The sequence below is a fragment of the Onychostoma macrolepis genome, chromosome 18, assembly GCF_012432095.1.
Source record: "Onychostoma macrolepis isolate SWU-2019 chromosome 18, ASM1243209v1, whole genome shotgun sequence".
Taxonomy (NCBI): Eukaryota; Metazoa; Chordata; class Actinopteri; order Cypriniformes; family Cyprinidae; genus Onychostoma; species Onychostoma macrolepis.
In genome coordinates, this window is record NC_081172.1 from 24296151 (window position 1) to 24368239 (window position 72089).

Consider the following 72089-nt stretch of genomic DNA (forward strand, 5'->3'; position numbering starts at 1 on the left):
AACGTTGGCTCTAGAGACGGATCCACTCCCAACCTCAGTACCTCCTTATTCAGAGCTGATATTCCCGTAAATCATCCTCTGAGACCTCTCCTTGAAGCTTCCCTCAATTCGATTCTTCAAGCGGTCTCCCCCAGGACCCTTCAGTCTTATCTAACAGCCTGGAAATGCTTTTAAACATTTCACTCTGCTTACAACCTGCTGTTCCATGACTTTCCCCTGCTCTCCATCACCTCTTTCATCTCTCACCTTAACATTAACAAAAACCTCCAAATCAGCTCCATTAAAGGTTATCTAAGCGGAATCCAATTTTTCCACAAACTCTTATACGGTTCCCCTTCTCCCAACTGCCCCGTCACTCGTTTCTGGTTCCAAATACACCTTAAGTCAGTTTTGCTCCTATCTGGTACCTCAGCCGAAATTTTTTCCAGCCATTCGTTCCGAATAGGTGCAGCAACCACAGCGGCCCATAAAGGCCTCTCCCAGCAGCAGATACAAGCTCTCGGTCGTTGGTCGTCAGAAGCTTTTAAGCGCTACATTCGATCGGACCGCTCCCATATCAAGGAAGCCCACCAAACTTTAATCTGTCAACCCCTTTAACGACTGTATATCCCCGGTAACCCAAACTTCAGACCCCCCACAGCCAACCCCTCTTAACATCACCCAATCCACCACAACGGCCCATCCCCACTCCATCTATCCCAGCAGCACCCCGCTCCCGTAGGAGCCTTTTTTCTATATTCCTCCACTGCCGCAGCAGTGACTGCTCCCGCAGGAGCTCTCTGTATTTCCCCAATGCCGCAGCAGTGTGCGTTCCTGCAGGAGCTCTATCTGTATGTCCCCACTGCCGCAGCAGTGTCTGCTCCCGCAGGAGCTCCATCTATATTTTACCACTGCCGCAGCCCTATCTGTATTTCCCTCTCATCTCTACTTTTCAGATGCCGCAGCAGTTCCCTGCAGAAGCCATTTCATCTTTTCAGGTGCTGCCGCAGCTTCCGCAAAAGCCACTTTTTCTTTTCAGATGCCGCCGCAGTATCCGCTCCCACAGGAGCCAAACTCTCTTCTCGAAGGCCACAGCAGTGCCGTTACTCCAAGCGACGTCCAGCACCCCACCAACCTTAAGCTCTGCAAATTTTGGGGGGTTATCAATGCACCTCTCTGGCTGTTGTCCTGTGCTTATTGCATCTTTGGGCAATAAGCACAGGTAATTATAGGTAAGTGTGAACTCGTGAAGTGATGTTTTGTTAACAAATTTTGGGAGGAGCACGCACAGATAATTAACATGGCCAATTCATCATCAGTAATTACACCACCTATCCAATCAGCAAGAGAGAGAACCCCTATAAATAATCAAAGCAGTCTTGTCTTCATTATCTCTCGTCTTCATGTAGGGTTTGATACATAAATATAATTTAATTTAGCTCAAAGGGAATCATTTGTGATTTTATAGGAAATTTGAACAGAATCACTGTTTCACGGCTGATCACTGAGTCGACAGCAATTCACTGAACGAGCCGTATAACATTAATTCTGCACTGGATATTAAAATCCAAAATATAGTGAAAACACTATTAATAAGCACAGTAACAAGATCGGCAGCTTAAGACATTAACTTGTAAGCACAAAACACAAGATACTTCTCTTTTAAATATAAATACGACTTTATATAAACCTAAGACATAAACTAATCTAACATGAACACACGCATTCACACATTCACACGTTGCAGAAAGAGAGAAAGGATGAGTTTAGAGAATGAGAATGTGAAATCCCAAGTTTATAGCAATGTGCTATTGCAAAGACCTGAACCATCAATCACTTAATTAACCCTCGCATTGAGTTTCTCAATGAGGCTAAAATTTATATTAAATGCACCAGCTCAGTTAGACCTGAAGGTTACTTGCTTGCATTGCCTTTGTGTTACAGGGATGCTCTTTTGTCGTCGTCGTCCTTGCAGGAAAAGGGGTTTCCCAAGTGCTGATTGGCTGGAAGTTCAGTAGTCTTTGAAGTGATGTCTTGGGCGTTGGCTGAGGATGCAGAGTTGGTCTGGTTGAAGTTTTGATGCGGTCACAGGCTCGAGCTGAACTCGGAGACAAGGCGTGGCGGCAAAACTTAAACTGAGAACACGAAACTCGCAACGGAAAATAAACTAAAATAAAAGAAAGAAAGGATATAACGAGACTAGGTGGTTTTTCTTTGCATCGTGGTGTTGGGTAGCAACTGGCCTGTAGGCCAGAGCACGCTCAAAGCGTCAAAACGCGGTGGCGGGAAGAAGGGAAGAATTGATGGTGTCCTGAGTTTTTAAACTTGGCTTCTGGACACATCCCATCTGGTGTCTTGACCAATTAGATAGGCTATTATCTTAGCTAGGGTTGTTCCTTCCATCATAAATCAACACGTTATCAGTCACATGGTCCAAATTTTACACACTCTTGCAAAGTATACTTTTGGATGTGATTTCTATAATATCTTTTGTCTGACTCGTTCTGATCCTACATCTTCCAGCATCCCTCCACCACCTGACTCCTCACCTTCAGCCCGTCTCTACCCCAGCACAGGGAGGAGCACTTGGGGGGAACGCTCTGAGTCTGGGCTAAATGCCAAGCTCGGACCCTTCTCCCCGGACAGGGGGAGTACCCTGGGCTCAGGAGTAATTACCGAGCTCGGAGCCCTCTCCCTGGACAGCACGCCAAATACGCATAATCTTTACTCAGTTTATTATAGGTAAGTGTGAACTGGTGAAACTTCAGACAAGTAAATCCTTTTTTACTGTAGTCGCAATGTTATAATGAGTCACGTTTATCATAAAACACTGATGAAAGCATATACCCCCACTTTATTAGTATTTAAATATATTTACGTTGAACTTTATTCTTGAACAGATGGTGCTGTATTAAGCAGTATATAAAAAGTGTTTCTGTTGCTCATGAAAACGTTTCTGAAACGTTTGTGCATTTGACAAATATTGCATTTCATTCACTTAATCTGTGATAGAGTATGCAAACACCGCGTGAGCGTCACTAACGGGAGCAGAAAGTGTCCGGCTTGACGGCTCCGTTTTCAACTCCGCCCCTGACTGCAAGCAGCTACTCTCCTTGACCGCCGTCTGTAGACGTGGTTCAAGTCGAACGCACCTAGCTCTAGAGTCGGAGTCGATTCCAGCACTGAAATCGACTCTTGATCGTTGTGAGTCGACTCTGAAATCGTGGATGTCTTCACTGATTCTCACATCTCTATCTGTATATCAGCAAAGAGTGAATGAAATGAAGTGAGGATCCGTTTGCAGTGCAGTCCATGATCAGTGCAGAAGCAGCAGCACGGGCTCATTGCTTTCACATAAGACGCGTTTGAGTGCGCTATGATTCGCGGCTGTTTGAAACGGGCCGTGCACGCGTACGTCGGATAGCTGGAGTTGTCGCAGAAACAACTTTTCCCACATACTTTTATCCTACGTGAAGCTTACTTTAGAAATAAATAACAGTCATAGTAAATTTAGTTTGTAATTATACATGCTTCTGTGACAGCTTTGGGTTGATTTTCACATTGGCCTTTGACAACAGCAGACATACGGGCTGATTGAAAATGGAAAATCATTCTCTTCCAGCAGGTTGCACTTTTGGAATGGCAGTACACAAAGCCCAAGAGACAGACTCCAGAAAGCAGCGAAGCAGATGACTTTGAAACGTGCAGCGCTCATATTTATTCAATAAATAGCCTTTTTTAAGTTTAATTGCAATTCTTGTCTTTCAGTCCCCACATTTAAGACCTCCTGAAATCATAATTAAGACTTTCTTGTAACATTTAAGATTTTTAAGGCCCCGTCAACTTTCCTAATTTTTGAAAATGCCATTGTTTTTCACCCACTGAAAGTTTCAGCTGTCTGTGCGCAGTGGGCCGCTCTCTGCTCTCATCAATGCTCGCACAACTGCACCCAAACAGTTCTAGAGCTGACCTTGATCTGCTAGATATAAATTTGATTTACTAGAAATTAGCATTTGGTATTGATTTCATTATGTCAAAAGACTTCATAGATTTGGACCGGAGTCTACTACCATAAAGACTACAAAAGCTGCGCCAGTTGAAATAGAAGCTAGATATCTAGGTCCGGGTACATATGGGACGGCTTCTGGGTCCGGACCTGGACCGCGGTCCACCTGTTAGTGACCTATGATATAGCTCATTTAAAGGTAATTTCACTGCTAAATTAGAGTGATTTGGACAGTCACGCTAAATTTAGTTCCCTGAGCGACTCCCTGAACTAAATGGAGTCCTATGGTGGGAGTCGGAGTCGACTCCAAAAAACCTGGAACTGAACACCATACTCTTCAGACGTGAAGAAACTCTGAGCCTGCGTCCCAATGTGCATACTATCCATCCTAAATTCTATGTGATATTAATAATTTTCAATACTATTTAGGGCAGATAGGGTGGATAGTATGCATATTGGGATGCAGGGCGACAGTCCCGCTTGTTTACTTAGAACCTGAAGACAATCCCACTTTTGACGCAAGGCCTCATGGGGCGTAGGAAACTTGTGGATAGGACAAGACATACATATCCTGTAGGATCATTCATATAGGATTTTAATCCTATAGGATTTTTTTATTATTATTCTAAAGGTGCACGTTTTCACTGTATTTGTTTTACTAACAAATAGTACTTGCAGTTTGCTTGAATTCACCCTGGTGCAGACATAGTTCATTGTATGTTGCACAACCTGCAGTAACATTGTAAACAATATGGGAGGTGATTTGTGCAGCACACAGCATTAGTGCAAAAAAGGCACTAATGGATTGATGACACACACACACACACATAGAGTATGTAGCACTTGCATCCTCCGATGGAAATATCCACTGGGCCTGTTCTAGACTTGAAAAGAATTGGGGAGGAAGATATAAAGCTTATACCAGGAGACCAGAAGTTGAATATAAAAATAACACTTTACTGTAACAATAATAATAATAGCAAATGCAAGCACATCACAACACAGAGCAATAAAACATCAAACAGTAAGTAGAATTTGATGTCGTAAATCAGTTTAATTTCCCTTTTAGGTGTATAATACTGTTCATTTCATGTGATAAATGTAATAAAGTTCAGTTTGTGTATAATGTAAAAAGAGAGAGAAAAAAAACCCACATTCAGTTAAGGGAAAACCGGGAAAAAGTATGAAAAATATTGTATCCAATTTATTTCATAGCAATCGCTAATGCTCTGTCAATTGACCATATGCACAATGAATTCCTGGTTTTAGATAAGCCAGCTCAGTCATTTCCATTCAATTGTACTGTGCTGTAAGAGGTGCGCTCTTTGCTTAGTTTAGTATAAATTCATTCACAATTTGAATAAAATTTGGTCACACTTTATATTAGGTGGCCTTAACTACTATGTACTTACATCAAAAAAATAAGTACAATGTACTTATTGTGTTCATATTGTATTGCAAAACACTATTGCTGCTATTGAGGAGGGATACGGGTAAGGCTAGGGAGGGGTTTGGTGGTATGGGTAGGTTTAAGGGTGGGTTAAGGTGCAAGGGATGGGTCAACAGTGTAATTATAAATGTAATTACAGAAATTAATTACAGATGTAATTACATATAGGTGTTTTTAAAAATATAAGTACAATGTAAAAACATGTATGTACACAATAAGTGCATTGTACCAAATGATTAATTCAAACGTAAGTACATAGTAGTTAAGGCCACCTAATATAAAGTGGGACCGGAAAATATTGTTGATCTAAGAGGACCAAACATCCACATATACCATTTCAGGAATGACAAACGTGGGTGTTAAATATTACACAGGACAGGGGCAGGGCTGAGAGCCATGGGAACGGAGCGAGGCCGGTGGAGTTAATGATAATGAGACACCTGCGCCATTCACCGGTCTCGAGTCCCACGGAGGAGCTCCAGAAGGATAAAAGGAGGAGCGACGACAGTGCAAGACGAGAGAGGACCAGGCCTGGACTTTTATTTGTGTTTTGTGTACAGCAGTCGTCCGTGAGGGGCTGCCGCTTTAATAAAACAAACAAACACAAAAGTAAAGTCTATGTTTGCCGGTTCCCGCCTCCTTCTTCCCGTTCTACGAACTGTGTTGCATATCTATTTTACTCTTGTGCAAAACTAAACTAAAACTATGCAGAAATTCTAAAGAGCGCTCTGTGCATATGGTCAATTGGTAACCAGGCAACGCAGCAGGTCCTCTCACTGACAAAGGCTTCCTTAATTGACCTTATGCATGGTTACTTCCTGGTTGTAGATAAGCCAGCTCAGTCATTTCCGGTCAAGTGTACTGTGCCGTAAGAGGAGCGTCCTTTACTCGGTTTCTCTACGTAATCCATTTGCAATTAGGAGAAAAGTTTTGTTTGTCTAAAACATCCACGTATTCCGTTTCAGGAATGACAAAATGTGAATGTTAAACTTACGCAAGGGAATCCGTTAAATCATGCTGCGAGTCATTGCTATGATTGACATCGGCAATGGAATGAATCACCAGACGAGCCGATGTCAAACTGTGCATTAAGTGATTCAGACTAACAAAACTAAAGGTCTGTGTTGGATGAAACTTAAACGATGAAGCCTAGTTATTTAAATTAAATCTAAACATTTAAAAATATTGAATGCATTATTTATTTGTTATACCAACTTATTTAATTTGTATTTGACTATATAGGTATTTAAATAATTCAGCATTATAGGCTGAGACTTTCTGCACTTGCTATACTTTATACTTCAGTGCAACAAAGTACTAAATTTCTTATAATATTTATTTTAAAATAAATCAAAAGACGTAAAAAACTAAGTTGAAATGGCAGCTGCAGCCAATGAGTAATCCTATACTGCCATCTCTTAGTTATAACGGTAATTTCATTTTCATCTTAAAAAGCCCATTTTTCGCCGAGACACGTTTTTAGCATATTTCTTCATGGCGTCTTCATGAATGAAAACTGAACCTTTAATAATGGGAATTTTACCACACAGAGTTGAGAAGTAATAAATGCCTTACAATTTTCTAAGATTTTAAAAATGTGTTCATGGCTTTGAAGGTAAGATATTGATTATCGAGAATACCATTAAGACGTTGTTTAAGAGATTAGCCTAACTGCCTAAACAGTTACAATAGTGTTTATTTGTTTATTAGTTATACTTACGTGGGTACTTTCCTGGACTCTGCATACAAAATTATATGTTCTTTAATAACATGAAACTGTATGTGTCACGTGTAATTGGGAGCTTGGGAAACGAGGAGACGTGGAGACGAGGAATACTTCTACTAACACAATCTTTAATGATGAACTCGGGAAAGACAGTCACATAGACATACACAAGACCGAACACTGAGACTAGGAAACACCGGGCTAAAGAATACTGGGGAGACGAGATAATTAATGACACAATGATAACTAAACCAGGACAGGAACTCCAAATAAGGGCACAAGAGGAGGGGGAAACAGGACACAGAGACACATGCTGCATCCCAATTTGCATACTATCCGTCCTAAATAGTATTCAAAAATAGAATTAGTATGTCCCAAATCACAGTATGTTTAAAAAAGTATGCCAAAGATTCCTGGATGGTCTACTACTTCCGGTTAGAATTCGAAGTACAGATCGATGCACACTCTAACGGCTAATATTGCCCACAACAGACGAGGCGGATCAGAACTACAAACACGCATAAAACGTGTTAAAAAACTACAAACATGGCAGATATGCGAGACCAACAGACAGGTAGAGAAAGTGATTTGAGTGATAAATAATCAATGTCTAACCTGATTAAAAAATATTAATTTAATGTTATCCACGTTATATTTCATCTGCAGCAACACTGTGAACTTTTATAATGATACGTTTGATCATTAACTTTTAAATGCATCATCATGCAAACACATGAGCAGAGTTCTCGGCGTGAAAGACCCGCGATGTGCTTCTTTATTTCTCTCCAGTACGGTAGGAAATCAAATTAAACGAAATGTGGATGATGTTAACTGTGATAAGATGATTAACAGGGCAGTTTAAACAGTGACAGGATGCACGTAACTAAGCAACAGAATGTCCGTTAAAGAGGCAGTTATGACAAAGTAGTATGTCCCAAAGCCTGCCTACTATTCTGCTACATACTCAAAAGTATGTACTTTTTCTTCACAAAAAGAGTACATACTTTTAGGGCATAGTATAAGTAGGCGAATTGGGACGCAGCAATAGTCTGACAGTACTCCCCCCTCAAGGCGCGTCCCGCGGCGTACAACATCCAACGGGAGGGGTGCTCGGATCCGCCATGGCCTCCCGAGTCCCAGGATCCACCCTGGAGGCCATCCGTCCCCGTACTCTGCCCCTTGAGGCCTCCAGGGCGGATCCTGGGACTCGGGAGGCCATGGTGGGTCTGGGGACTCGGGAGGCCATAGCTGGTCTGCCTCCGAGACCTCGATCCCAGCCCCCACCTTGGCCTCTACAGCATGGGCCCTACTAGCCCCCCCCCAAAATTTTCTTGGGGAAATTAGGGGTAATTTTAGGCTGACTTTCAGGGGGAGCGGGCTCTTGGGGGCGCTCTGGCAGCGCGGACTCTTGGGGGTGCTCTGGAAGTACGGAGCTGGACGGAACCAGCGGAGACGCAGGAGGGCTGGACGGGACTAGCGGAGACGCAGGAGGGTTCTTGCGAGGAGCAGGCACTGGCGGGCACTTGCGAGGAGCAGGCACTGGCGGGCACTTGAGATTCTCCGGCGGGCACGCCATACTCTGTGGCGGCGGGCTTGCCATACTCTCTGGCGGCGGGCTTGCCATTCTCTCTGGCGGCGGGCTTGGGTGGGCCGCGGACGGCGGCGTGTGAGGGAGAGCTGCGGGAAGCGGGCTGGTTCCGACTCGGGACCAGACACTTCCCAGACACCGGTAGACCCCTTCCCTCCAGCACAATCCTGTGGTGTCTGGGAGGTCCACGGGGCGGTGGTAAGTGACCCCGAGCCGGAACAGGTGGAGGATGGTCGCGTCATCCAACGCGAACCCCGCGGCCAATTTACAGAACTCCCCCGCAAACTCGTAGAAGGGGAGATCCTGGCGGTCAAGGGCAAGGATGGGAGCGGCGACTTCCATTTCTGTTTCGGTTCGGTCTTCTGTCACCTGTAGTTGGGAGCTTGGGAAACGAGGAGACGTGGAGACGAGGAATACTTCTACTAAAACAATCTTTAATGATGAACTCGGGAAAGACAACCACATAGACATACACAAGACCGAACACTGAGACTAGGAAACACCGGGCTTAAGAATACTGGGGAGATGAGATAATTAATGACACAGGGCGGGGGACTGATTAACTAATGATAACTAAACCAGGACAGGAACTCCAAATAAGGGCACAAGAGGAGGGGGAAACAGGACACAGAGACACAGTCTGACAGTATGTTAATTTCGCAATCATTATTTACGGTGTTGCAATTATTTTGTTTCTCAGTTTCTGATAAGAATGAGGCAGGAGATGTTTCTGTGAGATTATCTACCTATATATAGCATATATAAAAAGAGCTTCACCGGAAGATTTTGAGTTGGCTTATCTTTATCCGGAAGTTCTAAATAGCGCTCTGTGCATATGGTTAATTCTGTTGTCATGCACGTCTTCTCCATGTACGCACACATATCACGGGAGAATTGTTGTCCAATGTCGAACTTTTTAACTGGAACATAAAACCTGAACAGGACAACAGGCCATAAAAAACATCTTATTACTCCACCAATACAAATAATTAAAATAGCGCTATACAAAACCGTAAAGCACAACGTTATTCAAAACAGCTCAAAATGGTGGCAGAACAGGCATATTGTACTCACTACTCCAGTGTTTTATATAAGGAAATTTTTATTATAAACAGCATACATGAATATTTCATTAATATCAGTTGTTAAACAATAACTTTTGCTATTAGCTATGTGCTAATCACATACAATAAAACGAGCTACACAACAGATATCGTTCACCCAAAACTGTTCGTTTAGGATGCAGATCAGATAAGTATTACTATTTCTTCCTTTTTAGCATCTTTAAATAAACTTTTAACAAGTTAAACCTCGTTAATCACTCGATTTCTCAGCTTCTTCTCCTCTTTGACCATTACTGTTCAAAGTATGTGCGCTACAGTTGCACGTGCACTACATTCGGATTTCGTAAAGGGGAAGCTTCAGGACAATACCATATATAGATGTTTGTGTTTCTGTGAATTCCTACTGGCATGTAATGCATTTTAACTTATTCAAACATTATGAAATGTCATACTTATTATCTTTGCCTTACTGTAATATTATGAATTTCAGTTATATTTGTGTGTATTCAGATTTGTGTGTATTCAGCATTTTTATTGAGGGTTACAAGTGCACACATGCAGTGTTACTCTTAAAAAGTAATTAACAGAATCAAATAAGATCTTACAGGACAAAGTGAATTTCCATTTAAAAATCACAATGTCCAATATGATACAAATCAATAAAAGATCCTACAGGAAAAAATAAAATCCCATTAAATAAAACACAATGTCCAATAAGATTCTAAGCATCAAATAAAATCCTACAGGACATAGTAAAATGCCATTAAAATCAGTCAGAATGTCCAATAGGATTCTAAGGATCAAATAAAATCATATAGGACAAAGTGAAATTCCATTAAAATCAATCAGAATGTCCAATAGGATTCTAAGAATCCAGTAAGATCCTAAAGGATAAACTGAAATTCCAATAGGATTTTTTGACAAGGGTTATGGCAACACAGCATAACTTCCTGTGTTTGCATTCTGAGCATCGAAGAAGAATTGATTTCCGATTTGCAGTGTTAAGTAAAGCTAGCGCGCATAACTATAGGTCTTGTTTAAGAAAATGGTATCGGATCGGTACATGGGTTCAAGTACTCGCCGATACCGATGCCAGAATTTTTTGTGGTATCGGTGGAATTTCCGATACTGGTATCGGAATTGGAACAACCCTAACACCAGTACATCAGTTTAGTCTGTTTTCATTCAGTGTTTTTACATAATTTGCTTGATCACCATCACAGCTGTTACTGAGTATTATCTCTCTGTGTGATTAATTTCTTGTGTGTATTTTTATTTTGCATTAACAACAGTCTCTCGTGTATGTACAGATGAACTGCAATAGTTTAATGCTCACAGTATGCTTGACACACGCAGCATGCACTGTGGCATGAATAAATTATGTGGTTGCATAGGACTATTAGTTGTTGATATTTGTTGTTGTTGGTAATTTGTGTTACTTGTAATATGCATAGGTTATTATTCATGTACAGTACATTTGTTGACTGTTACGATTGTTGGGTTTTGAAAGCTAACCACTGAACCACAGATATATGCCATAACTCAAAACAGATTGTGCAATTGAGAGTATAATATTGATTTAATAAACAATCAGTTAATATTGTGTTACATTTTAGACTTAATATTGTATGTTTTTGCTATATCATTGGCAAAAATAGTTCTAAACAAAGCATAACTGTTGTTCCTTTCCGTTTTGTTACTGAATGAATCCACAGTTTGTAATGAATGGAGTGAGCCAATGATTCGGTGGATAATCATAATTGATACATGCTTATAAATTTTGATGTTATTGATATATTTTAGTGATCTCTTTACATTCCTCGGAACATGCAGAGTGGAATGATACTAAACGTGTTGCTTCACCCCACAACCAGTCCAGCATTTTGATTTATCATTTAAACTCATTTGCTAATAAGCCATTCACCAGATTGGAATGAAGCCATTTGAATAATAACATAATTGGCCAGCTTCTCATGTATGATAAAGAAAATGTCAAAACTAATTTTATGTGCCACCAAAACACAGGTTTTTTATTTTTAAGTGAACATATTTGTGTGTGTGTGTGTCATGTGATCAATGTGAGTTGTATAAAGGTGTGTGGGTTAGTTTTTTTTAATTGTCGGATGAAGACCCGGCGTGCAAAACGTTGCATGTGATAGTTTGTATTTTTGGAGCCCAGGTGTACAACTTTTTTTTTTTCTTTCATGTTCATTTTTTTTGTAGAGCACCCTGTTTGACAGTGCTCTTTACATGCACTATACATTATTAAGACTGGAGTTATTGGGGTGACTCAAAACCCCCACTTTTATACAAAGACCGAAGTTCTCATCCACAGAAAATGTATCACCATAGTGGCGACTTCTTGTGAAAGACTCTTCTCATGCAGTGCAGCATGATACTGCAATTTGTTGTACCTGCACTGATTTCACTGTAAAAATACAATATTTAATTATAAACAGAAAAAAAAAAAAGAATAATCCTGTTTTTATTTATTTCTTCTTTTTTTTTCCTTCTTCTTCTTTTACAGTGCAGCAGTAGGAGGATGCACGTGATAAACCTGATGTCTTGCAGGAAAGAAATGGAACCTATTTGAATCCACTGAAACTCTTCAAGCTCCATGATTATCTCAAAATAATGGAGATACACCTTTGTTTCGTCCTGTTCTGACAGCTCAATGTGGTGATGATGGACTGACAGCTGATGTTTGGGCATGGGTGAACAGCACCCTGCCAGAGCTGTACAAACTCCAGCATGCACAGCTCGGACGTCAGCTAACTGTCTTACTTTTTAATGCTGTGACAGATTTAAATCTTTAGAAGAGATGTTGCAGTGGTTGCATCTCATACTGAGAAAAGGCACGTCCTGATATTGCAGAGTGTGACGTGTTCCTGGGTCAACATATTTTGTTGACCCTGGAACAACATTTTAATCCAAAAATATAATCTTAACCATATTCCTACACCTAAACCTAACCTTACCCATGAGTAATCCCTAAAATCAGAGGAACTGATAAATGAATTACACTGATGTACAGGCACCAAACACTGATTGTAATCCTAAACTTCACAAAAATTATAAACTGGTTCTTGAAATCTGATTGGTTAATCACAATGTTGTTCCAGGGTCAGGAACACATTGCACTCGGCAATATCAGGTTGTGCCTGAGAAAAGACTGGTGGTGCTCTGTCATGTTCTTTGAATGCACTGTGGTCCTCATGACTTGAGACATAAGGCAGAGAAGAACAGAAAAGATATTAATGTTTACGTTTTGATTCTAAATATAATACTAATTAATAAACCCCAGGTATTCGTATTTTTGTTATACTTATTTCATTTGAAGGCACCATTAAGGAGATTAGTGTTAAGCCTACCTCCTCAGGCAATACAGATATATTTATTCAGTTGCAAAATTAATTGTAGGAAAATGCTTATTTTTGACAAGCATTTGAATGTGAATCTCTGAATGTGGTATCAGATCTTTTTTAGATCCCATGTACATGTTGATTTAGTCCTGGTTACTTCTGGCCACTCAAGACAAGTGTTAAAGTCAACCTGAGCTTATTTTTCTTAACATTTTCAGTGTTTCTAAGTGAACCTTGTAGGGGGATAAAGAACATGGAACATTATCGACTGGGAACTGATTGATTGAACAAGGGTGAAATAATCATTCATAATAAGTAAGCACATAGGGTTTAGATGTCATGTTGACTTTAATATCAGGTGTAAATGAGGACATAGAGGAATGGAAAACCATGGGAAAATTGTCAGTCCAACAACAACATGGCAGTGAGTTTTACGGAGGTAAGTGCTACTGAAATTTTTGTCAATCTATAATTTGCTTAAAGAGCAATCATGGTTTAAGTACTACATACACTTCTATATAATTCACAGCTAATGATGATTTGTGATTGTTTTGTTCGTGACTGCATTGCTGGTCTGCACCTTCAGGTCATTTGCTGATCTGTCGAACAACAGTGAGGAGAACATTACATTTCCCCCTTGTTCACAGTCTAAATGCACTATTAATTCCAAAACAAATAGCTGTTGTTCATTTTGAATATTCAAACACAAAGAATACTATGATGCAAAATGAGTGCTAAACTGTTATTTTTATTCTTGTACAGTGTGTCAAAGTAACTGCATATTAAATTTTTGCTCTGTGATTTTACCATTATTACTCAGCCAGTTTTCTAGCCCTCCGGTCTTGCTTGTTCTATTGCCTGTATCTGGATAGCACACTTTAGAGTATATTAACACATTAATCTTTCTGATGCCACGTACACTTAATGGAGTGAAATAGAGATCTTGCTCCCGCGCCATGGTCCGCTTCCACCTTGCTTTCTGTCATTTAATCATTTCAGATTACTGATGCTTGGTATTGGATGAAAACTTTGGGTCAAATCAAGAAAGCTCTTTTACTGCTTTTGAAATTACTGTAGGATTCAAAAACTCTATGTGACCTTAAGAAGTTCTCGGCTGCTTCTCACAGAGAGATTTATAATCATTGACCAGAAGTCTTATAAAAGATAATTAATTTGTCTGTTGACACAGCCTGACTGCTCGTAGCTCAGAATAACATGTTGTAGGCTTTCACAGTGATAAATGACAGTGACGAAGACTGTTTTCGGGATTGTGGCAGTGCTGATTCTCTCTCTACTTCTGTTTTGCTTTCAATCTAGCTCACATTCTCTCTTGTTCTCTCCCCCTCCCTCTTTATAAATATCTTATCCAGAATGACAAATGAGGCTTTGTGTACGGTTTATCTTGTAGCAGTGTTGTGAGGTCTAACCCAGATTAATTCTCTGAAGTGTGCACTGATTACACGAACACCAAGATCTATCCATTGTTTGACACGGCTCTTGTCTTTCAGCACTCTGCCTACCACTGTCAAACATCCAGGAATAAAACCGAATGCTGTACAAGCAAATGTTTGAGATTCACGCTGCTATTGAAAAGTTTGCCAATCCACCATAAGTATGCATACAATTATTACACAGTGCCAAATTATTTCAGATAGAGCTGCATGACCAAGATGGCGGCGCGTGAGCAACGCGAGGCTCAGCGTCTCTCCAGTTCTTGCAAATTACTTATTTTATTAGTTATTCTCTGTTTAGTTTTTCTTCATAGCTTTACATTAACCTCGTACAATCGTCACACACTATTGGATATTAAACTTCGCTACACAAACGCCGATGTGGTTACAACATTAGATCTTCATCTACTACCTTCTGAATTACTCCGGTCACCAGGCTCGAGTGAGGTACTCAATCTGACAGGAAGTGCCGGTCGTCGGCGCTGCAAACGTAAACAAAGACGGGGTAAGCGGAGCGGCCTGCGGGCTAATCTAAAGCTCAACCCACATCGTCCAGCTCTGCCAAGCATCTTCCTCGCTAATGTACGATCTTTGGCAAACAAGATCGACGAGCTACGACTTCAGATCACTCAGCGAATGTTTATAGACTGCAACATTATGGTTTTCACAGAAACCTGGCTCAATAACACCATTCCAAATTGCACGATTAAGCTAGAGGGGCGCAGCATCTACAGGGCTGATAGAACGGCTGTGGACTCTGGTAAAAGCAAAGGTGAGGGTGTTTGCCTTTATGTAAATAGATCCTGGTGTTCGGATGCTATTATTACTAAATCCCACTGTTCTGCTGATATTGAATACATTTTTATCAAGTGCAGACCCTTTTATCTTCCCCGTGAATTTACAACTGCTATAATCGCTGCAGTGTATGTACCCCCGGATGCTAATGCTAAATTAGCCATGAAAAAACTATCTTCTGTTGTTAATAAGCTGCAAACAACACATCCGGATGGGGTTTTTATTATTGCTGGTGATTTTAATCATGCCAATTTGAGAACAGTTCTCCCCAAATTTTATCAAAACGTTGTTTGCCCTACAAGAGGAGACAATACTCTTGATCATGTTTATACAAACATCTCTGATGCTTATAGAGCAACTCCCCTCCCCCACGTTGGACAATCTGATCACCTTTCCCTGTTCCTGCTACCCAAATACACTCCTATCATCAAACGTGTGAAACCCACCATGAGAACTGTTATAGTTTGGCTGGAGGAAGCAGACTCTTCACTACAGCAAGAGTTCCTGAACACAGACTGGAATTTGTTTGCTTCTCGGGCCACACTGGACTCTCATACAGATGTTAACGTCTACACCAGCTCTGTTCTGCATCATATCAACAGATGTGTTGACAAGCTAACCACCTATAAAGTAATTAAACTGTACCCCAACCAGAAATCCTGGATGAATAAGGAAGTTCGGTTCCTGCTGAAGGCACGTGACACTGCTTTCAAATCTGGTGACCGTGAAGCTTACGGCTTATCCAGGTCCAATCTGAAGAGGGGAATTCAATTAGCTAAATACAATTATAGACTGCGCATTGAGGACAGATTTAAAAACAACGACCCTCGGTGCATGTGGACAGGCATCCATGCCCTCACAGACTATAAACCAGTAAACAGTACACCCCCAAACAGTAATGCCCTGATGATTTGAACAACTTTTATGCTCGCTTTGATCATGAAAATACAGAACCACCCATCAAAGCTGTGCTCATACCTGACGACCTGCCGCTCCCACTTTCCACCAGTGACGTGTGTACCACCCTGCGTAAGGTGAATTCACATAAAGCTGCCGGCCCCGATGGCATCCCTGGCCGGGTGCTTAGGGCCTGTGCAGAACAGCTGGCTGAGGTCTTCACCGACATTTTCAACCTCTCTTTGGCCCAAGCCATTGTTCCTAACTGCTTCAAAACAGCTACCATTGTACCTGTACCAAAACATGCTGGTGCAGTGGACCTCAATGACTTTCGCCCAGTTGCTCTTACTCTCATTATTGCAAAGTGCTTTGAAAGGCTGGTTCTTTCCCACCTGAGAACACGCTTGCCCCCAACACTGGACCCATACCAGTTCGCCTACAAATCCAACAGGTCAACTGAGGATGCCATCGCCTCAGCTCTCCACTCTGCCCTGACACACCTGGACAGAACCAACACATATGTAAGGATGCTATTCATTGATTTCAGTTCCGCCTTTAATACAGTGATCCCATCCAAGCTGATCTCCAAGCTCATTGATCTTGGCATCAGCCCCTCCCTTTGTAACTGGACCCTGGATTTTCTTACCAACAGACCACAGTCTGTTAGGATCCTCACTCTAAATACTGGGGTACCGCAGGGCTGTGTGCTGAGCCCAATTCTCTACTCCCTTTTCACCTACGACTGCATACCTTTGCATGGCTCTAACTCCATAATCAAGTTTGCAGATGACACCACGGTGGTAGGCCTGATCAGCGGCAATGATGAGACGGCCTACAGGGATGAAGTTCAGCATCTAGCAACGTGGTGTGTCAACAACAACCTTGCACTCAACACCCAGAAGACCAAAGAGTTGATTGTAGACTACCGGCGGACTAAGAAGGACCACACACACACTCCCATCTATATTGATGGGGCTGAAGTGGAGCGCGTGGCGAGCTTCAAGTTCCTTGGTGTCCATCTCTCTGAGGATCTTTCCTGGACCCTTAATACCGCTAAACTGATCAAAAAGGCATGACAGCGCCCTCACATCCTGCTGAACTTTTACCGTTGCACTATTGAAAGCATTCTCACAAACTGCATCACAGTGTGGTATGGAAACTGCACTGTTTTTGACCAGGAAGCCCTCAGCGGGTGGTGAAAACTGCCCAATACATCACTGGCGTTGGGCTACCCCCCATCAAAGAAGTTTACCACAAACGCTGCCTAAGGAGAGTGAGAAGCATCATCAAAGATTCCTCTCACCCCAATCACAGATCGTTCACTCCTCTTCCATCGGGGAGACGCTATAGGAGTCTTTGTTGTCGCACCAGTAGACTCAGGAATAGTTTCTTTCCTTCAGCTGTTAGACTACTGAACTCCAATTTCAGGCACTGAATACTACTTCCAAGAGCTAGTCTCTTTCTCTCTACCTCATAACTGGCACTATATGTTATAGAGTTTAATGTTTATATATATTTTTTATATTTATTTATATATTGTGTTATTTGCACTACTGGTCAGATGCTAACTGCATTTCATTGGCTCTGTACTTGTACCCTGCACAGTGACAATAAAGTTGAATCTGAATCTGAATCTTAACACAAAGTATAAACGTTGTTTTTTTTTTGTGGTGAAATCACATTGGTCAGAGCTGCAGGATGAATAACATAAATGTGTTCTGTGTCTGAATCACACAGAATGCAGTCTGTTTCCAGCATGCTAAAGGTTATAATTACCATAGCCACTAATTGATTTCACTGTTATGGCAAATTTGCAAGAATTACATCAGGGATTTTCATATTTTCCGACCTCTGAGGGAGGACCCATGTGATTGGCTTAGATCTGTGGTTTCTTTTTCTTTCTTTCTTTTTTTTTTTTCATCATATTATTGCATGATGATTGAAAATCGCGCAAATGGCCTTAAGCTATTACCTAAATAAACTGCGAAAAGATTGTTTCCTAAAACATCATGGACGGACTGGTCCTGAGAGAGCTGCACGAGCTCGCGACGCCACCTACAGGACAGTTAAAAGTGTTCAAATGGTTCAAACATGAGTAGAATCAGCACTGAAAAGTGTTACTCGACCAGGAGACTTTTTATGAATGGCTGTGAGAATTTGAGACTGCTAGTGCTGTCATAAAATTCGCAACGGTTGTGATGTAATTATATAAATAGGCTGTAATCTGACCCGCTACATGTCTGCTGTTGCAGTACTGTTTTTAGTTTCGATTCATTGACTACGTTTACATGGACATCAGTAATCTAATTATTTACCTTATTCTAAATAAGACAATATTATGATTGAGGTGTTTATATGGGTTGCTTCTAGAATAATCCTTTCATGTTCCCGTTTTACATGTTATAGTACATAGATCATTAATGGAATGCGTCATTACGTCACCATGCGACGCCATCCGACGTCCCCTCCAGAATTTCACATAGTGTTACATGTTTGATGTTAAAACGGGATGATACCATAACATTTATATGAGACAATTGTTACTGGATGTGGTGCGGATCAAAGATGATACTAAGAACAAGTATTGCCAAAAAAAAGATCTTTACTGGACGCTTTGTAAACAAATACAAATAATATGTACAAAGGGGAAATAAATTTATTTACCACAGGGGAAAAAAACAGAGTGTCACCCAAATTAAATAAATGAACAAGACAAAACAATCCTTATAGCTAACCTCTAAACTGACTAACCAAAATAAATATGAAAATAAAACCGAATTCTTCAGCGTATATGACGCTCAAACTAAACTCCATTAAACTACAAACAAAAATACAAGAGTGGCGTAACACTCAGAAAACTAATCTAACAAAGTACAAACTAACCTAATCAAAAACAAGCGAACAGTATCACAACAGTTGACTAGGTATACGAATCATTGCCAAGAGACATTGATTAAATAGTTCGATACGCCAAACTGCATTCTTTACTTTGAACTTGACCCGTAATAGGACTAAAACGCCAACACTGACATCGGCGTTATCTTTTCCGAGGGATTCGATACAAGTCAATAGCCAAAGAACAAATCTATAAATAAAGCAAAGCATAACTCCATAAGGCAAAATACATTAAGGGAGACAATTGGCGTCGACACAAGACTGCTGATCGCGTTGGAAGCAAGGTACACTGGCGTGGCGCACGCACACACAATCAACTCGCGTCCTCAAATACAGCTGGCACTTCAGCAGATGGGCAGAACATCGTGACGTCAGAATGATGATTGGCAGTCAAATCCGCCAATAAACACCAACCTAGAAGCGGAGCAAAAAGTACAAAAAAAGACAGGAGAGCGAGAAAAAGAAACAATATACACACACACGTGGAACGTAACACATAGCCTAAACATATTTTATCTTTGTGATGATGCCATATCTAGTTTTGGGTGTTTCATTTTTAATTTTATGAAAGCTTCAAGTGCAGTTAATTATTTGTATGTGCAAACAGACGACGGCAGTGTTGAAGCTCTTTTATTTGCCGTCAAACGGTTGACCGCTGCCGTGTGTGTGTATCCTGTCGCAAAATGCGGCGAAAAGTACACGACGGTAATAGTTTGATTAAGGTGTTTAAATGTCTGTACTGTACCTCGATAATACGACTAAAATAGGAATACTCCACATGTCTTAATTCGATTTCTGTTTACTTCGATTATGACTTTAGCCGGATTAAGGTCACCAAAAATCTCTGTTTACATGGTAGACTCTTAATCAGAGTATTGTCTTAATCGTATTAAAATCGGAGTATTGATGTCCATGTAAACGTAGTGATTGTTAGTGCTAGTTGCGCTGCGCTTTGATCCGCTTTAATTTGCATTTGGGAACGCAACATTGGTCATTAGAAATGTTTATAAATCTGTTGTTTACAAATAAGTTTCAGTGTCACACAATCCTTCAGAAATCATTATAATATGCTGATTTGCTGCTCAAGAAACATTTCTCATTATCAATGGTAAAAACAGTTTTGCTGCTTAATATTTTTGTGGAAACAATGATACCACTCAAACATTTGAATAAGATTTAAAAGAGAGAGAGAAATGAATCATTTGAATCACCATGCATGAAAGTGATAAAAAGTGAGTGAAGACATTTCAAATGATTTCTATTTAATAAATGCATTAACACATTTAATTAATATATTTGATAAATGCAAATAAATGCTGTTTATTAAACTTTATCAAAACAATCATGAAAAATAAAGTGTATCACCATTTAATAATAAAAACAATAATCATATAATAATAATAATAATCAGAAATGTTTCTTGAGAGTCAAATAAATTGTAATGATTTCTAAAAGATCATGTGACACTGAAAACTGGAGTAATGATGAAGAAAATTCTGCTTTGCATCACAGGAATAACATTACATTTTATTATATATTAAAATTGAAAACTTTTTTTTTTTTTTTTAATTTGTAATATTTCACAATGCTACTGTTTTTTTATAAAAATAAAAATTTGATAAAATAAATTCAACCTTGATGAGCAGAAGATATTTTATTTCAAAATCATTTAACTGTAATGTTTCCAAACTTTTAATAATAACAACAATTCTATGTACTTTACTATAATATATTATAGTACTTTGTTATAATATATTATATTATTATCATGATTATTAAATGCTGCATTTTATTTATTTTTTTACTGGACAATAGTATGTATTATTACAACATAAGATATATCTTTGAATGTGCTAAAATATATATTTTTAATAATAAGTGTTGGGGGCGTGGCTTGTGGGCATGACTTGGGGCGTGGTCAGATTTTCCTTCTTTTTTTGTCTCTAGCTGATCACATGCCTGTTACATGAATCTGAATAGCTTCTGAGACACTCAACCTGCTGCAATAAATTAAGCAATTTCTATATTTCAGTTAAAATGGTCAGCTTGCATCTTGGACCAACAGTTTTGGGTATTGAGGTGAGGTCCAAAGACTGGAAGACATTAGCAAGAAAATAAACCACGAGCCTTAGCAGCATACCAATAATAATAGAGCTAAGTCTCTATTAATTTTGAATTCCAATTTTTGTGTATGGATAAAAAATAAAGCAACAGTCTTTTTTGTTTGTTTGTTTTAGAATTTCAGATTAGTTGACTTGATAAAAGCTCAAATGTTTTTTTTTTGTTTAATAACAATTTCACAATAAGTTACTGACCATTTCAAATTCAGATTTTGGAAAAAGAAGCAGTGAACTTAACAGCAAGATAGACTAAATGGGTTCAGTCTTGATCAGAATATGGAACTTAAAGGTTCTTGGTTTGGATCTCACTCTTAGCTGATCCAGCATTGGCCTGGATCTGAGACTTAGGGAATGTTAAATTGTTCTAGATCTTACAGGATGTAGTGTTGAATCCATTTCTGACATACATCATGTTTTAGATAGGACTTGCAAAAAAAGATTTCTATAGATTTGTTTCTGCAAATTTCTCAGAGGAGAAACATGTAAATTTAAATGTAAATTAAATGTAAATTTCCAGTATTACATGATTAATTAAATCTGAAAACAGTTAAATTATGTACAGTATATTAGTATCTCAAATAAAATTTGTAAATTTAATTAAATTCAAATAAAATTAAATTTGTTGTCAGTGTGTCTATTAAATTGTAAAATAAAAAGCAAACATTTTCATTTTATTTATTTATTTATTTAAATCATCGTTTTAAAACATGCAAATCAGCAAGCTTTTATTTTGGCGGGTAGCCAGTAAGTAAATATAGGCCTATGTGCTCCCCTTTTTGATGCAGGCTTATCGTTTTGATCTGAAACTGGCAGCACATAGCCTTGATTTATGCTTTCAGTTCAGATGGACATCTTACACAATATTACAGTTGGTCGATCTAAAAAAAAATGTGATTGTGTATTAACAGTTGTCAACTCTCGCAACATGGAAACCCAACATGTGTGTGTGTGTGTGTGTGTGTGTGTGTGTGTGTGTGACTGATGAAGTGTGAGTTTAGTGTGATTGAAGTGACTTGAAGAGGCTGATGTTATGCGGAATCAGTCTGTCTGCCTGTAACACATGTTATTTATTCAGTTTTTTCAGAAACAAATCAAATAAACTAGTAGATATATCTTATATTTCTGGAAAATAACTGCATAGTTGCAGTTGTGTATTAGGATAAAGGAATGCATTGTATCAACCTTGCTCCGTATCAGCCTTTGAATTTAGCTTTAGTCGTGCAGCAAAAATAGCCAAGTACAGCTCTTATTCTATCTCGTTGTCAGGTGGGGACCATGACACCCTCTGGCCACAAGCACAGAGACTGATTGAGTACCTGTCTGCTGAGCTTTAATAACTGCTTGTGTTCATAGCCGGAGAGAATGTCATAGATCTCCAGTGTCTGTCTGTAACCTCCACTGAGCTCAGTTTCTATATCTTCCGGCAGATGACATCCAAAACTTCACTAGGGTACAGAACAGTTTTTATAAGTTAAATAGCATTATTTGACAAATATGAAGTTCATTACAATTTTGGGACCCATTGAAATCCACACATTTATTTAGACATCACAAACTGTTAACAACTTGTGTAGTAAAATTGAAGACCATAAATTTGTTATAGGAGAAGCAATATTATTCATATTACAAATTGCTTTTTTATTATCTCTCAGAGAGACATCGTAAAATTGCAGTATTAAACTTATCAAATTACTGACACTTCAAATGTTTCAGAGGGGATGGGGAGAGGGCTACTTAATTTGTCATTTTAGAGTTCGATATTAAATCAGATATTAAAGCTGCAGTGTAGTACCTTTGACACGTCTATGAATGTGATTGCATCATTAGCTGCAATATTCGCCAAATAATCCATTATGGATTTTCACAATTACAACCTTATCAAGAAACAAGCTCTAACAATTTTTGATATCTAATACGTCTTAAGGCATCACAACAAATTGTATTTTTGTAATAAATAAAAGACAATAAAAAGGCTTGCCATTATCATTCTGGTGAGCTGTTTCCAATCCAGCATAGTTGTTCTCAATGCTGATCCAACGCAGTAATAAGTTAGTTATTATACTCATTATATAGAACTTTTCCTTTTTTAAGCAGTCTGTGTGCTCTGCTTTGCTTGAAACCATCCAGAGCTCATTATTTTGACTGACACTTGCAAATCTGAAGCATATGTCCAGTGAAGTGTCTGAGTCACGGCAGGACATTTAACCTCAATTAGCCACAGAGGACAGTTCACCGTGAATCTGTCCAATAGGCAACCCACTGACCTTTCTAACACCGATCTCCCTCCTTCTGTCTCACACCATCCACCCCATCCTCTCCCTCAACTGACCCACAAGAAATTCACAAACCTGTAGTCTATTTATGTGAAAATTATGAACATTTATATTTGTGTTTATGATGTGTGACACCAAAATGTGAATACTCAAATCAATATTTTATCAACTAAAGTTACATGCTATTTCAGTAAGAATGCAATGCACTAAAGGCCCTGAAATACTCACTGCTCTTTTTCAACCCTAATTAAACACAGCTGAAGCTGATCAAGGTCTTCAGACTCACTAGAAACTTCCAGCTAAACTGAAGCTAAACTCTGCAGGACACTGGCCCTCCAGGAAAAGGGTTGGACACCCCTGTCATAGACCAACACTGTTGAAATATTGATTAAATTTAAAGATACACTTTCCAAAAAAAAAAAAAAAAAAAAAGGGCTGGAAGTGATGCATTAATGAACTGGGTTGGCAGTGTCAGATGAAACAATCATCAAGCGTAGATTTAGTTCTGGCTGGTCACGTCAGTCAAGCTCACTTCTGCGACACCTATCTCAGCATTCATATATAAGGTCCTTTAGTATTATCAGCAGCTTTTGCATTGCTCAATAGCTAATTAACCTCCTCCATCCCCAGCTCCTCCTCTCGTCTAGTCAGGATTCAGCCTTCTTATTCTCCTTTGAATCAGACCAGTTTCTTAAATGTGTACAATAATTTATTGAACATTAATGATATCTGCAATACATTTATGTTGGTTCTGTTCTGTTTACCCTAGAGGGTTATTGCAGCTCTCCCTGCTCTTATCCATGCTAGGCTTCATGAATGTGCAGAACAGAACCATACCGCCAATCCAAATTGTATGGTAATTGTCAATCGTCTTTAACGATAGTGGTCCTGACAGAACTGAAGTTAATGGTGCTTCATCACAACTGTTAAATTAACCTCCCCACAAGAGACCAGTGTACCTTTATTCATGCGTGCACAATGGTGTCCTCAGAGGTTTAGAGAGGGAATGACTAGAGATGCTGCATTACTTAAAGGGGTGGTTGATTGTTTTTTCTAGGCTTGTTTATGTTTATGGGGTGCAGTCAAACATGTGTTCATGCTTCGTTTTTTAAAAAAACATTATTTTTCACATAATTTACCTTTATTCTACACTGATCTGTCCCTTCTCTGATAAACACCCCAATTATTTCCTGGTTTTAATAAGCCCCTCCCTCAGAAATACGCAATGGACTCAGATTGGTTAGCTGGTTCAGTGTGTTGTGATTGGCTAAATCGCCTCTAGTGCATGTCTAAACGTCCTGCCCCTCAGCTCAGTGGCATGCGCTCCGGTTGTATTGTAAACAATGGAGCTGATCTGACGATCTGAATGAGAGAGAGAGACGCAGAGCATGTGCAGAGCAGGGGATGCGAGGAACATGATTAAGAACCGCTGCTTTAGAACATTGATTTTGAAACTTGTGAATCCATTAGAATCGTTAGAAGACAGGATCGCGATTCATATATGAATAGATTTGTATGTGCACCCCTAGTTTTTTCTTCCTCTTCTCTAAAGCAGCACAACATGGCCTCGCCCCCCTTTGCTGCATGTTCCCGGGGCGGGGTTTATGGGTTTGTAATGTAACGGACCCGGGAAGTAGCTCGTTGTAATCCTTACGAGCCTTTTTTGTTGGCATTAAACTGCCAGAATTTTAAAAGACAATATCTCCGTTTGCATTGAACTTTCAGCGCTGCAACTTTGCAGATATTGTTTTTGCTCAAACAGCAACATTACACACTAACTAATGTTAAAAATTGAAATCGCAATCAACCACCCCTTTTAGATATATTATAACAAACACAGACTTTTGGGAACTCTGTTGGGATGTAAGTTAGCATGTATGTTTTGACTTCTACACTACAGAAGATGATAATTTGGAAATTCTGAGTAAGTCCTCTGTTTAATTGCTGTCTCAGCTGAAGGTTTTCTATATGCTCGCTCACGGGCTTCACCTTGAGCTATGATGCCTGACTAAGCAGCTAAAATCAGCATTCAGTATATGCAGGTACATATTCTATATTCATTTTCTCATCTAGAACCATTCTCACTGGAGACCCGGTGCATGATCAGAATTCATTGTCAGAGTTGGGACATGAATATATTAACACAGACTTTGCAAAATGAAACTCTCTTAGTAATCACTGCAACCATTGAGGAGTAACATTTATAGGGATTTTAGCCCCACTTACCTGCACACATTTTCACTGGCGAGACTAACTGCAATGATAGGTCAGTGCTACAGACATTCTCTTCCCTCATTATTTTATTGTTATTATAATGTATTACCAATCACAGAGTTTGGCTAATAATCTTTCGGAAAGCCATAATGCAATTCAGAAAATGGTGTTTGACACTTGGGGAAAATGAGCTTCAAAGAGAACAATATTCAAGCCTGAACAGACATAAACCAGTTTTTTGTTTAATTAAAATGCATAATTGTGTAAAGATTGAATAACTATAGTACTCTTCTAAAGCCTTTTTTAGAGTGTTTTCCATTTTGTGTGTGTGTGTAAATCATATTTAGCAGTGTGAATTGCAAAAAAAAAAAAAAAAAAAATGACATGACATGACATGACATGAAATAACATTTTTACAAATCTGTGTCACATTTCTGGAAATCCGTTTCAGTCTAACTGGTCAGATCAGATTTTGCATAGCTTTTTTGTCTATCACTTTCTCATGCCATCTAAAATGGAAACAAGTCAAGTCAACCAAGAAAAATGACAATATAGAGCTGGGGTCTGTTCTTTGTACGTCGCTAATTCAGTTAGCTGGATTTGATTGTTGACGATTTCGCTTGATCTGGGATCATTTGGTTCTTCGAAGCTCATCCTGGACTTGCTGTCATAGCAACAGGTCGGTAAGCTTAAACCTGCTCGGGAGTAAACAGGATTAGATTGCATCTTTTTAAGCAGAATTGATACTTAAAATCTATCCCAGCCAGCGTTACTTTATTACAAGAGTACCCTACTGGTCCAGGGACAATAATTTAAAATAATAATAATTAAAAAATTAATTTGAAAATAATATAACAATATAATAATATAATATAACTATGTTGTGTAGTCTATAATACTATAGACACATCCAGTTTTACTCATTAAAAGATGTATTAGTAATGATACTTGTGTGTTGAGCGCTGGTGGGTAGTCCTGTCCTGTCTGTTTGGCCCCGGAGTGCTACTGCTATCTGCCCCATGGAATTTATTTTGGGGGTAGAAAGGTTCTGGCTGAGTGGCCGGGCCGAGGGAGGAGACCACGGCCACGAAGACCACCTGCCATGGCCTCCAGAGCTCCCTGCTCCGCCTTGGCCAGTTCTGTCTGTTCCAAGTGCCCACCCCACGCCTTCCGGGAGGGGGGATTTATGTCAGTCCTCTGTCGTGTGTGTCTTGTGTTCCCGCCTCTTGTGTCCTTATTTGGTCATGTTCCTGTCCTTGTTCAGTGTGATTATTAGTTAAGTCTTGTCCAGCTGTGTTTGTCTTATTATCAGTAATTATCATGTGTATTTAGTTCATGCCTGTTCAGTTAGTTTTCGTCTGGTCTACTCGTTACTCCCTGGTGTTCCCATGTGTTCCCATGTGTCCCCATGTGTCCCAGCCTTGCCTTGTCTTGCCCTGTCTGTTTTGAATTCATTAAAGACTGTATTTTGAGTTATCCTCGTGTCCTCATTCTTCCCTGCTGTGTCCACCATGACAATTACAACATTGACATAAAAATGTAAAGCCTGTATAAATACTAGAAATCATGAATATAAATAATTGGGAATCATGTAAAAAAACATTACAAATAAATTAAAAACTGTGCATATTTAATTTATCTATTATAACATTTATGTAGTTTTGTTCGTTTGGCTGTTTCCTTATAAAGGTCCTGGTTTGCCGCCAGTCAATCGCTGCATTGCTGATCATGGTTTCGAGTATCGATACATCTGCCCTTTTCGGGGAACACAAGAACGCGCAGTAATCTTAGATATTAACTTAATCCAGATATTTTAATCTAATACGCAAATTCGTTTGAAGAACCAAATTAGCCAGAGATCAGTTATCAGGATTAGAAGATCTGGAATCTTTCAAATCATCTCAGATGTAATAAACGACATACAAAGAACGGGCCCCTGGTCTACACAACCATTTGTGGTTTTAGACTTGAGACAGCAGCACGTAATAAATCTGCACATTCCAGTTTCTTAAGTTTCTACTACTGCCTCAAATGACGTAATAGGGACTTTAAAGGGATAGTTCGCCCAAAAATGAAAATTCTGTCATTAATTACTCACCCTCATGTCGTTTTAAACCCATACGACCTCCGTTCATCTTTGAAACACAAATTAAGATATTTTTGATGCATTCTGAAAACTCTCTGACCCTCCCATAGACAGCAACGATAGCATGATCAACATCCAGAAATGTAGCAAGGAGATCGGTAAAATAATCCATGTGACATCAGGGGTTCAACCAAAGCTACGAGAATACTTTTTATATGCAAAGTGAACAAAATAACGACTTTATTCAACAATTCGTCTCCTCCGCATCACCCTTGTGCAATTTCGGAGAGAGTATCCACTGAACGTAAACAGCGTATGCTGTTCTGTGTCGGCTGCGCCATGCGGATACTCAACAGCGTTATTTTACCGATCTCATTGCTACGTTTCTGGACGTGGATCGTGTTAATTACTTTGCTGTCTATGGGAGGGTCAGAGAGCTCTCAGAATTAGGGATGCATCGATCCAATACTCAGGATCGGTATCGGCTCCGAAACAGGCATTTTCTGTGGATCGGGTATCGATCAGATGAGACCGATCCAAATCCAATATTGTATTCTGTGTTATTGTTAAGCCCCACGAAAGCACAAAAACATTATAAAGCACCATAAAGTCAAAGTCCAAGTGTTCTGAAGCCGTTTTATAGTTTAATGTGAAGTACAGATGATTATTTAAGTCGTTAAATTCAAGTTCATGTAAACTCTTCTGTCCTCTGCGGCTGTCTGTCATCCTTCATTCAGCATTCAAACTGCGTGTGACGTTCAGTTACTACAGTCAAAATGGTGAAACTCTCTTCAAGAGCGCACAATAACTGAAATTTAAAACTGTTCAAAGAAAAGTCTCAATAACTATCGTACAGATTTGATAAACTACGCATCAATGTCTCTTTCATTTGTGCTTTGAACTTCTCTATGCGGAGCGCTGTGACTCCATGTTGCTTCAAGCACATCATTCTGCGCACGGGTTGTGCATAAGCGCTTTGTGCCACTCTGTATTGGAGTAATTAATGACGGAATTTTAATTTTTGGGTGAACTATCCCTTTAAGCAACAGCTGCTGAAGAAACAGCAATGGTGACAGGAAGTAAAGTGTTAACTGCCATAGCCAAAGAACGCAAAAATAAAGAGAATAGCTTAACGGGCCATTTAATCATTTGACAATGCACAAAAAGTACTTTAAAAAAGAAAGAGAATAGTTAAAACATTACATTTATTTGCCACAGCAAATCAGCTACTCTCCCATAGAATATGGTCACAGTACAAAGTCACAAAGTAGCAGTTAAAGTTGCGCATGCCCAATAGAACTGGTAACTGGTATTTGTAGTAAAACTGTGGTTATACAAATGGTAATAAAAATGCCAAAAACCATGGTTAATACACTTTTACTATAATAAAACCATAGTTAATTTTAGTTAGCATTACTTAAAGTCCCTATTATAATGCAGACATATCAGTTTTAGTGAAATTGTAGGTCTGTGCTAGTACAGATAAATAGTACAAATAAATTTGAATCAAATTGCTGCAAATGTGTTAAATTGTCAAATATTTCCCAAAAATTAATCTCCTGTGCAGATGGAGTTTCTTTTGATCCACACCTCTAAAATATACATTAACTGTGTATTATTAACTATTGTACCATTAATTATTAACTGAAATTTGAATTGAATTGCATAATGAAATTCAATTCGAGTTTCAATTCATCAAGTTAAAATGAATTGTTCTGAATTTTAAAAATAATTCATGAATCAAATAAATACCTATGAATCATGGATTTAATTAATTTGCTGTCTACACAAAGATCCAAACCCCTAAAATATACAAAATCATATTGTTAAATGAATCAAATCAAATTTCATTGTGAATCAAGCTGAATTGAGTTGTCCTGAATTTTAAAATTGTGAAATACCTTATTTCTTTCACAGTCCATGATGCAAAAATGTACATGAAAATATAGGCCTACGGATAATTTCCTAGAAAGTGTGAACTTTTGGAAAGTGATGTAAATCAATAGTCCTAGTATAGTCTTTCACAAAGCTAAAAGGTGAAAACGTATTTTGGTTGCCCCATTGGCATCACTGGGTAAGTATTCCAAACTTTCAGCATAGTCTTTTTTTTCTTCTTCTCTCTCATCTTCTGCCTCCCTTTGTTCCTCCCTCTCTCCTCCACTGACACTTGGTCTTTCTTTCATTCGCTTTGTCTCTTTGCACCTCTAGTTTTTGCTTCTCTCTCGTTTGTCAGCAATATTAAGGCTGTATCAGCTCTATAATGATTAATGGAATTTTTTTTCAAACCCGGAAAGGCTTGTGTCTTGTCAGTGAACCTCCCATCAATGAGTTTTTCTGTCAGAAAGGTGCAATTACTGGGCTTTTAACAGACCCCTTTCTCAAACACATTTTCTAGCTTTTTTTTTATTTTCTTCAGAGTGTCACAGCATCTTGAAAATCCAAGCTAACTGTTTGCTTTTTCTGTTTATAGGTGGAGAGACAGAACATTTTGTCTAGCAACATCAAATTTCAAATGGTTTACATGCACTCCTTCAACATATGTGACTGTTCTGCACACTGGGTCGTTTGAAAACTCTGGCAAGACAAGGGTCTTGATAGTAAGATTAAAAAATGTCAATAAAGTGTCATGTGTAGAACTAGCCTATCTAAGATAAAGACCGATGAAATAACTGGAGTTTTATGGCTTTTAGTCTACAATCTCAAAGTTTTTCTAAATCACTTTGGCACAAATTTTGAAACAGTTTTAACATTCTCTAAAGTATAAGTTAAATTGTTCTGATCAGACCTCTATTGTATTTCTGCATCCGTATCCAAAACATATAATTTATGCTTCAAAACCTAGCTATTGTGTCATTAAATTGTAATTTTCTTAGGTAAAATGTACTGGGAAAGTCAGTACTGTACAGTACATTTATCACATGCAAACTGAAAATGCAGTTGCTTGTTCATTTTTACACACTCTGTTATGTCTTTCCATAACACCACTACAACCACCACACATTCTACATATCTTCCTATTGCTGTAACCCATTTTTAAGATAAATGTACCATGAGTGCATTTAGTTATCAGAATCAGAATGAGCTTTCATTGCCAGGTATGTTTCCACATAAGAGGAATATTTATTTATCTATTTATTTTTATTTTTTTGTGACAAGCTTCCACAGTGCAACAGAATGACAGTGACAGAACAAAAATACAGATAATAAAAGAATAAAAACAGAACAAGTAAATAAGCAATAACAATGTACAAATTAACAATTGTATGTACAAGTATATTACAATAGACAGTTTTATATGTACATGTATATTATGTGCAAATTCGAAATAATAATAATAATAATAATAATAATAATTTTTATTTATATAGCGCCTTTCTAGCACTCAAGGTCACTTTACAAATCAGGCTTAAGGAACAGAGACAATAGACATCAATACACAAAAAAATAATAAATAAAAATAAAAAAAAGCTGAGTAATATACAGAAACCACTTACAAGATTAGATTACAAACAGAAAGAATGAAGAGAAACATCCATAACAGGGTGCAGTTCACAGTCAATGACTTGAAGAGTAATAGTCAGAAAAAAAATGTTTTTTTAAGAGGTTTTTAAAGGAGAGAAGGGAGGATGCCTGACGGATGGTTTGGGGAAGAGCATTCCACAATCTGGGAGCAACAACACTGAATGCCCTAGCTCCCATTGTCACCAGACGAAATTTAGGGGTGACTAACAATCCCTCACTAGAAGATCTTAATGAACGGGCAGGAACATATGGCAGAAGTAAATCAGATAAATAAGGAGGAGCAATGTTATGGTGGGCTTTATAAGTGAGAATTAGTATCTTGAAGTTTATACGCAAGGAAACCGGGAGCCAATGAAGATGATAAAGGATAGGGGTAATGTGATCGTTCTTTCTAGTGTGAGTAATCAAGCGAGCAGCAGAGTTTTGAACATACTGTAGTCGTTTGATATTATTAGCTGAGATGCCACAAAAAAGTGAATTACAATAATCTAATTGGGATGTAACAAAGGCATGTATAACAGTTTCAACATCCTGCTGACTGAGAGAGGATCGAATACGCGAGTTATTACATAGATGGAAAAAAAGCTGTCTTAACCACTTTACCAATATGATCGTTGAATGAAAGAGTAGAATCAATGAGAACACCAAGATTGCAAACTTTAGTGGAGGGCATAATCAGATCACCATCCAGATCCAGCAGTTGACTAGAATGCTTTGACACAACAGCTTTAGAGCCAATCAGAATTAGCTCAGTTTTATCAGAGTTAAATCTAAGGTAATTTGCCTCTAGCCAAAGCTTGAGTTCCTTGATGCAATTTGTTAATGAAGGCGGAGGAAACACTGAAGTGGAAGGTGTACTAAAATAAATCTGAATGTCATCTGCGTAGCAGTGGAAGTTAAACCCATATTGCTTAATTATTTGTCCAATAGGTAGCATATAAATGGTGAAGAGGAGAGGGCCCAAAACAGAACCCTGAGGTACACCAGAGCTGATGAATTTGGTAGATGATCTGTGATTCTGGTATATAACAAATTGTTGCCTCCCAGTCAAATAGGAGGAAAACCAATCAAGGGCTGTGCCAGTAATTCCAATTTCTGAAAGTCGTGAAAGGAGTATCTCATGAGAAACAGTGTCAAAAGCTGAGCTGAGGTCTAATAGAAGGAGAGTGCTAAGAGCACCAGAATCAGAAGCTAAAAGAAGATCATTGATAACCTTAACCAGGGCTGTTTCCGTACTGTGTAATGGGCGAAAACCAGACTGGAAGGGCTCATAGAGGTTGTGTTCAGTTAAGTAGGTCTGTAACTGGGAGGCAACAACTTTTTCTAATATCTTAGAGAGAAAGGATAAGTTAGAAATAGGCCTACTAAATAGCTACTTAGGGAAGATGGTTCGAGACCATGCTTTTTAAGAACTGGAGTGACAGCAGCAATCTTAAGCTTGGAAGGTACAGTTCCGAATGATATTGACGTGTTAATGAAATGAGTGATGGGTATTGACAGGGCAGGCAAGCAATTCTTTAGTAAGAGGGTAGGTGCAGGATCACGAAGACTAGTAGAGGAGTTAGACAGCCTGATCATCTCATCAACCACTGTGGGGGCGATAGAGTCAAAACTAGGGAGACTATGAGCGTGGCTTGAAGAGAGAAGTTCAGTAGTGGGAGCAGAGGTAGGGTGTAGACAGGTATAAGATGTTTTACTCTGAAAAAAGTTCAGGAAAGCGTTACACATTTGATCAGAGCTTTCTAGAGACCGTGAAGGAGGCTGAATTAACTTTTTAATTGAAGTAAATAATGTTCTAGGCCTGTTTTTGGACTTATTAATAAAAGTGGAGAAATAAGATGAACGGGCTGCATTAAGAGCATTCCTGTACTGCTTAATGTGTTCAGTATAAGCCAAGGAGTGAACAACAAGGCCAGTTTTCTTATAAAGCCTTTCTAGCCGGCGGCCTTTGGTTTTATTGCCCTAAGCTCAGTATTGAACAAAGGGAGCAACGCGAGGAAGGACCTGTCTAAATTTTAAGGGTGCAAATTGATTCAAAATAGTAGAAATACTTTCATCATTGAGATTAACAATGTCTTCAGCACTGGAAAGACTATAGCAACCAGAAAGGGGGGGAATCACTAAGAGCAGCAGAGAATGACAGTGGATCAACTAACTTCCAAGCACGATAAACAATCAGAGATTTAGCAACAGATTTTGGAGTATACAAATCACAAGAAAATTCAATCAGTTTATGATCAGAGATACCTATGTCAGAGCCTTTAGAGGCAATAATGTCAATACCTGTAGAACAAACCAAATCCAGTGTGTGGCCATGTACATGAGTTGGAAAATCAATATGTTGCTGCAGATTAAAACAATCAAGGACAGACATGAATTCAAGGGCATGAACAGTATCAGTATCAACATGAATATTGAAATCCCCTAGCAATAGCATAGCTGTAGATTGGGCAGAAGCAACTGTCAGCAATTCACACATATCTGATAGAAATTGTATGTTCGTTTTAGGAGGACGATACACCAGTATTATGAGCAGTGAAGTGTGACCAGTGATTTTAAATGCCAAATATTCAAACGATGTCACCTCATGGAAAGGAGACAGCTCAATATGAAGACTCTGGCGATAGACTACCGCCAAGCCCCCACCCCTTCCTCCGATTCGGGGCTTAGTCAAAGTACCAAAACCAGGAGGAGAGAGCAGATTAAGTTCAACAAAGTCATTAGATGCTTGCCAGGTTTCTGTGAGCATCAGCATAATCACAGTTATTGTCAGAGATGAAGTGCCGAAGAAATGTTCCTTTCCCAGTTAGAGACCGAGTGTTGAGCAGGGCAAAATTACCACAATGCTGCACATTCTTGTTGAGCACAGTGACATCTCTGGTCCTTTCTAGTTGCCTTAGTGACGATAAAGAAACTCCGCGATGTATATACGTAGTGGACGACTTCCATGTACTTAATCTATGAGACCAGATAGAGGGGGATTGAAGCAGGAGAAGAGAAGTTCAGGAGCCGTTTAGGAGAATGATGGATATAGCGGGGCCGACGAATAATTCCATTAGTTTTACACAGTTCATATTTGATGGGATCCAAACGGAAAAAACAGTTCAAATGACGCAGCTGCGCCGATGTGTAACAAAGTTCCATTTGAATGGAAAACAGCAGTGATAGCAGAAAAACATCAGAGGCCATCAGTCTCACGGCCAAACCGGATTTATTTGAGATCATTTTTTTTCCATACATGACTCGGAGCACCGCATTCACAACAACGATACACAGAACACACAACACTGGCCACGTTAGCCAGGCCAGAGAGTGGCACGCAGGGCACAGTACGATGAGAAGGTAATAACCTACTCACCGGTAGTGCGCAGAACGAACCCACAAAGTTAGGATTCAGGCCGAGGGCTCGTGAAGCGCCGTGAAATGTGGCCGCGTAGCACCACGTTAGCCAAGCCCGAGACAAAAGTTAGACAATACCAGGCACGACAAATCAGTGAGAAAGTGGAGACTCACTCACCGACACTGTTAAGCGGTACAAACACACCATCATCTGGGGAGAAGGCTCGCGGGAGTGTGAAGCGTGCAGCAAGTTAATATCCAAGAGAGGACAGTCCAAGAAAAAATAATTCAAAAACTTTGATTATAAATCCAGTCCGAAGTGCGATAAGTGAAGATGAAGATGGAGATGTTCACAAAAAAAACAAACAAAAAAAAAAACATAGATGAACAAAAAGTAGACAAAAACAAGCGAAGAGAAGCAGCTGCCAAATTGTGCACTGCGTACTTTCAACGGAAACGGAAAAAACAATCAAATGTAGACTAAGTATGTGTGTTAGATAAATAAGTAGTATAAGTAGTGTTGTGTGTCCCACAATTATTGTCAGGTGTTCATAAGATGGATTGCCTGAGGGAAGAAACTGTTTCTGTGCCTGGCCGTTCTGATGCTCAGAGCTCTGTGACGTCGACCAGACAGCTGCAGTTCACAGAGGGAGTGTGCTGGGTGTGAGGGGTCCAGGGTAATTTTGCCAGCCCTTTTGCTCACTCTGGATAAGTACAGTTCTTGGAGATTGGGAAGGGTTGTACCAATGATTCGCTCAGCAGTCAGGACTACCCTCTGTAGTCGTCTGAGGTCAGATTTGGAGCTGAGCTGAACCAGACAGTTATTGAAGTGCAGAAGACGGATTCAGTGATGGCGGAGTAGAACTGTTTCAGCAGCTCTTGTGGCAGGTTGAACTTCCTTAGCTGAGGAATTAAGTACAACCTCTGCTGGGCCTTCTTAATAATGGAGTCAATGTGAGTGTCCCACTTCAGGTCCTGGGAGATGGTGGTGCCCAGGAAACTGAATGTCTCCACTGTCGTTACAGTGCTGTTCATGATGGAGAGTGGGGGGAGAGCAGGGGGGTTTCTCCTGAAGTCCATGATCATCTCCACTGTTTTGAGCATGTTAAGCTCCAGGTTGTTGAGACTGCACCAGACAGCCAGCTCTTTAACCTCCTGTCTGTAATCAGGCTCATCACCGTCCTGAATGAGGCCGATAAGTGTGGTGTCATCTGCAAACTTTAGGAGCTTGACAGAGGGTTCTTTAGATGTACAGTTGTTGGTGTAGAGGGAGAAGAGCAGTGGGGAGAGAACACAGCCCTGAGGAGCTCCAGTGCTGATCGTACGGGTGCAGGATGTGTATTTTCCCAGCCTCACTAGCTGCTGCCTGTCTGTTAGAAAGCTGGTGATCCACTGACATATGGACATGGGCATGGAGAGCTGAGTTAGTTTGGGCAGGAGTAGGTTTGGGATTATTGTGCAAATTGTAGACAATTGTACTTATAATTCTTTTGCACACATGTCCAAAAAAAAAAAAAAAAAAGCAATGTGCTTAACCCTTTCACACGTGAGTTTAAAATATTCTATCTGAGCCCCCGGCGTGAGTTTTTTTAGGCGACCGTTATTTTAGAACTTATAGCCTTATTGTTTCCATGGCGACGCGTCATGCTTGTCATGTGACACACCGCAGCCGTAATAGCTGTATGACACATGGATTGCTTTTATTTCATTTTACTTTTTTATTATTAATATTCACAAACATACTCGCTATATTATTAAATATCTGATATTCGATTCTGAAATATATGCAAGTAAATGTGTTTGGTTGTTTAAACACGTTTATAATGATCGTGTTAGTTGATCTATACCGGGTGATGGGCGCCGCCATGTTTGCTCGCGCTGAATCCAGCTGTGGGATTTACAACACGTAAATTAATCCTCTCCTCCCGAAACACGTTAAAGTAAGTCTCCAGTAAACTGGGAGAGGAGCAGAGTAAACTTTAAAGTATCTACACAATCTGTATATGATATCAATAAAAACATGTCGTCAGATTATATTTTTAAGGATCATTATTGCTGCTTCCATAGACATCAGTGCATATTTTACAAACTATAAATGTATGGCTTTGCTAGTACATGTGTATTTAAATGTCTGAAATAAGCATTATATGGTTGAAAACACTGAATAAGTGATAATATTACAAGCGCCGCTGGCGTCTGATCTGGCTCCGCGCCAGAAAGCAGATTTGAATTTCAGCAGTTGATGACGTGACTCATTGAAAGTTCCAATCACACCGGTGTGATCGTACGCTCCTGGGACCAGCCAAGACTGATCACACCGGTGTGATCGTACGCGTTAAAGGGTTAAATCAATGCAAAATTCAAATCTGAATCTGAAAAGAAGAAGTGAAGAATTAATCAATTTATTTATTTTTTTGGTCCAGATGTCATTTCACGAGTTCACACTTACATATATTTAGCACGAGTAACGTAATGCGTATTTGGCGAGTATGGTAATACGTTGTTGGCGTGCTGTCCCCCAGTGTATTGGGAACGTTAGTGATAGTGGAGAAGGGGTGGTGGAGGGATGCTGATTAGCCGTCAAATGAATGGAGGTTTGTCAGCTGTATTTATACCCGTGTGTTGATTAGCTTGATGGCGTACCACTTGTGTCTAATTAGGCTAAGTATCTGACGTGCTCCTCCCGAACTTTGTTAATGAAACATCATTTCACGAGTTCACACTTACATATATTTAGCACAAGTAACGTAATGCGTATTTGGCGAGTATGGTTGCCATCGTTGTTGGCGTGCTGTCCTGGGGAAGGGCTCCGAGCTCGGGAATTGTTGGACGGGTAAGCCTTGCCGAGCGTAGGACTTGAAAAGGTAAGGTTGTCTGGCCGGGAGTTCTCTCCCGGCATCCGTTAGAAGATTCGGGGCTCACTGAGTCAGACAAGTAAGACAGAAAGGTAAAGTTGTGTGGTCGGGAGGCTTCGCCGACATCCGTCTGGAGACGGACACTCGCAGCATGGATGGGTAAGTCTCGCCGGCCGCAGGATGGAAAAAAGGTAAGTTAAAAAGGCGTGAGGGCGGGAGAATGGGAACGGCCTTTGTTGATGCACTGAACAACTGCTTCGTTGTCGCAGTGCACTAAGTTGCATTTTGAGGCCCATTCGTTTCCCCATAAAAAAGCTGCTACCACGAGGGGGTAAAGCTCAAAAAGAGCTGAGGACAGTAGTGAACCTTGCAGCTGGGAAGGCCATGGAGACACGAACCAGCGGCCTTGGTAAAATCCTCAGAAACCGATTGAGGGAGCCGCGTCTGTAAAAAGTTTGATGTCGATGGGAGACGAAACGAGGTTGATATAGAAGAGGGAAAGGCCGTTCCATTGTTTGAGGAACATTATCCATAACCTAAGTTCGTCGCGGCATTCTTGGGATAGGGAAATTAGGTCCTCGAGCGCATGGACTGAAGAATCGAGTAAGAGGAGATGTGAGATGAAGGGACAGCCTTGGGGAATGATGCGCATGGCGAAATTTTGGAACAGCGAGAGCTGTCGATGAGGGTAGAGGAGACGAGGATTATCCTGTCGAAGATTTTTGGGCTACTTTTGCAACCGAAAGTTAGGCGGACAACGAAATAAAATTTTTCCGACCATCGTATCCCGAATAAATGCCATGAATCCGGATGGATAGGCATCACTTTGAACGCAGAAGTGATGTCTATTTTGGCGAGCCAGCCTCCTCGGCCCACAATTTTAATCAATTCGACTGCCTGCTCTATGTCATGGTACCTGAGCGAAAATTCTTTGAGGGGAATCAGGCTATTAATGCTTGGAATGGTGGAACTGTGGGGAGATGACAGGTCGATGATTAAGCGTTTATTACCCGAAAATTTCCTTGTAGCTACGCCAATGGGGCTGATGCGAAAGATTTTGAAGGGGGAGTTTTACGTAAGGTCCGATCATGAAGCCTGATTTGACTTCTTTCCCGATGAGGTCGTCTACGATGTCAGGCTCGGCATGGGCGGATTGGAGATTGTTGCAGATCAAATTTTGGGAAAGTGCGCATACGACGCCGGACAGGAGATATTTACAGAACTCTTTATCTGGATGGCTGGTGAGTTCGATGGCCAGACGAGAAATGTCGATAGATAATTTTTTGATTTTTTATTCACAGCTTTAAACACCGGGCATACAACACGAGCGTGAGCTCCACCACAGAAACTACACATATGGAGGAAACGACGTCGCTGTCTGCCGCATTTTCGATTATTGAAAGCGAAGCATGGCTGCCTGTTGTCCGCAGCGTATGAAGCTGATGGTTCCTGGTCTGAGTATAAAGCCATTGCTGGTCTTGGGACGTAGCTGGTGGATTTCGCGGAGGTGGGTTCCGGGCATGGAGTAGCCGACGGATTGATCCGTGGGCAATTCGTGGTGGAGTGAGCGACCGATCTACACACGGCGCATGAAATGTTCCTGCATCCTAGAAACACCCTATTTTGGAGATCTGTTCCACTGCGCGACTCGGACGGCGCATTTTGCAGAAAACAGTTTGTGATAAGTGAAAAAATGCCCTCCTCCGTAGGACAACGCGAGTTCGGCTATGATGGCCAGGTAGTCATTAAGCTTGCGTCGCCTGTGAGGGAAGACTGAGCATATAATCTCCGTGAATCGACTGAAAGCTATGGAAAATTCGGGAAAAGAGAGTATGCGGTATGAGAGGGGATTGGGGTTTTTCAACGTGACTGAAAAGTGCCCGCAATCTATCTGTTGATTGGAATCGGAAGTTGACAGGAGGGAAAGGAGTAAAGAGAGATCGACGTCTGCACCTGCTAAAATTTGCGCTCTAATATTATGAGCTACTTGTGGGGGTTCTGTGGTGATGGCGTTTGAAGGGACAGGCATAGGTGTAGCGGTGAAGAGCGAGTATGATGGTTTCGCTTGGAGGAGAGTGTTGTAGGGGGCTAGAGGCGGAGCTGTGTTTGGCAGCTCATGCGGCCAAGCGTTTGCCTGGGCTGCAATCCCTGAGCTGGAAGGAGTAGGCTGTGGGACTGAGTGGGGAGGCCACAGCGGCCAAGCGCTTGTTTGGGCTGTAATCCCCGGGCCGAAGGGGGCGGGCTGCGAGGCTGAATGCGGCTGCCCGTGCGGCCAAACACATGCTTGGGCTGCGGGCCCTGAGCTGAGAGAGGCCGGTGGCGGGGCTGTGTAAGCCGGCCATTGCGTCCAAGCGCTTGCTTGGACTGAGGGCTCTGAGCTGAGAGGGGTGGGCAGCGGGGCCGAGACTGGTGGCGGAGGCGGCCAGACGCCTGCTTAGGTGGTGGGCCTCGGTATCGCTGAGGAGGGAGCCGCGACGGAAAGCTGAGCCGCCGCCGGATCCTCGCCGGGCCTTGCGTCATCAGAATCCGGGGCGCGGCCCTGGCTTGCTGATGGCCTAGCGCCGCTGTTTGATGTTTTTCGGGAGCTAGTCTTGGAGCTGGAAGAAGGTGGAGGAGTCCGGCGAGGCATGACCGTAAGTTTGTTACGATGTTTAGCAGCCTTTGGGGCTGGGGTGGTTTTGGGAGAGAGGTTGGTTTAAGGTTTTTGTATAAGTCATATAATTCCGCTTTGGTGAACTTGCGTGGGGCCTGGATGTCGGAGTTGGTCAGTGCCTGCCTCAGACTTGCCACTGTCCATTTCTCTATAGGCGGAAATGCTGGCCTGGTAGACTGATAGGATGACGCCGGGGAATCGGCTGGAGTTCTCGCCGGAGAAGGCGAGTGAGTGCCTGGGCGTCTTGGGAGGCGAGTGGCTGAACGAGTCGAAGGCCGCCCACGAGAAGGAGCCTGGGGCTCGATTGCATTGCTGGGCAGGGAAGTAGTAGTCCCGGAGCCGGTTGGCTGTGGCGATGCGACCGGTGGAGAGATGGATTCATCTCCTGACGAGGAATATTCACTATGGGACATTGTGAACAACAACAGACGAGTGAACCAGATGCTGATTAGCCGTCAAATGAATGGAGGTATGTCAGCTGTATTTATACCCGTGTGTTGATTAGCTTGATGGCGTACCACTTGTGTCTAATTAGGCTAAGTATCTGACATGCTCCTCCCGAACTTTGTTAATGAAACATCATATAATGGAAGAGCATGTGCTCTAGTTGTGTGCATCTAGGAAACCCATTGAAATAAGACTCAGTGCAATTTTGGCTGACGTTGCTACTACAGTGGTCATTCTTAGCAGTCTCTTATCTTGGCAAAAAGGTCTAAATAAAGTAGCAAAACAAAAAATGTTGCTAATGTTACATTGCTCAACAAAGGTCAAACTACATATTTGTACATAAATAAATCATACATGTAAATGCAGTTTTATAAGATATATTTATCTAATTTCCTCAGGTAAAATGAACTAAACATTGATGACTGTCACGAATCTGGTCTGCACTCCCGTTCATTTACCACTAGAGGACACCACACATCACATGGACTGCATTTCCCATCAGCCATCTCACCAATCACACGCACACAGCTGTCACCAATCACTCATTGCTCTAATCACATGCACACCTGATCACACAGCATCACTAATCACACACACTATTTCAACCCTGGACATTCTCTCCCTCGTTGCCGAGTATTGTATGCATTATCGCTGCCCTACAGAGCACCGTTAGTTTTTCTTGCCTTGCCTTTGTTGTTTAATCGTGTTTTCCCCTGCCTGGACTATCGCTGACGTTTTGGACTACCTCTCCTGTCTCGCCCCTTTGGATACTGTTCGCTGATCATCGACCCACGCTTGTCTCTGTTTACTCTTTGTCTCGCCCCTGTTATACCTGTTTGCCACTGTTTGACCCTGCCTGTTATGACCACGTCTCTGCCTAATAAAAGTCTGCAAATGGATCCGCACGCCTCTTGTCTCGTCAGCCCCGTAACAATGGCATCATGTTGACTGTATACAAATTAAGTTAAAACATGGATGATTAATTTTACACACTTTTTTTCAGACAAATGTTTTCACAAATGCAAACAGGAGTCAGTGCCTGAGGTTCTTTGTTAGCAAATTGAAAATAAGTTGACAATGCAATGACTAATAGAGTTCTGTCTGTAAAAATTGAAGTGCAATATATTTTGGTCTGTTTTTTTTTTTTTTTTTTAATATATTACAATAAAAAGACAATATTGTGATAAGGAACTGACTATGATGTTGTAGCATTATGTTGAAGAATCACAAAGATCAACTGTCTATTACATATACATTTGCTTCATAGTTCTGTAGTTTTTTTGTTGTTGTTGGAAAAAAAATTAATACAAATCTGCATGCTGAGCATGCTTGAAATCTGTGCAGTAGCTGTTAACAGCCCATGCTGTTACAATACACGAAGAGAATAAAGCTCTACATTTCCAGTCATTTTGTGCAATTAAGGAAGTAATCTGACTTATTTTACTGCGTTTTGTTACATTGAAGCCTAACTTCCCCCCTCATCAATACACTTATTTACTCCGAACTGACAAAGAACAAAACATTTGAGATTACTTTGTAAATTTATTGGAAATATGCCACATTCACATAAGTATTCAGACCCTTAATTTAGTGTTTTAGTTGAAGTCCCTTTGGGAATCTTTTTGGGTATGATGCGACAAGCTTTACACTCTTGGATTTTTCTGCACATCCTCTCAAGCTCTGATAGGTTGGATGGAAACCATTATTTTCAGGTCTCTCAAGAGATGTTTGAAAATAATAACTACATATTTTAAAATTGTGACACATGCAGCAGTATTTCAGAGGGTGTTCAGGTTCGATTCTGTGGCATGACAACATTTTGCAATCATCCTGTGTAATGATTTCAAAGCAGGAAGCTGAAAATGAAATTTATCATGTGTAGTGTTGGCATGTTTATGTTTTGTTTATTATTTGAACTATTCTGTCATTTCATATGACAGCTTATTTCTAGATGGTATTTTTTTTTAAACAGCTGGTAGGTCAAATTGGTTAAAACAATAATTGATGGTAAAATATGTTAACCTCAAAGATCTGACCTTAAAAAGAGACTGTTTTAAGTCAGACCCTTAAACATATCACTTGTGGGTTTGTTGTGCTGTGCCATGTGATTGTTGCAATAACATCTGATCAAAAGACATTTCAGAGGATCAGACTTCAGAGTTGTTGAAATTTATCTCAGCTGGAGGGTTGTTAAGCAGTCATAAATCATAAGCAGCTTTATTCAAAAATCCTCCATCAGTCCACAGTCAAGCCTGCCAAACAAGGACACCTTTGAAGAAGTGACAAAGAACCCCAAAGTGACAGCTGAGGATCTGCAGACATGCCTTAACATCCGATAACTCACTTTAGACCTATCCCTGAACTCTTTTTTTTTCTGATTTCAGAAAGTTGAATCACTGGTTTACAGGAGGTGTCAACCCTTTTTGTTCTTCCACTGGGGACCTGCCTGTTCCTTCAATGATATTTAATGATTCAGTTGCAGAATCTTCTATTTTAATCAATGGTATTTGTGAAGCTGACTGACTGACAAATGACTCTTTCTCTCTTTTTTCTCATCTGTCCATCTGGGACGTTTGTTGCCCAGGCGGCCTACAGAGCATACATTGCTTGTTAATGTTTTGCCCAAACCATTGATGAATTAATAATAATAAAAAAAAAAAACGTCTCTAGGCTACATATGTAACCCTGGTTCCCTGAGGGAAGGAGACGCTGCATTGAAACACTTTGGGAACGCCAACAGCGTGACCATGCTCTGAATCACGTGTGTAATCAGTCCAATGGATGGGCGAGACGTCACGGGCAGGGGATACAGCAGCAGCTTCTGGTAGAATGAAGGAAGCGCTCACCGGGATGCTGGAAGTATGGCAATGAGACTCAATAATTCAATAATTAAACAACTCCGCATCATTAGCGTTGGTATTGTATCATACACTTGCTCTTAACATTATATGAAAATCAAGCTCAAATGGAGTTAATGTTTTTGACCAGAGAATGACGGAGATGGAGTGTTTTACGGCTGTAACTGTTTGTTATCTGAGGCAGCAAGTGCATTACATGCTTTCATCAACTTTTACAGGTTATATAACGTTGATTGTAGCTATATGGGCGCTTAGTTTTTCTTGTTGTTTAATACACTTCTCAAATGAAGCGCTTATGCACAGGATATTTAAAACGTAGCCTACACAAGTATATTGGCTAGACGGCAAATAACCTAATTCTTCTCCGCTCTTTAAACACACAAAAACATTATCCTTTACAGACATAGTGTTTACGTAAAGAAAACACTGTACTATTTAAACATCAATTATTTATTTACCCTTTCATTGCGAAAAAGCGGAGATCTGTCTCCAGGCTGTGCGCGGCGCGTCAGTCTGAATGGAGGTGGGTGAAGTTACGAGGTTTCGCTGAGAGCTTGATGATCCAATGGCGTTACGAAGTTTTACTGACAAGCTCTTCTTAATGCTTATCATTGGTTAACTATTTTTAAAACCCTCTGATTTAAAATAATAATAACAAATTATAATAGACTCAAGTTTGGATATTTTTTTCACAGTGCCTGACTGGGCTAGGGTATGGCAACTGCCATACTCTGCCATACGGAAACGCCGCCCCTGCCTCCGAGGGAGAGGGGAGATCAGAATACTCAAGCCTATGGATAGCATCCCGATCCACCACTTAGCATAAGCTTCTCCTGGCTGGAGGCCTCAGCCTCAGCGCACCGTGGAGGAAATATTTAACTAGTGGGTCTCTTACGAAAGAGAGACCATCGAGAGGGGCGTGGTAAGCAGCTAGGGCCGCCACAGAAACCTTCAAGGTGGAGTGGGATAACCCTGCTGAGAACTGTACCTGCAAGAACTCCAGAACTGAACCAACTGGGCAGTTAACTAGGTCGAGCTGGCAGTTGCCGCGTCAAGAAGTGAAGGTTCACTTCAAGGAGTACAGTTTCCTCGTGGAGGGAGCTCTGGACTGGAGTATGGTCTCAGAAACCTCAGTTGAGAGACTGGAACTTATGAGCTGTGCCCCCTCAGGGGCCACATCCACAGTTCCAAAAACTCCGGGTGGGGGGAAGGCCCCACCTGAGAGAGGAGATCCCTCCTAATGGAAATCTCCCACGGAGAGCCGTTGAGAAGGGAAATCAGGTCTGAGAAGCGTACTCGGCCCAGCCAGACTGGGGCTACCCGTCCGGTGCACTTTCTCCAGAACTCCCGGGAGCCGTGTGATAGGGGGAGGCGAACAGACAAAGCCTCGGCCAAGTCTGTTTCCAGATGAGCTCCACCACCTTGAGGAGGAGCCTCCATCCCCCAGGGTCTCTGGCAAGCAGAGTCCTCAATAACTCTCTGTAGAACAGAATAACTCACAGAAATGGTCGAGCTCTTGGAGCGGAGGCCTCAGCATGACAATTCTCTAAACCAAGAGGAGGCCTAACTACACTCCACACTCTGGACATCTTGTAAGGAGGTTCACCTAGAGCCTAACACTCATAGATGCTTTCCTAGTGGAGCTCTGGCGAGCGGAGGCCTCAATAACTCTCTGTAGCGAGAGGAGACCTGACGACACTTGCAGAAACAGTTGAGCTCTTGGAGTGGAGGCCTCAGCGTGACAACTCTCCAATGAGAGGAGGCCTGACTACACTCCACACTCCAGACATCCTGTAAGGAGGCTCACATAGAGCCTGTCCTAGTGGAGCTCTGGTGAGCGGAGGCCTCAAAAACTCTCCATAGCGAGAGGAGACCTAACAACGCTTGCGGTGACCAAAAAGATGGTGACCAAAAAGAGGGCCCACACAAGGATTTAGTGTGCCAGCCTGTAAAGGGGGCGTGAACACAGACCTCCCTGGTGGTTGATGTAAGAAACCACTGCTGTGTTGTCGGTGCACCCCACACACGGTGGCCTCTTAGGTGCGGGAGGAAGTGTTTCAATGCTAGAAACATGACCAGTATCTCCAGGCAGAAGATGTGCCATGTGAGATGGCGGCTGCTCCACAGAACGCGGGTGGGGCGGCCACTCATGACCGCACCCAACCGGTGAGGGAGGCATCCATTGGACGCAACTGCCATCAGAACCAGCAGTTACCGACCTTCTCTCACTCCCGACTGCCATGTTGATCGACTCGATCCGAGCAGGAGACAAACATGCCTGCATCACAGTCGAACCCCACAACACACCCAGATAAGTGATTCTCTGTAATAGAGAAAACACACTTTCCTTGGCATTCAGTCTAAACCCCAGCTCTTTCATATGGGCTAGAACGACATCTCGATGCCGAACCACCGTCTGCTCCGATTGAGCTAATATCAACCAATCATCGATATTATTCAGTATGCGGATGCCCTGGAGTCGTACTTGAGACAGAGCAGCATCCACACACTTTGTGAAAGGAAGAACCCGGTATTGGTAAGCTTCGCCCCCAAAGCAAACCTCAGGAACTTCCCGTGTTGAGGAAGGATGGTAAGCATGTGTCTTTCAGATCCATCTTGTGAACCAGTCCTCGGACCTGATCTGAGACACGACCTGATCTAAAATAGGACGCAATCACCCTTGCGGAGAATCGATCCTGCAGGAACTCCAGCACAGAACCGACTGGGCAGTGAACTGGGTCGAGCTGGTGATCTCCTCACCAAGAAGTGAAAAGTTTCCACTTCAGGGTGTACACCCATCCTTCTTTGGAACAATGAAGTACCGCTGTACGGTCTCTCCATGCGAGGTGGGACCACATCGATGGCCTCCTTCCTCAGGAGAGTGTTTATTCCCTGTTCCATTCCCAGAGCCTGCAGGACCCATTGTGAGACATTTGGCAGAAGTTTCCACGCTGCCAGAAAGTCTACTAAGGGAATCAGTCTCTCGAGACTGACCTCTGATGTACTTGGAGCAGCTAGGTCGGTGCCCTGAAGCGGAGAACTGGCAGGGGACGGCCGATCTAGCTGCTCTAGAGACCTCCTTGGAGGTAGCGAGCCCCCTAGAACCGTTATGTTTCCGGGCGGAAGCTGAGAGAAGCATTTGCTGGAGACCGCTGTGCCCTGAAGCACCGGAGGTGGCAGGGTTGACGGACCGATCTCCTGAGGGCACTGAGGAGAGAAGGGGACCGTATGATGAGGTGTACACCGCTCTTCCCCATAGGGGCCTGCCCTCAGAAGTCCTGAGCTATGGGCAACAGGACTTTCTTTGGCTGAAGTCTCCATTGAAAATGACGGTCCTCAGACCCTTCATTTCCTCGGAAGGCTTAAACTGACACAACCAGAGCCTGCTCGGGCAGGACTCAAAGAGATATGTTTCGCAGGGGCTCCCATACCGCCAGGTGACCCACTAAGGGAGCCAGTCTGGTGCACTTAGTGTGGCTATTTCAGTGCCCTGAAGTGGAGGACCGGCAGGGGACAACTGAACTAGCTGCTCTAGAGACCTCCTTAGAGGTAGCAAGCCTCCCAGAGTCGCTACGTGTCCGTGGAAAAGGCTGAGAGATGTGCTCCCTAAAGCACTGGAGGTGGCAGGGTTAACAGACCGGTCTCCTGTGGGCACTGAGGAGAGATGGGCACCGTATGATGAGATGTGCACAACTCTTCCCCAGAGGGGCCTGCCCTCAGAAGTCCTGGGCCATAGGCGTGAGGACATTTTAGTCAAAGACTATCCGGCAAATCCGCCTTCTGTTTAGAAGCCTTCGGTCTGGGAGCGCCACTATGACTCCCGATATACTGGGGAAGTACGAGAAGCGACACTCCCCAAATGATGAGCTCAACCATGGCTGGGTCTGCTCCCGCCCAGCAGCCCCTGCTGAACTCATCAACCTCCTCGGAGGAAGAGAGGTGTGCTCTCACTTGAGAAGTTATTTTTTCTTTTCCCAAGAGCTCACTGCATTTAGAGAGTGAGGGAGAAGAAAGGGTGAAGCCCGTCTCCGGTCCCTACAGAATAATATAAACATATATGCAATCCTCACGATCTCAATCGCTGCCATGCCTCAGCAGCAGCAGGACTGGAACCGCAAGATCACAAGCACGGACACACTCCTCGAAGCATGCCCTGCGGGAGCAGAGCATTTGCAGTGGGCAGAAGCACAATCAGCCCCATCGAGAGCTGACTGTGCGAGCTCCGCTCCCAAACAAACAACACATAAAATCTAAAATGCTATCTGCTCTCGCCCTTATGCTTGTCTTTCACCTTTGACATGGCTTATGCTTTTACTTATTATTAAATATTAACTTTATTATTATTTTAAATATTAATTCTAATATTTACTTATTATTATTAAATAATAACCTCAATGGAGAACTCATGTTCTGGTGTTGAAACCAAAACATATTTTCTCTTTGGTAAACCATCCATCCATGTCACATTGCCCTGTTTTTTAAGTTGACTTTTAATTTGTTGGGTTCCTGTTCCTGTTTCCCCTTGTCTTTTAGACTGTTTGTTGTCAGCTGTATCTAATTAGTCTTGAACTCTTGAACCTTGAACTCTTGACTTACCCTGATATTGGAAACTTCAGTTTTCAGTTTCAGAACAGCTGAACTGAGATAGCTCAATCAACTCTGAGCAGGCTGACACTGGCGGTGTGTTCCAATCTGGATATATCACCCTCCGATGGGCACTTCGAAGTGAAAACAATCATGGCTGCCATATTGAAGGGTTGATCCAAACCGAAGTGCTCAAAAGTGGTCATTCAAAGGGCCCTTTGGAATTAAGGATTTCAAAGGGTACAATTTATGGACACTTTAGCCCCCGTGATTCTTTGCGCAGATTCTTTGCATGATGACGGCACCTTTGTATGGGCATGGGATGATGGGCATTTCAAGAAACCACAGCACTTTTTTTGGTCCCCTACACCCTTCAACCATACGAAGCTCTCACTCTGGAGGGTAAACCCTTTGAAGGGATTAGGGCATAGGGATAAGCCCTTCCGAATGGAACACAGGGTGAGTTAAGCACATGCGTCATGATCTATAAAAAGTCATGATCAATAGAATTATGATTCACCATGGCAACAGTACCTGCAAAAAGAGATCTGCATACTTCTGAGTCAAAACTTTAATTCTTAAACACTCTTATAATATCAGAGGTGAAAACTGGCAGAACAGTAAGTTACTGAACTAATATAATTTTCATTGATATTACACTAATATCACACTGGTGGTGGATGAGGAGACCCCCCCCCCCCACACACACACACACACAATGTCAAGAGCTCTGAGTGCCTATAAAAGCACTATATAAATGTAATAATTATTTATTAATAATAGCAGATAAAAATGAAGTATAAAATCACAATTCAATCAGGTAAGTTTTAAGCCTAAAAGGTTCATGGGTGTAGGCTAGAATTTTTTTTCTTTCATCCCGAAAGAATGGAAGTGAAATGTGACAATATGCCCATAGGTGGGACACATTGTAATATATGAGGGGCACATTGCAACATGGCCACAGCTTGAAATGTTATCTTATCTAATGTAATAGTATTGTTACGAACTACAAGTTAAACCCCTACTCAAAGAGAAAATAAATTAGTTCATAACAATTAACAGGGATCCAGCTAAGAAAGATCCCTGGGGTCCCCGCTCTCATCCACAGTTTCTCAACCACAGGAGACTTAAATACAAATAAACATAAGTTTATTAGATAAGAATAAACAAAGGAACATCATAAACTTTGGGAGGGGCAAACTGCCAAAGTAAATTACAATAAACAAAACTACTACTATACCAAAAACTAACCTACAAATCAAATAACAAATAAAATACAAGTTCTTACCTCCCTGCTAACATAAACAGGAGAAAATGAACAAAACAAAACAGGCACCCGTCTCCCAACCAAGCTCCACTGAAACAAGGTCCAGGACGTAAGCAACCAAACGCACAATTACAACTAACACATTACTTTAGTCAATGGTTGACAACAAATGTCTCACTTAGCGATGCTTTCACATACACATGTTAAACAGTGGAAACAAAGCCACGAGGAGAGCGGGGAGCCCACGATTCCTTCCACCAGATGACTTAAATACTGCGGCAATCCTTCCTGCCACCAACCAGCTCCGTCCTCCTAATCAGCTTCACCTGTAAACAATTAGAGCAAGAGAGGGAGAGACAGAGAAACACAGGAAAAGACCTACGCACGCACACACATAAACGAATGATCCCGTTCCCCTAGAAACATACGAATCCATTCGTAACACCTCCACACCAAAAAGATACAAACCCAAAAGGTTTGTATCACTATCCAACACCTTAAACTTCAGCACCATAAACTCTGGACAGTGCATCCGCAACAATATTCTGAGAGCCCTTTTTATGTCGGATATCTAAATAACACTCTTGCACTATTAACAACCAACGCATTAACCGTTTATTCGAGTTACACATCCTAGCCAGGAAAACAAGAGGTTTGTGATCGGTATACACGACAATTGGAAAAGAACTTCCACCCAAGTACACCTCAAAATGTTGCAGCACTAAAAGTAACGCAAGAGCTTCTTTTTCAATCGTACTATATCTGCGCTGACACAACGTGAACTTCTTCGAGAAATAACAAACTGGGTGTTCAATACCCAGCTCACTCTCTTGAATAAGAACGGCACCAGCGCCAGTTGCAGAAGCATCCACCTCCAGCTTGAACGGGCGTCCAAAATCCGGCGCTGAAAGGATAGGAGCGTTACACAGCAAGTCCTTCGCTGCTCGAAAAGCTTGCTCACAGACAGGAGTCCACACAAAAACTCGGGCTGTACTGAGAAGAACGGTTAACGGTGAAACAACACTAGCAAAATTGCGACAGAAACCTCTATAATATCCTGCCATACCTAAAAATCTGCGCAGATCTCTTTTATTCCTAGGTGCAGGAAATTCCAGAACAGCCGAAATCTTTGCGTCAACTGGGCGTACTTGACCCTGTCCTACCACTTTTCCCAAATACACTACTGTAGCCTTAGCAAACTCGCATTTGGCTAAATTTAAAGTCAGGGAAGCAGCAGCAAGCCGTGAAAACACCTCACGTAAAGAACTCATATGCTCTTCCCACCTAGAAGAATAGATCACAATATCGTCTAAATAAGCTTCACAATTCTCAACTCCTCAATACAATCCGCATCAACCTTTGAAATGTTGATGGTGCATTGCGCATTCTGAACGCCATAACTGAATACTGCATGAAATCGTCAGGGGTCACAAAAGCCGAAATCTCTGAAGCACGAGGAGTAAGAGGCACTTGCCAGTATCCCTTTAAAAGGTCCAGTTTCGTTACAAACTTTGCAGGACCAACTCGATCAATGCAGTCTTCCATACGGGGAAGCGGAAAAGAATCAGGTTTAGTTACCGCATTGACTTTTCGATAGTCTGTGCAAAATGAACCGACGAATCAGATTTAGGGACTAACAAGCAAGGCGAACTCCACGCACTCTGACTGGGACTCGCAAAGTTATTTTGACGTAAATACTCGACTTCTGCTTTCATCAACTCACGTTTCTTAGGATTAAGCCGATAAGGATGCTGCTTTATAGGCTGCGCATCACCAACATCGATATCATGCTGAAGTACTGTAGTCTGTGACGGAATATCACAAAAAAGTGAACATGAATCTCCAATCAGTGCAACAATATCTTTTCTTTGATTCGGAGATAAGTGACTTAAATGAACATCCAAATCGTTCAATATTATAGAGTTCGACAATCGACCAGAAGGCACGGAGAACTCCTGCTCAGCAACATCATCTGCCACAGGCAGAAACGAAACAACGGCACTTGACTTAACTGTAACAGACTCATCCTTCACATAAGACTTAATCATGTTAACATGAACCAGTCGTGACTTTCTTCGACGATCAGGCGTGCAAATCAAATAATTTGTGTCAGACAATTTCTTCATCACTGTATAAGGACCTGAGAATTTTGGTTTCAAAGCAGAGCCTGGCGTAGCCAATAACAACAAAACTGACTCGCCCGGCAGAAATGAACGAGCGACACTTTTACGGTCATAATATTCCTTCATATCAGCCTGAGACTCTGCCAAATTTATTCTTGCTCTCTCACAGACTTTACGAAGGCGTTCACGAATAGAAGTGACATACTCTGATACAGGAACAAGTGGAATAGGGGAATAGGGTCAGATCAATAGGGGAATCTGCAAAAGCAAGAAAAGGTATCAGACAGGTCAATAACATCCTCATTTTTACGTGCTTGTGCACGAGTAACTGCACACGCTGAAAATGTTGACGGGAACTGACTGCCAAGCTCCACGTCACAAACAGGAGTATGTGTCACAATCGGGTGAGAAAACACCTTACCACCAGCCAGGTCATTTCCTAAAATTAAACTCACACCTTCTACAGGCAGTCCTGAACGTACTCCAACTTTCACAGGACCTGAAACTAGATCAGACGTCAGGAACACAGTATGAAGAGGAACCTTTATACAGCTTAACTCAATTCCACGGACCAAAACATCCATTCCTGTATAGGTTTCATTTGAAAAGGGTAACGCACCTTCAAGGATGAACGACTGCTCTGCTCCTGTATCTCTTAAAATAGAGATGGATCTCACTGTAGAACCAGGAGAAATTGCTACTTCACCCTTAAATACAAAAGGAGTAAAAACAGAGACATCCAAAAATCTCTGATTCTCCCTATTAACCATTGGTTCACAAACAATATTGGCCACACTCTTAGGTTTCACTGCAATGTTCTTCCTCTTCCAAACTTTGCAGTCAGCAATCAGATGCCCAGGGTCTAAACAATAAAAACAAACCCTTTTATTCTCAGAGCTCTTACCCTGTTCCTTACACTGCTCTGCAAAGTGCGCCATAGGTCTCATTGAACGTGAAAAAGGCTTCTCAGTATTTGAAAACATTGACATACCATAATTATGACCTGCAACAGAAGAAAAGGCAGTCTTATGAGTAAGCATATATTCATCTGCTAACACTGCCGCAGCTGAAAGGGAATTCACTTTTTGCTCATTAAGGTAAGTTACTAGGTTACCTGGCAAACAGTTCTTGAAGTCTTCTAACAAAAACAGTTCCTGCAACTGATCAAACGTAGTTATTTTTGATGCAGCACACCATTTTTCCAACAACATTTTTTTATCACGTGCAAAACCCACAAACGTTTGCTATATATAGTATATGTATATATGTGTGTGTGTGTGTGTGTCACGGATCCGCCCACAACCACATCTACACCAACCATCTACACCCGTTCACAATCACCCGAATACTGATTACCACCTGTCTCCAATCACCAAACACACTATATAGAGTTACTCACCACAATCCTTTGTTGGTTGGTCTTAAGGTCGTAAGCTCTTCGCTGTCCCTCACTTACCTCTTGGATTCCTGGAATCATCCATGCCGTAAGCCTTACGCACCGACCTGTATGAAAAGAATGACTTTAAGTTGGATACACTTCTTAAGTTGAAAAGACTCCTGCACTGTTAAGTTTGGTTTTGTAGTCCTTCGGGATCAGTTTGAGTTTGTGGAGAAAGAATTAAAGAAAAGTATTTCCACTCACCTGTGTTTGCCTCTCAGTCCGACTCTGACAGAAGACCAACCCTGAAAAAGAAATATTGAGACGTGGCAAATCTGAGATGGAAGGTCATGAGCTCCCAACGTCGGATCCCTTCGCCGAGTTAGTTTGCGCTCTCCGCGAATCCCTCCAACCACCTCCAGCCCAGCCATCTCCATCCGGGTGCCCCATGGCCAAACCTACCCTCTACTCAGGCGAGGCAGCCACCTGTCGCGGCTTCCTACTTCAGTGCTCGCTGTACTTCGAGTTTCAACCCCACCAGTTCCTGAATGATCGGGCGAAAATCGCCTTTATCATGTCCCTGCTGTCCGGAAGGGCCCTACAGTGGGCCGAAGCGCTCTGGAATTCCCACAGTCCGTTAGTACGGTCCCTGGATGCCTTCGTCGACCATTTCCGGGAAGTGTTCAGTCAGTCAGCCTCCTCCATTTCAGTTCATGAAGAGCTGTTTCAGCTGCGACAAGCAAACATGTCCATTCACGACTATACCGTAAGATTTCGCACTCTAGCCGCTAGCTGTGGGTGGAACGAAACGGCACTTCTCGCCACCTATCGACGGGGTTTGGAACCAGCCATCAAACAACAATTGTCAGTCATCGAAGATTCAGTGGGCTTGGAGGGTTTTCTTCAAAAGGCATTACACATCTCACAACAGTTGACCGCCTGTCGCCCTGACACCACCCCAATGACCACCTTCCAGGGACCAGGTTCGACTACACCAGAACCTATGCAAGTGGACCAGTACCATCTCTCTCCGGAGGAACGGTCTCGTCGACGAACTCTCAATCTGTGCATGTACTGCGGCTCAGGAAGTCACGTTCTGGTGTCCTGCCCCGTTCGCCCCGCGAACTCAACAGTGAGTGCAGTTCATCTTCACCCTGATGTTTCTGAGATTCCCCATAGCCATGCACTAATTCTACACCTGAACCACTCCTTCCCAGTAAAGGTCCTCATCGACTCTGGAGCCGCTGGAAACTTCATCTCATCGGCTTGCCTTTCCCGTATTCAATTACCCCGGCTCCGAAACAACACATCCTACGGGATTTCCACCATTCAAGGCAGACCACTGAGTAAGGGGCTGGTACGTTTCACGAGGAACCGATCTCCTTCCTCATCCTGGAGGATGCCATTGTGGAAGTGGTGCTGGGACGTCCCTGGCTGGCAAAGCACCACCCCGACTTGCACTGGCGCTCAGGGGAAATCCTTCGTTGGAGTGCTTCCTGCTTCGAAAGATGCCTCACCGGTCTCCCGGTACCTCGCCAGTATGTGCCATCTCTCCCACTCAACTCCACCACTGTAGAGAGTCCTACCACACCTACCTCAGTCCGTATTCCCCAAGTTTACCTCTCTTATGAAGATGTATTCAGCAGGACTGCTGCTACCCGTCTTCCTCCGCACAGACCCTGGGACTGTGCCATTAACCTGTTGCCCGGGGCCAAACTGCCTAAAGGCCTCGTTTATCCCCTCTCGATCCCGGAGCGTGCCGCCATGGAGGAATACGTGAGAGAGGCGCTGCAGCAGGGGTTCATCCGTCCCTCCACATCTCCCGCAGCCTCTAGCTTCTTCTTTGTCGCCAAGAAGGACGGAGGTCTCCGTCCGTGCATAGATTACAGAGCGCTCAATGCCCAGACGGTCAAGTTCGCCTACCCCTTACCACTGGTGCCGGCAGCCTTGGAGGAGCTTCGTGGGGCCCGAATCTTTACTAAGCTCGATCTCCGCAGCGCCTATAACTTGATTAGAATACGCAAGGGAGACGAGTGGAAGACGGCCTTCATTACACCTACCGGGCACTACGAATACCAGGTTATGCCGTATGGCCTTTCCAATTCACCATCAGTGTTCCAGAACTTTATGAATGAGATTTTCCGGGACATGCTCAACCAATTCACACTCATTTATATCGATGATATCCTGATTTACTCAGCCACCCTTGAGGAACACCACACTCATGTCTGTCAAGTACTCCAACGCCTTCGCCAACACCAATTGTACCTCAAGCTCGAAAAGTGCGAGTTCCATCAAACCCAGGTCCACTTCCTAGGGTACATTATCGACGCGAATGGGGTACAGATGGACCCGGCCAAGGTGGAAGCCGTAAGGAACTGGCCTCAACCGTCCACTATCAAGGAGCTCCAACGGTTCCTCGGCTTCGCCAACTTTTACCGGCGTTTCATCGCCCAGTTCAGCCATTTGTCAGCCCCTGATGTTTCTGAGATTCCCCATAGCCATGCACTAATTCTACACCTGAACCACTCCTTCCCGCCCAACATCCATTTGAGGTGATTACGGATCATAAAAACCTCCAATACCTTCGGGAGGCCAAACGCCTAAACCCCCGACAAGCCCGTTGGGCCCTTTTCTTCACAAGGTTCAAATTTACCATCACTTATCGTCCAGGCCATAAGAACCTCAAGGCCGATGCTTTGTCTCGTTTACACCAACCGGACCCCTCACCTGAAAACCCAGAGCCAATCCTGCCACCCAAAATCTTTGCTTGTCCCATCATCTGGAAGGTGGATGACCAGATCCGTGCCGCCACTCAAGAGGAGCCTGCCCCGCCGGAAACTCCCGAGAGGAAGCAGTACGTCCCGTCCACTTTCCGTATCCCCATTCTAGATTCAACCCACACTTCTCCAGGTTCAGGCCACCCAGGCCGCACACGCACTCTCATGCTCCTCCGGAACAAGTACTGGTGGCCCAACATGAGGCAGGATGTGGCCCGTTATGTTCGAGGTTGTTCCGTCTGTGCCATCACTTCAACCCCCCGTCACTTACCTGAGGGTAAACTGGTACCACTACCCATTCCTCGCCGACCCTGGTCTCATATCGGGGTTGACTTTGCCACGGACTTATCCCCCTCCAATGGATCTACCACCATTCTGGTCGTCGTCGACCGATTCTCGAAGGCTTGTAAGTTGATCCCATTACGAGGCTTACCCAAGGCCCTCGAAACGGCGGAAACCCTCTTCCAGCATGTCTTCAGGAACTACCCGAAGATATTGTCTCCGACCGAGGGCCCCAATTTACCTCCAGGGTCTGGCGCAGTTTCTTCCGTCTGTTAGGAGTCTCATTAAACCTGTCCTCCGGGTATCACCCGCAAACCAATGGTCAAACAGAACGGAAGATCCAGGAGATTGGGCGTTACCTCCACGCCTATTGCCATCGACACCAAGACCGATGGAGCAAATACCTTCCGAGTACGCCCAAAATTCGATGCGGCAAGAAACCACCGGTCTAACCCCATTTCAATGCGTCCTCGGATTTCAACCACCTCTCTTCCCCTGGACCGGAGAACCCTCCGAAGTTCCCACAGTGGACTTCTGGTTTCGAGAGAGCGAAAGGGTATGGAATACTGCACATGTCCACCTCCAACAGGCAGTACGGAGACACAAGTTACATGCGGATTCTCGTCGCGCCGCCACCCCGCTATACCAACCTGGCGACCAACTCTGGCTCTCCACGCGGGATATACGCCTCCGTCTACCCTGCAAAAAGTTGAGCCCTCGCTACGTCGGCCCTTTCCCCATACGAAGACAAATCAACGAAGTCACCTACGAGCTCCAACTCCCCCCAACTTACCTTACCTTATCACCTACCTTTCATGTATCATTATTAAAACCATTCACTGATTCCGTTCTCCTCCTTCTACAGAACTCAAGTACCTCCTCCTCCCGAAGCCGACCCCAGGAAACCATCTACCGAGTTAAGGAGATCCTAGACTCGGCGGGCGGCCGACTCCAGTATCTAGTGGATTGGGAGGGATTCGGCCCCGAGGAGAGATCATGGGTAAACCGAGAGGATGTACTGGACCCCTTGCTCCTTTCCGACTTTCACCAGTCACACCCCAACTGCCCAGCCCCAAGAGGACGCGGTCGTCCTCGCCATCGGTCCCGGGCACCTGGAGACGCCCGTGGGGGAGGGGGTACTGTCACGGATCCGCCCACAACCACATCTACACCAACCATCTACACCGTTCACAATCACCGAATACTGATTACCACCTGTCTCCAATCACCAAACACACTATATAGAGTTACTCACCACAATCCTTCGTTGGTTGGTCTTAAGGTCGTAAGCTCTTCGCTGTCCCTCACTTACCTCTTGGATTCCTGGAATCATCCATGCCGTAAGCCTTACGCACCGACCTGTATGAAAAGAATGACTTTAAGTTGGATACACTTCTTAAGTTGAAAAGACTCCTGCACTGTTAAGTTTGGTTTTGTAGTCCTTCGGGATCAGTTTGAGTTTGTGGAGAAAGAATTAAAGAAAAGTATTTCCACTCACCTGTGTTTGCCTCTCAGTCCGACTCTGACAGTGTGTGTGTGTATATATATATATATATATATATATATAGATTAACTTATATAATAAAACTAACTTATATTATAAAACTTAAAGCATTTTATTTTAAAAATATAATAAAATTGGGGGTCAAATAAAATGGTGTTTGGTGAAGCACTGTCTTTTAGTTGTTATTTTCTATTATTATTTTCTTTTATCATATTTTAGATTTTATTGCATATATATGTTATCAGTATATATAATGCTACACCAAATAAGATGATGTGAAAAATCTCACTTAGTTTGAACTACCTGGCTCCATTCTGGTATGCGATCTTCAATCTGTATCTCATGGACAGAAACAAGTTTGGGTCTTAATTTTTTGTCATTAAACTTCCTTTTTCACAGAGCAGTACTTTCTCAGCAGATTTCTAGGAGTAAAACCAATAAGGAAACAAATATTTCACATTGACTTTAAACATCATTCACAGCTAGCGACAAACTAGAAACCTCCTGCTGGAAAATGCCCAGGGCTTTCGTGTTACACGTGTCAGAATAGGTCTTTTGAAAGAGTGAACAGACAAGAATCTGTTTTGAAATCTGGGTATGGAAAAAATATCTTAAGTGAAATAAATAAATAAATAAATACATACATACATACATACTGTACATCCTACCTATGGCCAAAAACTAATGAGTGAGACTCAAGGAGGATTCCAAGGGAAATGTATTGTCAGTTGATATAAATGACACAGTCTGCATATTAAAATCACCTTGCTGTTTTGAAAAAAAAAAGGATCACATTTAAAACAAAAACATGAAATAATAAATCTTTCACTTCACCGTGTCCACTGAAAAGGCAAAAATGTCAACACAGCATGTATACTTTGATGATAAAGAAATGTCACTTGTGTCTTAATTGTTAACACATCAATTTAAAGTGAATTTCAATCATATCCTGCCTCTGTGAAACATAATAAGAGATGTCAGAAAACTATATGGGAGAATGTATTACTGTTTTCATATATGCTATGCATTGCCATTGCACATAACACAAATTGTATACAATTTTTTTTTTTGTTTTCTTTCTCAACTCCAGACTCAGTGATTGCTTACATTTAAAAAAATGATGACCTTGCAGAATGTATGCACACTTTTATGGTTTTAACACCCCAGTGTGTTTCCATGGTGATAAAGATGCAAATCAGTGACTCAAAAATACATATTACTGTATATACTGCTGCCAGGAGACAATAAAAATGTTAACTCTTTCTGCACAGGACCTATGCACTGTTGAATATCATGATATAACTACAAATCAGCGGTCTTCTGAACTGAATTGTAATGTAATGTAGAAGTCATTGTCAGGTTTGTGGACTGTATTGTGTGTGTTTTTTCTCCCCATGTGCTCCGTGACCCAGTGTCTGTCTCCCGTTGATTGTGTTAATTTGATTCCAGGTGTGTCTCGTTCCTCCCTGATTATCCTGTGTTTAAAAGCCCCAGTCCATTCAGTTAGGCTGTATCCGAAATCGCCCCCTATACCCTCATTCACTATTCCCTACATTAGTCCACTCATACAGTTCACTTGAAGCAGTGAATGAAAACGAGTGAGTGACTTTTGCATAGTTTGCTGTTTAATAATCATTTGAAACAGGCAGCTCCAGTAGTAAGATTGAAGGATTTATTTTGAACTCGGTCATGGAAATTATGTATATAAATATAAACCCTAATAGTCAATTTACAATTAATTTGTAATTTTGTTGTATTACGCTGTGGACGAGTGCTTCTAAAAATTAATGAATGGATGATTCAGCTGTGGGCGGCATCTTCTGGCGAGACGCGGGAATTCACTCGACGCGCGACTCTCAGTGCATTATGGGGATTCTCTAGCCGTTGAGTGTACATCGGTTGTACACTCGTTTTTCTGGTGCATTGTGGGATTGAATGAGTGCACTCGAGAACATCCACTATGGTTTCGAACGCCACTTAAAATGGCTGTCCAAATGACCGATTTCGGATACAGCCTTAGTGTTTGTCGGTTCTTAAACGTCATCCCATGTTGCTCTGTGTCTCATACATTCCCTGGGTTCCCATTTGGATGATTAAAGACTCTCTTTGTGTGAAATTTCCACGTCTCCTCGCTCCGTGTTCCCAGAGAACCATGACAGAAGAACCAACAGAAACAGTTACCTCCGTTTGTATCCTCTGTTTTGTTTCTCGTTTTCTCAGTGTTTTTTTCTTTCCGTTGTGCCCCATGGATCCCCTCATCCGGCCCAAATTCCTCCTCCTGCTGGAGCAGGGGGACAGATCTCTCAAGGACCATACAAGACTGTTCCTGTGTTTAGCTAACGCCACCAGCTACCCGGATGGCGCATTCTGCTCATTCTATGATGCAAGCCTGAACACCGCGAGCAGAGCGCTGTTGTCCGAAGATGGTCCTCGAGAGGATTTCGCCGCCTTCGTGGAGTGGACTCTGGCAAGAAACGGATCACCATTTACCATCTGCCCCATGGAGGATCTTGCCGGATCCACTCCCGACACAGAGCCCAGCCCACCATCTCCCTGCAGTGGCTCGTGAATACCCCACCCACTCCTGCCTCTTCCACCACTGTCGTCTGGCAGCCCCTCTGCTCGCCCTCAGCCCACCATCTCTACGGTACGAGCTCAGCGGGACTGCCATCCTCCAGCGTTGCAGTGGTCTGAGTATCCCTCACCTCCGCTCTCCGTCTCAGGTTCCTCCTCCACCTGCTCCGCCGCCATTGGTCAGCCCCTGGAGTCGGCGGCCATTCCTCCTCCATGGCTTCTCCCTCCGTTGGCTCCACCATTGGCTGTCATCATTGCTGTGGCCTGGGTCTTGCTGTGCTCCTCCTGCTCCGGGTCCCTTCTGTCTCTTCCCTGGCTCCTCCCTCCTTTGTCACTCCCCCTGGTCTCTGTCTGCCGGCACCCTCCCGGGTGTTCGTCCTCCTCCAGAGCCACCTCCCAAGCTCCCACCCGTCCCTCCCTCAGTTGTAGCTATGGTGCGAGGTCGCACCTTCCCGGAGGGGGAGTAATGTCAGGATCGTGGACTGTCTTGTGTGTGTTTTTCTCCCCATGTGCTCCGTGACCCAGTTTCTGTCTCCCGTTGATTGTGTTTGATTCCAAGTGTGTCTCGTTCCTCCCTGATTATCCTGTGTTTAAAAGCCCCAGTCCATTCAGTTAGTGCTTGTCGGTTCTTAAACATCATCCCATGTTGCTCTGTGTTTCCTATGTTCCCTGTGTTCTCTTTTGGATGATTAAAGACTCACTTTATGTGAGATTTCCACATCTCCTCGTCTTCTCGCTCCGTGTTCCCAGAGAACAGTGACCATAATAGAAAGCACAGAGAAACTGTACTTAAGCTAAAATTGAGTAAAAATAATAATAATCTTTAGATAGTTTAAAAATTTGTATGTTTGGCCAAAAACAATAATTATTTTGCCATGTAAAAACAGCTTCCATATTTAACTTTACTCAAAGTACAAATTCCCACATTTATACTTGATTAGTGATGATGTACAATTATTCATGTACTTCACACCCCTGATAAAGTGTCTTAGAGGAATAAATCAACCAGTAATTCATCAAAAAAAATCATGCTGTTCCAAGACTTTATGCATTTCTTTATTCTACAGAACACAGAAGATATTTAGAAAAATGTTTAAACTGATATTGTCCTTAAAACATAAGTCAGTGAAGAGTCAAAAAAAGTTAGTTACAATTGATTGATTTCTAGAATACTGTTCTACAGAAGAAATTAATACAAGTTTGTAACGACATGATGATCCTTTATTTGCCCCCCCTTCCCCTTCCCCTTCCCCTTTCAATCAACTGTAGTAGGTGGGAATTCTCTAAAGATTCCAGTAAGAAGATATTTGCCCTGAGGCTTGACATTAACGACTGAACAGAAATGCTGTGGCCCAAACATTCTCCTACACTGTTAAAGGTCACCCAGCCAAGTGGAAGGCTGACTCTTAAGAAAAGGTCAGATATGCTGGTTGTATGTTGAAAACCTAATGCGAGTCCTTGTAAACAACTGCAGGGCTGGCCAGCTGTTGACTGTCCTATGCGTGTCAGCACAGAGATTTTCTCTAGTGCTCTCCTACAGCATACTAATGCTTTAAATTCTGATATAAGAGATAGATCAGGATCTTAAGAGGTTTATCCACCATTACACATGCTTTAAAAGAGCTGTTTGTCAGCCTGAATCATGCAGTTTTTCATGCTTTTATCTCGCTTTCCTCAGCCAGCTGTAAAACTACCCACTCATGCTTAGAGGAGTCTTATAATGCCTGGACTATGGAAATGGTAATGGTGTGGAGAACTTTAGAACACTGAGCTGGTTATGAAGGAAACTGAAGATTTAAAAAAAAAAAAAATGTTATGGTAGTCTGCAGTGTATTTAAAGCTAAGTTCACTTCAAATGTTTATTAAACAAGTATATAACACTAATTAAGCATTTGAAAGCCCCCTTAAAGGCTTAGCAAATGCTAAACCTTTTTCATTGTGTTAATATATTTGGTATAAATTTAGTATCAATTTGTTCAGTTGCATTCATAGTGTACATTTTCATACAGTAATGCAAAGTTCTGTCAAAAACTCCAGATGTTCTAACTCAATCTGATATAATCACATTATGGTGCAACAGCAGCATAACAGATCTATTCTGCCAAGACCAAACACATTAACATCGCTATGTACAGTGGGGCAAAAAAGTATTTAGTCAGCCACCAATTGTGCAAGTTCTCCCACTTAAAAAGATGAGAGAGGCCTGTAATTTTCATCATAGGTATACCTCAACTATGAGAGACAAAATGAGAAAAAAAAACAGAAAATCACATTGTAGGATTTTTAAAGAATTAATTGGTAAATTCCTCTGTTAAATAAGTATTTGGTCACCTACAAACAAGCAAGATTTCTGGCTCTCACAGACCTGTAACTTCTTCTTTAAGAGGCTCCTCTGTCCTCCACTCGTTACCTGTATTAATGGCATCTGTTTGAACTTGTTATCAGTATAAAAGACACCTGTCCACAACCTCAAACAGTCCAACTCCAAACTCCACCATGGCCAAGACCAAAGAGCTGTCAAATGACACCAGAAACAAAACTGTAGACCTGCACCAGGCTGGGAAGAATGAATCTCCAATAGGTAAGCAGCTTGGTGTGAAGAAATCAACTGTGGGAGCAATTATTAGAAAATGGAAGACATACAAGACCACTGATAATCTCCCTCGATCTGGGGCCCCACACAAGATCTCACCCCGTGGGGTCAAAATGATCACAAGAACTGTGAGCAAAAATCCCAGAACCACACGGGGGGACCTAGTGAATGACCTGCAGAGAGCTGGGACCAAAGTAACAAAGGCTACCATCAGTAACACACTGCGCCACCAGGGACTCAAATCCTGCAGTGCCAGACGTGTCCCCCTGCTTAAGCCAGTACATGTCCGGGCTGTCTGAAGTTTGCTAGAGAGCATTTGGATGATCCAGAAGAGGATTGGGAGAATGTCATATGGTCAGATGAAACCAAAATAGAACTTTTTGGTAAAAACTCAAAGAATGCTGAGTTGCATCCAAAGAACACCATAACTACTATGAAGCATGGTGGTGGAAACATCATGCTTTGGGGCTGTTTTTCTGCAAAGGGACCAGGACGACTGATCCGTGTAAACGAAAGAATGAATGGGGCCATGTATCGTGAGATTTTGAGTGAAAACCTCCTTCCATCAGCAAGGGCATTGAAGATGAAACGTGGCTGGGTCTTTCAGCATGACAATGATCCCAAACACACCGCCCGGGCAACAAAGGAGTGGCTTCGTAAGAAGCATTTCAAGGTCCTGGAGTGGCCTAGCCAGTCTCCAGATCTCAACCCCATCGAAAATCTTTGGAGGGAGTTGAAAGTCCGTGTTGCCCAGCGACAGCCCCAAAACATTACTGCTCTAGAGGAGATCTGCATGGAGGAATTGGCCAAAATACCAGCAACAGTGTGTGAAAACCTTGTGAAGACTTACAGAAAACGTTTGACCTCTGTCATTGCCAACAAAGGGTATATAACAAAGTATTGAGATGAAATTTTGTTATTGACCGAATACTTATTTTCCACCATAATTTGCCAATAAATTCTTTAAAAATCCTACATTGTGATTTTCTGGATTTTTTTTTTCTCATTTTGTCTCTCATAGTTTGAGGTATACCTATGATGAAAATTACAGGCCTCTCTCATATTTTTAAGTGGGAGAACTTGCACAATTGGTGGCTGACTAAATACTTTTTTGCCCCACTGTATATTACCATGACATAAATTATCCTTAACATAACTTAACCTTAATAATAATTTAAATGAGTTAAAGCAACACAATCTTTGAACATTTTGCTTCTGCTTAATTTAACTGTGTCCAAGCTACTTAAATACATAAAACAAAAGTTTACTTAATTTGGAACTGCCTGATCATTTTTGTAATACAAACTGAAACAAGGCAGTGATTTTTATTTATTTATGTATTTATTTTTTTTCTTGCTTTTTATAAGGCTGGATCAACAGAAATGACAAAATTAAGGGTTACTTCACATGTTTTTGAGTAAAGGGAAAGAGTGTTTAATGACCATTTATGTTTAATTTAGAAGATTGTCTGTTATGTAGTAGTTCGTGTAGTTACCACTGTGCTGCTGAATAGAGCTTAGGTTAGGTTATGGATGACTATGTTTTTATTCTAAATTGTGACAATTAATCTGCAATCATACCAACATCAGTGCAGTGACAGGCAAGTTATTATTTGTTCATTGCAACTGTTTGCTATGCTAGCTGTTGACAATATTTTAATATTAATAAAGAATTCATATTACTTACTCTTTGTAAGTAATTAGTTCTGTAGTTTAGTGACAAATGTTAGGTCAACTTTAATTTCTATTAATGTAAAACAGCTGTTAAATTTAGAGAAAAATAATAAAATATATTTTTTTTTTCCTGAATTTGAAGCATACTGCCATATAATACTCCATTATGGAGATGCATCTCCTCCAAAACAAGTTTCTTCTGTGGCTTAGCACTGCAGATAAACACAAATCATCTGTCAGCATTATGTGCAAAAAGGTGAGAGACGTCTTAAATTGCTTGTACTTTACCTGCTCTCTTTGATGCTATAGGTCTTATTTGTAAGATTTCAAATTGTCCTTTTTTGTTCTTTCATAAAGTTCTCACCTTGTGACAGGCCAGGTCTTGTCCAGAGGTTCACACTGATCATGTGACATTCGTACGTTGTAGTATAATATCTGCACATAATTTCATATAGAAAGGAAGCCTAGAGACCACACTGTCATTGGCTTTGCCTGGTACCTGCACTTCTGGAAGACAATACGCTCTTGTGCTTGTAGGAAAGAGATGTGTGATGGTTAAAGGAGTCATATGTTGACATGCTTTAATGTTCAAAAAACAAATTATTTTTCAAATACTGTACATTATTGTAGTTCCTCTATGCCCCCGCCTCTCTCAAACGTGACGTTTTCTACAAAGCCCCTCCTTCCCGACGAGGGCAGTCTGATTTAATTGGCCAGCTGACACAGTGCATTGTGATTGGCCAAACTGTCATCCATAAAATGCGTTGCACAAATTTGAACATGTGGGTTGTGCTGTTCTGTTGTAAACAAATCTTAACAATGATTCCTAATTGCATCTACTTTCAGAAGCCCAAATAAATAAAGTGCTTTTGCTTTCGCATAGAAACCTACAGGGTCTCCATGACATGGCTGCATCAACACTACTGCGGTTACTGAAACCACAGTGTCTTTTTTTTGCGTGCACATTTGGGCGGCATTACGCAAATATTTCTACATTGTGACGTAGACATCTGGGGGCATGAAACAAGAAATCGCATCATATGACCCCTTTAATACATTACCACAGCATGTTGACTATAGGATGTTTTTTAAAATATTTAACAAGTTAGCTCATAAGCAGTGATGGGAATAACGGCATTATAAATAAACGGCGTTACTAACGGCGTTATTTTTTTCAGTAACGAGTAATCAAACAAATTACTGTTTCCCCCGTTACAACGCCGTTACCGTTACTGACAATAAAATGTGGCGTTACTATATTATATTATTAGAATTTAATTTTTCAGTTCATCTGAATGGATGCTCAGTGTAGCTGTATTTGACGTACTATACTCGCCGTCGCTTTCTCTCACATACACGCACGCAAAGAAAGAGACAGAGCAAGAGAGTCTTTCATAACATGCAGAATTGACACGCTACATGTAAACAATATTCTTTGTTGTATTTTCCTGTCAAAATAACGGAGTTCCTCTGGAATTCTTCAGTTTTTAAGAACTGCCGGGTTGTCTGGTAGTGGGCGGAACTAATGCGCAAAGGACAATCTCATTGGCTAGCGCTCACCTATTATCGTCCCTGTTTTGATTTCAGCAAATCAATTCGAGCGAACGCAGACAACGTGATTAATATTCATGAACCCAGCAGCTCATTAATCCTTAATGCGTTTTATAGTGATGACAAATATGCATTCATACTTGGTTATTCTAATTACTAAAGTTCTATCATCATATAATATTAAATTATCATAATATTATATTATAATGTTTGACTGACTGATATTAAGTGTGAGTAGATATATAGTGTAGATTAATGTACAATGTTTTATAATAATAATAATTTATTCTCTTTAGTGTCCATTTCATTAATTTAACATATTTAATATTGGGGGCATCCAAAGTTATTTGACATTTGAACATTTTTTTAAAAGTAACACAGTAGTTACTTTCCCTGGTAATTAGTTACTTTTATAATGATGTAACTCAGTTACTAACTCAGTTACTATTTGTGAGAAGTAACTAGTAACTATAACTACTTACTTTTTTAAAGTAACGTGCCCAACACTGCTCATAAGACACACCATGCAAGTTTGAAAGCAGATTTCTTCATGAACTCACTGCATCCAAAGTTAATCAGTTTGACTTTCATGGTGTCCTGGTTCCCCAGCAGGTTCTCCACTTTGATGTCCTGATGGAAGACACCACACTCACAGCAAATGTTAGTGGTATTAATGACCTGCCACATAATATGTTGTGCTGTCCCCTTTTCAAAGCTTCCTTCATGGAGTCCCATGAAATTAAACAAATCCATGCAAGATAAGGACCAATCCATGACCATAATGTAGTGATCTGTGTCACCCTGCCAGTCCTGAGGAAAGCTAGGGCCCTTATTGGCCATGAATGTGAGGCCTATTTCCATGGAGAGGAAAAAAAGAAAGCTATTATATAAATAAAAAACAGCTACTATATGAATAAAATCAAATAAATATTATGAATAAAATATTGCATACTCAAATTAGAATGATTCTTCATTTAAGGGCACTTTCAACTTGATATCCTAAAAAAAAAAAAAAAAGTGAATCGTTTTGTTTCTAAATTAAAATGATCACATACTGACCAGATTGGTTAATAAAGCTATCCTCTTAATTCCATTTCTGATATTTGAAATGTTACTCTAAAATGTGTAGTGTGATAATGCCAGCAATATCAATCAATCCTTGTGTCATCATAGCATGTGATTGTACCATTGGTAAGTCTCTGATATGATCTCACCCTGATCTAACCCTGTATTCTCAACCTGAGCCAGTTCATATTTTGCTGCTCTGCAGTGAGGAAATGGAGAGCGGGCCACCTCCAGAAGCTCTTCTTCCTCTTTTTCTCCTCTCTCCCTAACTCCTGGAGTGTTAGTGAGGGAGGCAGAGGTGTTCACCCTATAGTCTGTGTGGGACCTAATGCTCCAGGATATTGAAGTGGACATTTTTTTTTAATGCAAATCATTTGGATGAGGTGTTAACAAGGTCTCTGAGGTCATTAAAAATACAAAATGGCTTCGAACTAGGTCTCACACGAAATCAGTTCAAGTTTAGTTGTACAAAATCATACAACCTAAAGGCACCTTTCAGAACACTCAAGGACACCTTACAGCATAGATAGTAAAATCAATAATATACAAAGCAATACAAAACACAAATAAACAAACTATAAGCACAAACACAAACATACAATTACTAGTTACTAGTTTATTTTTGGAATACCAAATAAAATAGAACTGCAATGATTGATCTATAATGTTACCAAGGCATGAATAAGGATTTAAGTGAAAAAAAGTGAAAAAGTGAAGAGTGAAGTCTAGCAATATTACGTAAATTTAAAAAATAAAAAATGTGAGAGCAATATGAGAGTTGAAAGAAAGCAAACCATTGAGCATCATACAACACTTTCTATGAAGCCCATATTTATAATACATTACAAGGGTATTCTTAAGGCATTATAATGAATTAATGCATTAAAAAAAAAAAAACGTATGTTATATTATCTTATAAATAATCATTACAACAATTATAATACATTATTGTCAGGGAGTTACAGTCACCGCCAACTACACTCACCAGATCCCAATCCCCTGATTATTGATCACCGCCACCTGTCACCACACATCAAGAGCACTATATCCTTGCATTCCTCCCACAAAGTCACTGTCTGGTCTTACCTGGCTCTCACCTGCTATTACTTACCTGCCAGTTTCTCCAGCGATCATCTCCCCGCTCTCCTCTGTTCCAGTGCGCCACCATCTCCTCATACTCCGTGGATATCCTGGAAAGGAAGGGAAGGACTCATCACTCAGTTAAGATCCAAGAAACCTGCTAACCCTAGTTTACTCAACTGGACTCTCTGCCTTGCTCTTCTCTCCCTGCCTGTGTTTTAATAAACCCGCTATTTGTGCACTTACCTCTGTGTGCTGACAGAAGACCAGACCGAACAAACAAGGACTGGGGATGGAGTCCCAAAGCCCCGCAACAGCGGATTTTCTCGGGGGGCTCGTCAGCACTCTTCTATCCACACTCACCCCGGGCACCAACCCTCCATCTGCCTCAGCCAGTCCCATGGCCCTTCTGGCTCCATATTCGGGTGAGGTGCTTGAATGTGGTGTTTTTTTTTTTTGCTTCAAATATATCTTTATCGACATGCAGCCCCAGAAGTTTGTCACAGAGCAGTTGAAAGTGTCTCTCTCTCTCTCTCTCTCTCTCTCTCTCTCTCTCTCTCTCACCAAATGAGCGTTGCTCTGGGCTTGAGCTATCTGGAATTCTCAGAGAACATTAACTCTTTTGATGCCTTTACAGCTCACTGGTGGAGGCCTGCTGCCATGTATTGATTACAGAGCTCTGAATGAACACACCATCAAGCTCCCCTATCCACTTCCCCTGATTCCGGCCACCCTCGAGGAACTCCATGGGGCCTGCATCTTCATGAAGCTGGACTTGCGGAGTGCTTATAACCTTGTTGGTGGAAGACTGCATTCAAAACCCCTTCAGGCCACTATGAATATCAAGTGATTCTGTATGGCCTATCCAACTCACAGTCCGTCTTCCAGGGGTTTATGAACGAGGTGTTCCGGGAGTTTTTTCATCGATTTGTCATTGTGTACATCATCGATATCCTGATCTACTCCCAGAACCTGGCCGAACATAGCCACTACATCATGCAGGTCCTTCAATAGCTCCGTAAGTACCACCTCTACCTAAAGCTCGGAGTGTGAATTCCATCGCCCCACAGTCCAGTTCCTCGGTTACAACATCAGTGCTGATGGCATTCATATGGACCAAGGGAAGGTCCAAGCCATCTGCGACTGGCCCCAACCACAGTCTGTCAAGGAGCTCCAACGATTTCTTGGTTTCGCCAACTTTTACCGACTATTTATCAAGAACTTCAGTCTCCTCTCAGCTCCCCTCACTTCCATGCTCCGACGCCAACCCAAGTCTCTGTCCTGACCCCCCGAAGCTCAGGCCGCCTTCAAGAAGCTCAAAGAGGCCTTCTGCACTGCTTCCATCCTCGCTCATCCAGATCCCCAACTCCCTTTCGTGGTGGAAGTGGACACCTCTACCACCGGCGTAGGAGCAGTGCTATCCCAGTACCACGGAGAGCCTCCTTCGTTGCGCTTACTTCTCCAGGGAGCTTACCCCGGAACTATGACATCGGCAACCGGGAACTGCTCGCCATCAAGTTAGTGTTGGAGGAGTGCTGGCATTGGCTGGCGGGAGCACAACACCCCTTTACGGTAATTACAAATCACAAGAACCTCTAGTATCTCCGCAGTACTTTTTTCTTTACTAAGATCTTTTCTTTAATTTTAAGAGGAAACACCCACATTTCTAAGAATTTTCTTAGAATTTTCTTACTAGGAGCAACTCTTAGCGCTAAGATTTTTCATGAATACAGGCCCTGGACTTGCTGTCTTGCTCTTCTCTCCCTGCCTGTGTTTTAATAAACCTGCTGTTTGTGCACTTACCTCAGTGTCTTCCAGTCTGTGTGCTGATAATTATAATGCTTATGCATTTGTGGTTATAAATTAAGATTATGATTTATTTATAACACACAATGAACACCATATTAAATCTACTTTTACATTTATAATGGACTATAGGGTAAACGTACCTATTAAGCACAATTCCATTTTTGAAATCACATTATTAAAAAGAAGAAATAATTTATTATCCTTCTTGATGTTTCACCCAATTTATGTTTGTTACTATATACCCCCTGTAATTTCAAGTCAGTCAGACCATTGCACTGAGGTATGGGTCTCCATGTGTTCACACTGTCTGGCGGCCATTTTGAAAGCTGTCTAAAAACTTTCACCAAAAGAGGAGCCCCTTAAATGTGTGGTTTTTAGATGTTTAAGCATTTATTTTGGGTAAGTTTCACTACTTATGCAAATGTCTGAACATGAATCCCTTAATTTTACAATATTATAACTTGGATGTGGGAAATAATTACATTAGATTCAGAAGAGAGTTTTAGCAACATAGTTAGCTGACTAGCTGTATAAGAGTGTGTGCTACGCTAATATATTACTTCACAGGCATTACTGGCTTGCACTTTTACATCCATAATATTATAAATTGACAGTTTATTGCTGGTCTGTGATTTTACAGTGCTGTAATTTTTAAAGATTTCATATTATTTTAAGGTGAGCTTAAAGGGTGTACATAACTTTAGATTACAGCCCACAGATGTTACACTTACACATTAACTACACCTAACAAGAGGGTAACAAGGGATCACTTTAAATTACAGCCCACAAATGTTACACTTACACAATAACTACATATAACAAGGGTGTATGTTTGCACAGTAGTTAAGAAAAAAGTTGTAGTACATTTTATTCTACTTGCCTCAAACCACATACAGAAGCCCAAAGTGCACCAACAGCACTATAGCCATCAAAAAACAGTAATTATACGTGTTGTGTATTATGCTGTTATATATCCTGGGAGGAGCTGGAAACAGGTAATCTACTTTTCCACTGTATTGCACCTCGACGGTACAATGCTGGTGACCTGACTCGCTGCTGAGATGAGCATAAGCAATACTCTTTCATCAGGTAAATTTTCATATGGGAATTTCTAAACCAAATCATATCAGAATCTCATCACATAATTACTAATAATTACATAATTAGTTGTTCAGTAATCTCCATGACCCCACATAAATAACATTAGTAAATAATATGACTAGTAAATATTTGATGGCGTCCGGTACTTTAGAGAGGTGTTCTCTTCACGGATGAATCCCGGTTTTCACTGTACAGGGCACATGGCAGACAGCGTGTATGGCATCGTGTGGGTGAGCGGTGTGCTGATGTCAACGTTGTGGATCGAGTGGCCCATGGTGGCGGTGGGCTTATGGTATGGGCAGGCATATGTTATGGACAACGAACACAGGTCCATTTTATTGATGGCATTTGGAATGCACAGAGATACCGTGACGAGATCCTGAGGCCCATTGTTGTGCCATTCATCCATGACCATCACCTCATGTTGCAGCATGATAATGCAAGGCCCCATGTTGCAAGGATCTGTACACAATTCCTGGAAGCTGAAAACATCCCAGTTCTTGCATGGCCAGCATACTCACTGGACATGTCACCCATTGAGCATATTTGAGATGCTCTGGATCGGCGTATACAACAGTGTGTTCCAGTTCCTGCCGATATCCAGCAACTTCGCACAGCCATTGAAGAGGAGTGGACCAACATTCCACAGGCCACAATCAACAACCTGATCAACTCTATGCAAAGGAAATGTGTTGCACTGCGTGAGGCAAATGGTGGTCACACCAGATACTGACTGGTTTCCGGACCCCCCCCAATGCACATTTTGGAGTGGCCTTTTATTGTGGCCAGACTAAGGCACACCTGTGCAATAATCATGCTGTCTAATCAGCATCTTGATATGCCACACCTGTGAGGTGGATGGAGTATCTCGGCAAAGGAGAAGTGCTCACTAACACAGATTTAGACAGATTTGTGAACAATATTTGAGAGAAATAGGCCTTTTGTGTACATAGAAAAAGTCTTAGATCTTTGAGTTCAGCTCATGAAAAATGGGGCAAAAACAAAAGTGTTGCGTTTATAATTTTGTTCAGTGTTCATTTGTATGTACTTTTTAACCACAAATGCTCATCTTGCACTAGTTCTGCAATGCTCATCCACAACTTTGCATTACATGATTATGTTGGAAAGGTCACGAGTGACATAGG